Source organism: Colletotrichum karsti (assembly GCF_011947395.1).
Source record: "Colletotrichum karsti strain CkLH20 chromosome Unknown Scaffold64, whole genome shotgun sequence".
NCBI lineage: Eukaryota > Fungi > Ascomycota > Sordariomycetes > Glomerellales > Glomerellaceae > Colletotrichum > Colletotrichum karsti.
Genome location: NW_024065964.1, coordinates 1 through 60237, shown reverse-complemented (window position 1 = coordinate 60237; position 60237 = coordinate 1). Strand labels below are relative to the sequence as shown.

Sequence of the window (60237 nt, the reverse complement as noted above, 5' to 3'; positions counted from 1 at the left end):
ATACACCATCAACTCCTACGCCTACACTGCAAACCCTCGGGTCACCGACACCGCATTTCTGTCGCAACAAGAAGACGAGTCAACTCTCCCTCCTCTTTTCGCAATCCTGGCCCCCCTCCGAGACGGACAACCAACACCTGTCTCCTCTTATTAGCCTTGTTTCACTTGCGGAATAGGCTGCCATCACCACCTTTTCACCTCTTCACGCCCTTTGCGACAAAAGAAGCAGACGACTTCTCCCTCGCCGCCTCACCTGCTCACTCAAAACACAACCAACTCACCTCGCCTTTTCGCCCTATTTAGGCCGCCAACCCCGCAGCTTCCATAGCACTGCATTGAATGGCTGTGTAACAAATCCTGCTGTCGGCCGCAAACTTTACATATTTCCGACCGTTTTCCTGCTACCTAGTCGGTGAGTCAGTCACTTCTTCCGCCTCGGTCGCTCCTTCCCTCGCCTACTCCGCTTCCCACCGTGGCGCTCCAGTGTCGGCGGGCTGTCCATCCAGCACCAGCAAAGTCAGTACCGTAGCGTCTGTGTGGGTGTGGAGAACATCCGCATCCTCAACCCCAGCTCCTCTCTGTCCGACTGCAAGCTGAACACACTGCACTGCTACCTGCGCAGTTGCGCACCCTTGATTCGCACCTTCTTACACTCGCAACAAGAAGTCGCATTGCTGACCGTCTACTTCTTTCCAGTCGCCCATTCGACCTGGATCTTACTCGTCTTCATCGAGCTTTGTAGCTCCTTCAGCCACTGTTTTTTCCCCCCCGACCAAAGAGGCGGTGTGACTTCGTACACGGTCTGCGAGGCCTCCAGCAGTTGTCGGACCGACACACTCGACTCGCGATACTCCAACCTCTCGTCTGCAGCGAACAAGACTCGATATGGCACAACACGGCTTCGGCCAGTTCAACGGGGGACATGGCCCCGGCGGAAGTATTGACCCCAACGACCTGGCCATGGGAGGGAACTTTGCCTCGTCCTACTCCAACAACTTCAACTCCAACTCTGCAAACAACTCAAATGGCTTTTCCAGCGGTAACGCCCTCTTCGGCGACGACGAGCTCCTCGATGGCCTCAGCAGCCCGACCGAGCAGCCAAGCATGCACGGCCACGGTCAGGACTTTGGCGGCATGTCGGACATGAACAGCATGGGCGGCTTCAATCAGACTATTCATGGCTCATATCATGGCATGGACCAACCAAACCACATCAACGGCTACTCCAACACGCCCGACGGAGATCCTATACAAAGTCCCTTCGTCCACAGCTTCAACAACTCCCAGTTTCGCCAGCTGCACAACCCCCACTCTCTCGGCAACTCGCTCGCGTCACCCATTTCCTACTCAGGCTCGCCTTTGACCGGATCGGATCTGAATAACGAGAGCGCAGACGCCAACTACCTTAATGCGAAGAACAGAGCCAGGATGGCGCAGGCGATGCAGAGAAAGAGTTCTTCCAACACCAGAAGCCCAATGACTCCCAAGTCGGCAATGCATTCTGTGCCCGAGACGTCGGGCTTCGGGCCCCAGTCAATCAGGACCCAAGGTATGCACGAAAAGTCGCCCTCCGCAGGAGGTCAGTGGATGCAAACCCCTACTGGAAGCATGGCAGCGTCCTACGGCTCTGGGTTTTCTTCACCCATCCAGCCTGGCTTGGCTCAACTCAACGAGGTCATGATGAAGGGCGGCACCTCCATGCCTGCGAAGCTTGGGGTTCAGCCTGGGGCCGTTTCTTCCCAGGAGATGAAGCGGAAGAGACGTCGCGAGTCCCATAACCTTGTCGAGCGGCGCCGACGAGACAACATCAATGAAAGAATCCAAGACCTGAGCAGACTGGTGCCTGCGCACCGCCTGGAGGACGAGAAGATTCGCAAAATGATCCAGAACGGTACCCCGCTTTCCCCTACTTTGACGGGCATCTCCAACCCGTCGCAAGCAACCTCGGGCCTTGCCGGGCCTGGAGCGCGACGCGCAGCTGGCGGTACGACTGGCAACATCACCACTGGCCTGCCCATCGAAGACAAGGACAAGGGCCCCAACAAGGGCGACATCCTCAACGGTGCCGTAAGCTGGACACGAGACTTGATGTGGATGTTGCACCTGAAGCTCCAACAGCAGGAAGAATTGATGAACGCCATTGCGGAACTGGGCGGTCACTTCCCCTTCGAGCTCACGGAGGATGAGAAGCGCATGCAGACCGAGCTGATGGAAGCCATTTCCAAGAACGACGACCTCGGCTACTCGCGTGCGAGCGGGTCCGGCCTCAGAGTGCCTCACCACACCGACTTCCGTGGCGAGCCCCTCAACGGTGCGACCAACGCCGATGGTGTCTCCGTCAGCCCTGGTGGCAATGCAAGTGCTGCTCTGGCCAATGACCTGACAGCTGGAAACGAATTCTGGAACGACCCAGATGACGACGACAGTGGCCCTGCCTCGCTGAACTTCAAGGAAGAGGACGAGTTCGGCATGGACCTGACACAATAGTGACTTACGTTGACGCCCAATTAGTGTTCTTTGCCAGCATCTATGGAGCCGCAAGCTACGCGCGGACCATTTCCATCTCGTCATTTTCTTCTTTACTATACATCTGCACGCGTCTACTTTGCATACATGGGGTTATCGGGGTCTAGGTCATGGATACGGCGTTGAGAAGACGTGTGGTTACGTGGATGACGATGAGAGGTTCACATAGGCAACATGACGGATGATGGGGACGTGCTAGCTGGATTATGGTTCTGGATGACTAGCACTTTCTTTCCTATTTTTTTTCTTTCTTGGGTTTCTCCTGGGTTTATCGAGCATTTTCTACTGGCAGTCGTGATACCTCTGGGGGGTTCGGGTGGGCATTTGCAAGGTTCATTCATATTCAGGCGGTTTCGTATATTATTTCACGCAGTTCGTTCTCTTCTTTTTTAATGCTCAGGTGGTTCTATATGCCAACATTTGTCGGTTCAGAGTCTTGTATCTACCATCCCTGGCGTGATGTCCCGACTTCTCAGCTGTGTACGTGGCCCACGTGTGTGGTTGTCCTTGATTTTCTTCCTTTTCCCCTTTTTTTTTTTTTGGCACATATACAATGATACCCTCCCTTTATCTTATTACAACAAGCCCTCCTCTCATTACTACCCAGCTTCCCACGCCGGCCACGCAGCCTTGCTAGGTGTTCGACTATCATTCACTCTGACCTGTCCCGGACTACCAAAAACGTGCAATATGCTGGAGAAATCCAAGCCTACTTGGCCATGTGAATTATCAATACGAACCGCGCAGGCAGGTCGCAAAGCGGTCCTACCAATGCCGCACGCATAGGAGATGCTCACTCATCGCCGTCAACAGATTCCATGCCTCCTTACGCTTCATGTCCTCCTGCAACGCGATCCTCTCCAGAGCAGTCTGCCCGTTCAAGTACTTCCAAAACGCCTGCCACGCCTTGGCCACCTTGGGATCCTTGAACCGCTTCCCGATGGCCGAGAGATAGAGCGAGTCCTTGCCCGTCGCCTTGTTGGCGTCGAGAATGATGTACGGCGACATGCGCGCGAGGTGCGGCGCGTCGTTGGTCGACGGGTGGTCCGTCGCGGTCGGCAGCACCTTGCGCGCGTGCGCCGTCGCCTTCTCGGCCGCCTCGCGCTGCGTCTTCTCCGCGATGCGCTCCAGCCGCGCCTTCTCCGCCACCTGCTCGCTCATGGTCGGCACGTGCGCAACCATCGTGGCGGCACCGCTACCGCCGCCGCCTTCCCCGGCGGCATCGGACTGCTCGTCGACAACGTCGAGGGGACTCGGGCCGTTGAGAGCGCCGCCGCTGGTGCTGAGGAGAGCGCTGGCATCGTCGGCCTTGCGCAGCTCGTCGCTCTCGAGCTTGTGCTCGACTTCGTAGATGATCTCGGGCCAGACGACCACATAGGCAAAGGTGCAGAGCTGCGTGACCCACGCGCCACGCATCAGCCAGGCCAGCATGGCGAGGTACGTCGGGCGGTGGGCTTTGCTGGGGCAGAAATGTTTGTATGGTCGCGGAGCGTAGGACAACTCCGCGAGGAAGTTGGTGAGCGGCGGGGCTAGGGGAAACGACCTCTGCCACTCGAGGCTGGCTCGGGGAAGGTTGCGAGTGTCGCAGTTCGGGGACATGATGTATATGTCGCGAGCATGTAAAGGAGGTATCGCGATGGCGCGACGCCAAAAGATGAAATGCTGGGCGTACTTACGCACTTGACTCAACGTTAGGATGTTACTTTGTCCGACTTGATAGAAGCTTTGTCTCCAGTTAGCAATGGGGAACAGATTATGAGACAAATTCACTCACGACTGCGTAGGCTTCGAAAGCCGGGCGAACTCGACCATGGCGACTGTGCTAGGGTCCGGATCTGCCTGGAGCTCGGCGATGATCTTCTTCTCGTCACCCATGAGAAGCAATGCAAAGTTGCGGTCCAGAAATCCGGGTTCGTCAATGGTGTCTTCGCCAATGAAGGAATTGGCCGTCGTCAGCCAGAGGCCTCTGTTCTCTCTCTGCCCGATCTGATGCAAGTCCGTAACATAAAACGGTACAGGAATCTGTACGGACGGGGTGATTGGCCCGTTCGTCGTGTCCAGCTGCAGAGCTGCAATCTTATTCTGGGATACCGCCTCGTAGATGTCCTGAACCGAAGCCGCCAGTGACGAAGTCGCCAATATCTCGCTCCACAGGGAGCTCATCTTGCGCCCTGCGTCGGGTTAGCGTACATTCGCGAGAGTTTCTGATGGTCAACCAACTGTCTTCGCGACCCTTGTCTTTCAGATCAGATATACGCTTCGATTCCTTCCATACAAATTCACTATGCTGTTGACAGTACTTGTAGGCCTTGTTCACCTTCTTGATGATGTTCAAGTACAAGGTGGCTATTAGCTCTTTGGCTTCGTGTTTCCTCGGGTTGAGTATGAAGACCAAGTTGAACATGGTCATGGAGGCTCGCTTGTCATCTGCCTCATCGGGCTTCTCTTCTTCTTTGGGGTCCCCCTGAGAGGCATCAGCGCCATTGGGAGTCGCCTCATTTTCCTCGCTCGGATCGTAATCGACCAGCACCGCCGACTCTTCTGTTCTTACGGACTTGGCCCTCTCAGGCTTTCCCTTCTTTTTCTTCTTCTTTTTCCAACTGCCACTTTCAGGTACGTGGATTGGATAGGAGACACAGTACAAGGGGTCGAGAGAAAGTTGAAACAGCTTCTTGTGATAAGCCCTGCCTGGGGTCAGGACGCTGGCGAGGTCTTTGGTCGGAAAGCCTGCCACATGCTCCCACGGCACGATCTGTGTGCCTTCATCGGTGATCAGGTGGTCGTCGCCTACGGTCCATTGCTGGGATTCGTCCGTGTTGGCATCTGCGTCTAGCGACGCGGGTTGGTTTAAGCGCTCAAGCAATATGTCGTCGTTATCGGGAGGAGCGTCTGCCGGCTCGTGATTCTGCGGCTTGGCGTTGGGAGGCAGGACTTGTGGCGGGTAGTGAAAGACGAAGTTGGGGCCATCACGGGATCTGTTGATGACCAGTGCTACGGCCAGAAAGTTGGCGGGGTTCGGGAGCACGGGCAGCGCCATGGCGGGAACGGTGGCGATGACGGGGGCAGCGGTTCATTCAAAGGCCACATCAGTTGGCAGCGGTGCTGAGCTGTCGCTGATGATGCGGTACGGGTGCGGCGGGCATTGTCGTATCCTTGACCGAACCGAAGGATGAGATTAGATTTGAAGCCGAGGATTTGACGATTGACGCAAGTCGACACCCTTCATTCTTCGACGGTCAGTGCCGCGGCGGGTGTGGAACGGGCGGCTATGAGTAGTAGTTCGGCGATGGGACGAAAGGCGGGCGTGGGATTGCTGTCGACGGGACACGTCGAGTTACCCCCGTACCGTGAATGTCGGCTGTCCGATGCCTGGTGGGAACGGCATTGGATGAATCTGATAAAAGCAGAGGTTGAGTGTGATTGGAGGTTGGGAGGGCCGTGAGCGGACGGGCACGGGCGCGGGCGGCGGGCGCGGCGGGCAGGTGGATGGTCCAAGCGCAGCATGAACGTTTTCTCTGCTCTCTGATCTCTGCTCAGCGGTAAGGTACTGAGTAAGGTACGTACCTTGAAGGGCTGCAGGTGGGGTTGAGGCTCTCAAGGTTCCATTTCCAGTTCGGTGGTGGGCAAAGAGTGGGTACCCCGTTAGCCAAGCAGAAGTCACATAGGTATTCATAGCGCTACCTAGCCTCTAGGCACCGTAAGGTAAGGTGGGAGCGCAGTGTAAAGGGTCCAGTGTCTCCTAATGCGGGCCTAAACCTCCCAGCCGTCACATGCCTTGAAGCCAATGGAAATCCAATGGTATCGATTGTACGTCAAGACATGCGTCCAATTTCCTTATCCAGTTCATGTCAGAGGCTGGGCTAGACCAAGGTAGCAGCCTGCCAGTGCATCAAGGAGAGACACGTGCAAGTCGGTGAGGCTCGAGGCTTGAAGCTTCCCATTTCCATTCCAGCCGTCAGACAACCGCAACGGCACTGAAGGAGACATGCGACTCTACTATGTACAGAGTACCTTACATGAGCACCAATACCTGACGCGAGCGGAGCTGAGGTGGACGTAGCTTTGGCCTGAGGGAGGCAACTTGTTCCTGTTTCCCGCGGCGATCATATCTGGGGAAGGGATATCTACGGATACTTCTACGCCTACCATAGTACTCAGCTGCTGGAGAAGAGGACAAGGTCACTCCAACGATGACGAAATAAACGACATGGTAGCTCCAACTTTTTGGGGGGGGGGGGGGTGATATTCGATCTGACGAGGGGAAGAAACAGAAACGTCCAATGACCTGACGCCACCGCCGTTGAATGGCCTTCTATTCGTCCACCCATGGGGATTCAGGCTGTTGTGGTTGTCGCACTGCATTCGCGACCAGCTGCAAGGTCCTGATGAACGGCAGCCAAGGGACTTTTTGCCGCTGCGGAGGAGGCAGAGGTCGGGATAGGTAGCATCCGTAAGGTATCCGTAGGGCGGCTTGAGGTGGCATGCGGTGGAGGCAATTCGACAGAGCGCGGAAGTACGTACATCTTTCTTGGAGTAAAGGCAGGTAACAAGACGAGGATGCCGCCAAAGAAAAAAAAGGTAGAGCCGATCACTGACCATCATGTTTCGTCGGACCCTCAGTTCTCAGTGTCATTCCCAACCAACCCTCGTCCCCAATCCCCAAGTCTGCGTACCGTAGCGTATCGGCGCCCCCGCGCCATTGGATGCCCATACCATGCTGCATGCCTCTGTCTCGTGGGACTGGCGCTCGTGCCACGCGTCCCGCGAAAAGGCCAACAAACGTGCAGGTCTTGCAGTGATTTCATTGAGAGCTCCTCCACTGCCTCTGCTCTGCTTTACTCTAGGTGTCTAGGTAGTAATAGCTCTTATGTCCCCGGCTTTACCTCTTTGCTGAAGGCGTTGGGGTCACCTCACGCTTGACTGCCACCAACTACCTACCTTAGGTCCCTAGGCAAGGTAATCAAAAAAGTCCACTCCCGTCCATACCTACGTCCCCGCCCGGCAGTCCCCTAGGTACCTAAATGAAAATTGTGGCAGCCGTGGCTTTCACATGCTCTCTCCCATCCAGTCTTGGGTGCTCTGCTCACCTCAGTACTCTACCTCATGTCTGCGCCTCTGCTCTAGCCTTTTTACTCCCATGTCTGCCTCTAATTACAGATACCTTACCTGGAGACTGGGTGGTCCGATAACCTGCCTCTTCTTTATCTGCCTGTCTGCTAAGTGTACCTATCTACCGTAGGTAGGTAGAAACCCTTTACCACCTACCTCGATTCGTCGACCGACGACAAAAGCAGAATAGCCAGCGCCCACCGCCCAAAAATCTCCCCAACGAGAAGACAAATTCATTTCCATTTATTAAACTACCTGGCTTAGCGACGGTCTTTCCCTTTTTTTTTTTTTTTTCCCTCCCTGGACATTGGGCCCCCACTAGGAAGGAAAATGGTCGTGTGCTCGGCTTAACTCGAACCGCCACATAATCCAGACAGTACCATCTCAAGACGCTTTTTCGATATTAATACCACCTCACCTGTCCATCTCCTCCTCCGCTCTTCTCTTCTCCTTTTCTCCTACTTCTACTTCGTACTCCATCTACTCCAGCATCTCGACGACTCCTTTTCGGCCTGTCCACCGCCTGTCTGCCCCTCCCTCGAATACCCTCGCTCCCTTTCCACCCCCTACTTGACGCAGACCGCTCCAGCTCCAATCCTTCCCCCTCCCCTATCCTTCCTCCGCCTTCCACGACAGATCGGCATCGCTCGACACTCCCGGCGTACCACTCGACACCCCGGGGCCAATTTCCAAGGAACAATTTACCTGTCGGTATTGTCTCTGCCCTCTCGACACTCCTCCCTCTCCACCACCACTACCAACACCACCATCGCCGTGCTGGTCCAAGCCATGACCCAGGGTGCAAGCAACGGCAACCCTAACGGGTTGGCGAATGCTCACGTCCGATTCCTCCCCTTCTCCTACGACAGCGAAGATTCTCAGCAATCCGCGACCCGTTTAATCCTGACTGTTCGACCAGACTGGGACACCGCCGACGACAAGATCGAGTTCGTGCGCTTCACCGACGGCATCACAAACACCCTTCTCAAGGCGATCAACAAGCGGAAAGGATGGTCCAAGGAGGACGTAGACAGGGAAGCCATACTGTTGCGCGCCTACGGCAACGGCACCGCCGTCCTAATCGACCGTGAGCGTGAGGCCCAGAACCATGAGCTGCTCATGAAGCACGGCCTCGCTCCCGAGTTGCTCGCGCGCTTCAAGAACGGAATGCTCTACCGCTACGTCAAGGGCAGCGTCACAGCCCCCGAGGACCTGAGAAAGCCTTCAATCTACACAGCCGTTGCCAGACGCCTGGCGCAATGGCACGCGACCGTCCCCTGCATCACCCATCCGACGTCGGCAAACGGCCACGCTAAGGAGAAGGGCGCGAACGAAGAACAAAACCGGGAGGATATCATCGAGAATGTAGCCCCTGGAAAACCGGTCCCTAACGTCTGGACCGTCATGCAGAAGTGGATCCTGGCGCTACCAACAGATACCCAAGAGCAGAGGGAGCGACAGGAAAAGCTCCAGCACGAACTGGAATGTCTGGTGGAGGAATTAAGTCAGCGCCCTGGCTTGGGGGTCGACGGGGTAAGATATACTCGCCACGACGTTTCATGCACTGCGCGAGCGTTGGCTGACCATCACCGTGTATAGCTCGTCTTCGCCCACTGCGATCTTCTGAGCGGTAACGTCATCGTGCTACCTACAACATACGCCGCCAGCGGCGCCAAGGACCAAGTGTCGGTGACCTTCATCGACTACGAGTACGCGACCCCGTCCCCCGCGGCCTTCGATATCGCAAACCACTTCGCCGAGTGGGGAGGTTTCGACTGCGACTACAACGTCCTGCCCAGTCGAACCCAGCGCCGTGAGTTCATCGACGAGTACACCCGAGCCTACTTCAAGACTCTGCAGGGCGACAAGCCGAACGTCGACGTCGAGGCCGAAGTGAGAAAGCTGAATGACGAGGTCGACCTGTTCAGAGGAGTCCCGGGCTTCTACTGGGGCATTTGGGCCCTTATCCAGGCCGTCATTTCGGAGATCGACTTCGACTACGCGTCGTACGCTGAGACGCGGCTTGCGGAGTACTGGGCCTGGAAGGACGAGAAGGATGGCAGCAGGGCTGCGGCCGGCAAGGAGAAGCCCCTGCGTGAGCGACGTTGGGAACAAGTGGAGTAAGGAGGTGCGGTATTGTGACGACGGGCTTCCCCGTCCTGAGGAGGCTTCTGATGACGGGCATCCAGCATATGAAGGGAAAACAAAACAAAACACAAATCGGGGAGTTTCTGGCAAGGATTTCTGTACATAAACTTCAACTGCGAAACAGAAATGGATCGACGGGAGCGAAGCATGATATCGACACGGGCCGGCGTCATTCAACATGAGCTCGACGAAGGCCGGGAATGAGCTCCGGGGCGTTTATAAGGACTAGACGGGGGTTCTCTCATAGCACCAATTCAACCATCTATCACGAACGACGTGAGAGACAAGAAAACCAGAGATTTGTTTACCAGTTTTCGACCATGGCAGATTGGAACGGGGGGAGGGACAGATTGAGTGTGAGATCGGTCGAGGAGGGGTCCGTCCGGATTACAAACCGAGCCACGCCGCCCTGATTGCGATGCGGCGCATTGAATGTGTTGTACAGACTTGCCTACCACGAGTCAAACTTGCGGACAAAGATCAATAGACATCCATCCTCCAACTCAGAATGCCAGGTATCGCAGCACCAAGCCCCCGTTCCGCCGAGAAGGAACTCGACACGCCTCGCAAATTCGTATGCCTGCTACTATATATCAGCTTGCAAGCACATGTGAATTTTGCTCCCCTGTTCTCCAATCCCCAATTCCTAATTTCAGCCTCTGCACTGACCACCCGTATGACGGCCCTACCTTACGTGGACAACTAGATCATGGGCCTGCCCCATCCTGATTTATCAATGCGTCGCCCACTTGGAAATATCAAGAGACGGTACTTCATCGGCTTAGCTGAGATTCTGCGCGTGAGAGAGGGAATGGAAGCAACTTCACACACACACACACACACTACCGAGAAAGGCTGCCACACTAAGTATCCCCGACCATGACGCCTAGGTAAAGGCACCATCAAAAGTATTTTGCCTAGGGCTGAGTGTAATGCCGTCTAATATAGCAGCAGATATTACAGACACGTACGCAGACCTTCGGTTTGCTGTAACCCAGTCTCCATCGAGATCTGGTGACCCACGATAGCCGAGGGTCAGGTAGCTTCGTGGGAGGCAGCCGGTGGTGAAGTAGGTTGAGCCGGTTGACGAGAGGAGTCCGAGCAGGTTGTTAAGTTGAGGTTGACGAGGACCTCGTGGACCAGGAAACCTGGGAATGGGGCAGCGGTTCCGGCATTTCCATCCCATCCATAAGGAGAGGTTTTGTTTCGGAGGCATGAGCCGCTGGGCCAACCGTGCTGCTCCTGACGCGCGTGGTACGAGCAGATCGAAACAACGGGTGACGGCTGGCCGATGGACAGCTTCGAAAAACCAATCCCGCCCGTCTCACAGGTTGTAATCGAGGCTGTCGATATTTGTCTGGGTCAGTCGTGTCGGAGGAGGCCACTTGGCGTCGGGTACCAAATCCAAAATGCGTCCTTACACATACGACGTTCGGTAAGATGATCCCTACTTGGTAAGCATCAGGTTACTGGCTCCCGTCTTCAGGACGAATGGACTCTCAAGGGGGGGTGAACTCCCTCCACCGAACCGAACCGAAGCAGGGGAATGATCTGAGGGTAATCAAATGGGGGAAAGACGTCGATTCAAATCATGTGTGGAACTACTGACCTAGAGCTGGATAAAGAGCACTACCGTCTATCCCGTCAGCCAGGATTTGGCCGTCTAGATGTCGGCAAGGACGTGTAGCATAGCGACGGATGAATGGACTCTCCACGATGTTCTTCCCTCTTTCCATCAATGCTGGTCTCGATTGACAGGTATCCTTGAATCCTGAACCCGAAAGGTGTCTTTACGTTCTGGCGGATATGCGTCGCGACGAACGAAAAACGAGCACGCGCACTTCTGCGTTCATGGTACATCCATGATGCGTATGCAGTTCATGCCGCGAACATTTGAGTATTGTCGAAAACCTTCTGTGCCTGGCCGCCCTCCTTCAGTGAATTGGAACCCCTTACAAACTGTGTAGCAGTCCCCTTTCAGATTCCATGAGGTATGCCGACGTCCGACCTGCTAGTTGACCATCACTTGATTGTTTTCGGCTTGACATGTACGTTGTGATTTTGGTGTCGACGACCCGAGATACAAGTTGGATATCGGGACGGATATGGTGCAGAAGAGCGGTGTCCAAGACAGTATCGTGTGACGTCTAATACAGATGGATACATACCTCTTGTCCCTCTGTTTTCTCCGTCCGTCTCGATTGTTGATGACTTTTTGACTTCCGTCCAAAGACTAAAGAGGGAACAGAGGGTATGGGAAGAACTCCCGAGCACGTCGGCCAACCGCTGCTCTCACCTCGATCCTTGGCGACTGAGGTGACTGCATGCTAGGCCTGGCCCGACTCCATGCGCCGTGTGACGAATGATGCAGAGCTTCGCGCGCTTCTCGCTGCTTTAAGCTCTACCTTCTTGAACTGGGTAGCTGTAGCTGTGGATGTGGCTCTCCTCGACCTCGCCTGCAGCAGCTATCTGCAGGTTGTAACGGTGACTCGGCACATGCTTGTTTCTGCCGGGACTGGCCCCCATCATCGTACCACGGACTCTATGGCCCACGTGGAGCATTGGTCCGTGTGGGCGTGGGAGTAAGCGGGGTGGGTGTGGATCTGGAGATGGAGATGCATTGCAAGGGTTCTTTCCATCGCCGCGGCACACACATACGGCGGGGATACCTGAGAACAGCGCAGCGCAGCGCAGCGCAGCACAGCAACTCGGAGAGCGATGAGAATACTGAGCAGACTCCTCACTGTCCAGAGTATCCTATCGCAATTCGTGGCAGAGGGCAGCTGGTGTGCTAGGTCTGATGCAAAGAAGACGAGCGAAGGGCGCAAATGTCGTAATTTCCTACCCGCGGAAGGATTCCCCTGCGGTTGCGTGATGCTTCGAGAACCGTCCCAGCCAGGGAGAAAACCCAACATGTGGAAGCTCGAACTACTGCGCAGCAGCGAGCAGATTTGCCTAACAGGGAAGCATGGCCAAGGCGACCGGCTCCGGGATGCGCGATACCGGCTGTATCATTCATATTCCCACGCCGATGGTCAAGTCCTGTCGACATGAATAGCTTGCCAGCTGAAGCCTTGCATCAAGAAGAGGAGGGGCGGCGCGCCGTCGTTTGTGCGCTGCCAGTATGGAGGTGACAGACGTCAACACTCGAGCAAGAAGCGGACGGGTTGGCTCGAAATAAATCCGGACGTGCAATAGACAGGACGGACGCAACGGACAGACATTGAAGCTCAGGGACCGTTTGACCTTGTCTCGTCTGGTGTTATCCCCTACTCAGCCCTTTTTTTTTTCTCTACCTGTGTCTGGCTTATTGTAGACTGCGGCCGGTGGTCGGAGAGTCGGAGAGGGCGCAAGCCAAACGGCCCCACGTTGACGTTGATGCCAACGCCAACACTCATACCCACGCCCAGGCTGCTGGGCCCCATGAACGTTGGACACAGCATTTTGGGTCCTCTGGTTTGTTTCTCCGTGGCTCTCACTCGTCCAAACGCATCTCTCTGCTCGCCTCTCTCTCAGCACCTCCACTTTTCTGGGCGGGAATTAAGCGGTAAAGACTCGAGCCGGCCAGGACTCCCTACCTATCAACGACAAGGGGAGTAGCTGAGGGGGCGCGTGCTGAAGGTGCTGGAAGGCAGGCTTGTTGTGAAAGAGTGAAAGACGAGCGATTGAGTGTGTCTGCGGCCGCTGACCACCCACCCCCTCCAATACCTACCGCAGTATGCAACGGTCATCGGTTCCCTGCAACTTGCCCTGAGAAGCCCCGTCTGCAGCACATTGAGGTCGAGATGTACTGTCGCAGTCATCATTGGGACATACGAAAGTCGAGCTGCGGGCACGGCAGCGGCAAGCAGAGTGCAAAGGCGGTTGTCGTCGCGAGCTGGCCAGCAGAGCGAACGAGCTAAGCAGCCAAGCAAGTGGCTAATGTAACGAGGTAGGGAAGAAGCTGGGATGAGCCGGGGGTGTGGGATGCTAGATGACAGGGTCCGGGAGGTGTTTACAACAGAGATACCTGCCTACCGGCCCATGACCTGTGCGATTTGGATGGCGGTACGGTCCAGCAATGGTCCACAGCATTCTGACGGGCGAGGTAGGGCCGAAGTAGTAGCTGATAAGAAGCGCAAGGCGTGCGAGGCCAGCTTCTTCTTCTCTTTCGTCTTGATGCCATGCTTGTGTGCCTTGTTTGCTTCGAGAATTGAACGTGGTCGTTGCGAAGGTGGTCGGTGGGGAGGAGGCGCGTGTATGTATACAAAAGACTCTGGCAAGCACCTAGTCTAAGGTAGGTCGGAGACTGTGTCGGTCGTATGTAAGAGGGGTGAAGGAGACTTTCGAGGCGGCGAGTGGATGAGAGCACCAGACGAGCCGGCTGGGAGACGGAAGCAAGACACAGGCGGCGACGCAGATGAGGCACGGCGAGGCAAAGCAAACCAGGTCAGGTATCTCAGTCTCCAGTCTCTAGCTCTGGGTTCGAGGGCGGATCGGACGCGCAGGTACGGTGACGGTACATCGGGACCCTGGGATAAACATCGGTCGGATGACGGCCGAGCTCTCTCACAGGGCGGCAGGCGTGTTTGAGAGGGGAATTTGGGGACATCATCTGTACTCTGCATGTAGCGTAGAATGGTCGAAAGTCCCGTCGTTGGCGAGAATGGAGAGCAGTGTACGGATATGCGTATGCATGGTCGACAGATTTCCTGCTTGGCCGGCCGGTGCAGCGAACAAGGCACAGCGTCAAGCAGCGTAAAGGAGGCGACGATGGCCGGCAGGCATTTGATACGACAAAATGACCAACAAGACGAGTGTTTGTGGCATGCACATCCGCAACGGCCCCGGTATTCGTGCCGGCATCTCAAACTTGGGACCGAAAGGCCCCTCTTCTCAAGGATACCGATGTGCCTGAATAGGGATGGGCCGAATGATGAGAATCCGTGGTAGGTAGACGCAAGGTCAAGGGGTTTTCCGTGGCGAAAAAAGAAAAGAAAAAACCATCATGAAGCGGTAGAGATGGGAAATGGATGGAAGGAAGGTGAAGGCGAAAATGGAAGGCGAAAAGGCGAGAGGAAAAAAAGATGGAAGCGATATCGCTGCGGGCATATCTCGCTTCAAGCTACCTTAGGTACCTTAGCCCCGGTGGTAAGGTAGGTAGGTACGATGAACTGTGGCTTGGTTAGAACCGTTAGACAGACTGATAGGACCAGCAGACACTGTACGGGTACAAAAGAGCCAGCCCGAGGCAGGCAAAGCAGCTCCCGTCCCGTCGCACCTGGGTACGTAAAGTACTTTGAGGTAGGAGGAGAAAGAAGACGTAAGTGCAATATTGCAAGACCCTCAACCGGAGCTAGGGCCGTCAAGCTACGACCGATGACTGGTAGAAATCAACGATGTCCAGAAGGACGGGAAAGATGAAGAGGAAAAATACTTGAATACCTACCAGTAAATGATACCTTACTGTAATATGCGGGTAGCTAGGTTCCCAAGCAAGCCAACCGGCCGGACATCCTTACCTTGAGGTAAGGTAGGTTCCTTCCAGGTTATCCATTGCCTTACTACACCTCAGGTAAGTACAGTGCCCGTCCGTACCTTCTCACCTCATCCATCCTGCGCGGTCCGGTGTACGGTCACCTTCCTGGATCCTGGCCGGACCTGTCGCCGCTTGAACTTCCACCAGGACCTCATCTTATTCATCTCACACATAGTGCTCTCTTTCTTTCTCTCTCTCTCTCTCTCTCTCTCTCTCTCTCTCTCTCTCTCTCTCCGTGTGTGTCCCTCCTTTTACTGCAAGGTAAATGGGGAATAGCACGAAGGTATTCGTAAAGCAAGGCACGTTGGGCCATGGTAAGGTAGTCACTCAGTCGTTCCTCAGTCGTTCCTCAGTCCAAGTTGTTGGACCGCAGCCTCCATGTCCGATGTGAAATGTACACCCCCTCCAAAAAGCAGCATCCAATTCTATCTTTCCACAATCCCGTCCCCCGTCCTTCGTCCCCCGTCCCCCGTTCCCCGTTTACCTTCCCCCATCCACACGCATGCACACCACCTCACGACACACACATCCATTCATTCCCATCAGTGTCCCCCCTCCCCTAGCCCAATCCATTGTGACCACTGCTTGAAGCTCCCGTCGCCAGTCGTCTATCTACCTAATCAACGCCGTTAGCCACTCGCCCCACTTCCCCAAATCAACCCTGCCTGTTATTAATAAAAGAGCTATCACCCCAATGAGGGAGGAGGACGAGACCAGCAGTGTGTTCATGGTCGGGTACGGTGCGGTCCTGTTATCCAATACCACCTATGCGAACCACAGAATCGCTGGAGCGAATTCCGCGTCATTTTAATTTTCAGAAATTTTCTTTCCCTTTTGCTCCCTTCTCCCCTTCCTCGCTCTGCCTTCCATTGACTTATCAGTCTGAGGACTCGTCGGTTTCGTCCCGGAGAAGGATACGAACAGAATCCCAAGCAAGATACGGAGCACTGGAGAGGACAAAGCTTGGATCGGAAACAAGACCGGAGACCGCATACATCCATCCTACTTCGACGAGATTCCCCAGCAGCAGGCTTGCAATTGGGAGTTGGATACTGGAAACTGGACCTGCTCCGATTCGGTCCCGCTCGACGGCCAGCGAGCCGCCGCCCTCTGCTGTGCACCTCACCTCAGTCCAAGAGAGAACTTTCGACCTGTCCTGCCCACAGTACCTTGCCTCGCTTCACCTCGCTCCAGACCCTGCAAACCCCCCCGGCCAAGCAGGAGGCAAATATCCAGACCCCAAAGACGCCAAAGGCAAATCTCTCATCTGCCCTAGAGAGCGATCAGCGGCGGACGGGAAAGAAGCAAGCAAGGGATCCAGACTACGGGGGCGTTCTCACGCTCTTGAAAAGCGATGAACCCAGCTATCTTGTGTCCTGTCCATTCCCACCTTACACGACGCCACAACAACCAACCAGAACAATCGCGACTCTTCGTATAACAACAAACTCGACTGGGCTTTCTGCGTCTGCGCCGACAACTAATGGCTCTGGCAGTGCCTGTGTACCCGGAACCTTTCTGAAAATAACCATGGTCTAGCCCTCGAAAGCGAACTTCTGATGCACACACTCGAAGCACTGTATGATTTGGCGACCCTTCCCAAAGGTAGCGAGAACGACTTGGCCTCCTGTTATCACTATTACTTGACGACGTTTTGCCCCGAGACCGAGAACATTCAAAGTGTCCGCGTCGTCGGCTGGAGGAGGACGCCCTCTAGGCTCGGGAGGAATGGCGGCCGATCCTCACAACCTTCCCGACCCGGCCGTCGACAGCACCATCCGGCAGCTCCTTGATCAGCAAGCCGATATCCAAGCAAGGCTTGCCGCCTTGCTACCCACCAAGTATGGTCCTAACGCCAGGTTGGAGCTGAATATGCTCCGCCACAAGTTGCGGGTTCTCCAGGCCTACTCCGATCACCACCGTTTGTTACACTCTCTAAATCGTCATGAAATCCTTGCTAACCGTATGGCTCATGTTCAGACATATCCGCTAGTATTCCCGTCGTCTCTGAGCACGAAGAGGCGAGGTCACTGCAGTATCGGTGTGAGTGCATCGAAACTGCCTGTCTGGAGCAAGGTAGGTAGCTACTCACCCAGAGTCACTCCCCGCACTACTCATAGTTCGGATTCTGACCTTGACAGGTCACGATTTGGCAGATCCAAACATGGTTGACGCGTTGAAGCGATCGCTGTACGACGAAGCCCCCGTAGGATACGCAGTCTGGCTCGATCGCAATCTAGCCAACTACGACCCGGTTGTCCGCGGATGGAGGATGAGAGACAGTTTGTCACCTTCGTCTCGGTCTGCATCGTCATTCAAGTGTTGGGACGAACGTTGTATACATTACATTTATGGCTTCTACAACAAGGAAGACCGAGACAGCCATGCACGGGAGCACAGCGTGCATGTTCACAGGGATTCGGGCATGTCGGTTGGCAACACACCACCTTTGCCATTCTCAGAATACGCAACCTCGCGACCATGGGGCTCTGATACGGGGAAACAGCCGCTATCGTTACAGCTCCCAAAGCCATCGACTGGTGCGCAGCTAGCACCGCTTGCGACCACCAGTCAACCGAAAGATCGGCGCGACACCTTGCAGTCATATTCGCTTGCTGGTGAACAGTCTGCAGGGAGAGGTTCTGTCGATTCCGAAGTAGACCCTTTACTTCCGCCCTTAAAGCGCAGCAGGGTTGGACAATCTCGTCTCCAGTCCATTGGTGAGCTCAGGCTACTTCAGGAGTCTGGGCCCTGTTTGCGTTGTATGGTAGCCAAGCAGCCAGTAAGAATGTCGAGCTTGACACAAGGCTGGCCAAAAGTCACTAACGAGTTCCAGTGTGACTCGAGCGAGCCTTGCTACTACTGTGCCGACCAACCCATGAGTCCCAGTAGCGACTTTTGGAAAGCCATCGGTTGTCACCGTGGGCCTCTAGACGCCTTCTGCGATATGTTACTTCCAGGTCAGTCGCCCCCTGCATGGAGCGCATCTTCTCGAATCTAATAGTACATAGCACCTGTGTCTCCCAGACAAACTCAGACTCCCGTAACGTCGCCCCTTGCTCAGAGGAGGAGCATGAACGAGCTTCTTGAAAACAGTTATCGCATATCTCCAGACATACTACACGCCGTGAAGGCGAACCTCGATTATGACGATGGCTTCTGGTGGACAGAGGAGCTTTCCAATCTTCCTCTGACCAACACCGCCCTTTCGAACTACTCAAGGGAAGCGTTCGAACGACCTCCGCCGATCCTTAGTGTTTTGACAGCGAGCTGGAATGGCGGAGGAACATCATACAATTTTCTTCATCTCTTGAAAACGAGCGGACTGATGGCGGCGACAAGAGATGTGGAAGAGACCGCATTTCCTGTCTTACATCGAGCAAAGTTGCTGTTACGAGAAGTGATATTTTGGGACCTTCAGCAACCCGAGCCATCCATTCGACTAGACGGCGGGCCGCCTCATCGACTACCGTTTGCCGACGAGATTGACCACGACGCGCACTATCGCTTGCTGTACAATTGCATGTCGCAGTTTCTTCAGGCCTTCGAAGGAGCTACGCTGAGGAAGGGACCGCAAGACGCAAAACTTTGGCTTGCTACCTTCATCGCGCTTTGTATCTTCAGCGTGGTTCGGACAATCTTGGTTGATATCGCGTCATGTCTACCACGACGCCAATCGAACCAAATGCCAGCGGCATGGAGAGGAGCCAGCGGCGTGCCCGTGATGCACAGTGTCTACAAGCTATTGGTCAGTCTCTTCATTGGCTCCGCGCCGATGTTACTTGATGAGCAGACTTACGACTTAGACGAGCACGACAGGATGGTAGTTGATTCTTTACAAATGGTCATGCGCAAGGAAATATGGGCACAGCAAGGTTTCTTGTCGTCTCGGGACTTCTTGATGCATCTCGGAGACGGTGACGCGGAAGCCGGCACCCCCTTTAACGGATTTCTCAGACAAAGAACGCCCGCAAGGACCGGCCCATTGATCTTGCCCCCGATCCAACATGGCGAAGAACCGAAACGCCCCATGCACGATCCTCGAGCATTGGGCGACCCTTGGATACCGAATCCGGCCCCGCTCTCTGACAGAGACCCGTTCGCTGGAGGAGGGTTGGAGTATTTGACTTCTCCTCAGGGAATAGATCCCTTAGGCCGTCGGCACACAGTGGGAGAGAGCCCGACGTTTCCTCGAGGACCTATGAGATCCCTGGAGTCGCCAATTACAGGAGGTAGAGGACGCCAAACGTACCAACGACCTCCCTTACGTCGAGTCTATTGCATAAAATGCAACGAGTATCCCGAGGGGTTTAGAGGCGAACACGAGTTAAGGAGGCATACTGATGCCAAACATGCCGCCCTAGTTAAGCGCTGGGTTTGCACCGAACCGGACAACTACAACTCGTCACTCCCGCAGCCGGTCATTCCTCTGTCAAAATGCAAAGCTTGCGTCACACAGAAGCGATACGGAGCCTATTATAACGCAGCGGCACACCTCCGCAGAGCCCATTTCAATCCTCACAGGGGCGGCAAAGCCAGCGGAGATTGGCCTCCAATGACCATTTTGAAGGATTGGATGCGGGAAGTACGGCAATCCGTGGATATTCAGGACAATGACGATTCCAGTGGAGGGGAGGAGGTCGACTACAAGCCACCACCCGAGTATTTCACACAAGCACTACCGCCTCCACCGCCACCGGCTCGCTCTCCGACATTTGGCCAACCGATGATCGCAGCAGCTCCTTCGTCAGTGCCATTGCTGATAGCCCCTGCGGAACCGATGATCCCGTCGCAACTGAGTAGTCCTTCTAGCAAGACTGTTGACAATCGCACACGGTGCCCTCACCCTGATTGCGGGAGGGTTTTCAAAGATCTTGCGGCGCACATGCTCACGCATCAGGAGGAACGGCCGGAGAAGTGTCCCATCGAGACTTGCGAATACCACACCAAGGGGTTCGCCAGGAAGTACGACAAGAACCGGCATGCGTTGACGCATTACAAAGGTACAATGATCTGTCCCTTTTGCCCTGGAGTGGGAACCGCGTATGAGAAGGCATTCAACAGAGCCGACGTCTTCAAGCGGCACCTGACATCAGTCCACAACGTGGAGCAAACACCTCCTAACAGCCGGAAGCTTATCATCAGCGGATCCGGCAACGTTCGCGGGGATGGTGCTCAATGCTCTATTTGCCAAGGCTTCTTCGGTACGGCTCAGGAATTCTACGAGCATCTGGACGATTGCGTTCTTAATGTTATTGTGCCTTCGTCGGCGAAGACACCCAGAGACTCGTCGCTGCTACCCTCGACGTCGTCCGGCATGGAGGAGAGGGAGAGAGCAGGCGACAGTGATACCATAAACGTGAAACAAGCATCCCCTCTCGGCGAAAAGATGGATACCAACCCATAGCGACGGTCCGGAGTTGGGTAGAAGAGTTGATTTTTTGTTTTGGTGTCATGTATAAGTTGGATCGGAATCATTATTCCCCAAATACCCTCTGATCTAATTGCGATACCTTTGGCTTCAGCACAATACTTAATGATACGATACCAAAGGGCCAAAACGGCCTCAAACGATTCAAGAAATACTGTTGTCATTCATCGTCCGCGTGCCGTCAGTCATGCCTTGCAGATTTTGAGATCATCTTGCCTCTCCAAACGGAACACCAAGATCGTTACCAGAAACCAGATTGCATTCAACGTCAGCATTGCACGCACCAGACCAACGTTTTCGTCCGAGCCTTCAGCGCCTCAATGTTGCCTATAGCAAGCACCCATGCAATTAAATCCCGTATGTCATCGATATGTACATGTGACCCATAGTCATAACCTACATCCATCTCGTCCTATCCCGTCAAGTCCTACTCATCCATATCGTTGCAATCACACACAGTAAACAAACATGAAAAACGAGCAAAGAACAGAAGGTCTTGGTGCACAGGCTTGCCAGCCCGGGCACCCGTCTACTCTGCGATACCAACCGAGATGAAACCGGTGCCAGCTTTGGGCTTCCTCGCGTACCCGCTCAGCATCCTCCATCCCGCTCCGCAGCTCCTGCCCTCCTCGACTATAGCCGCAACACCCTCGACACTCTTACCAGCCTCCCTCATGGTCGCGCCGTCTGTCACCGTGTCGGCGAGCCGCAGCTCGCCGCTGACTTTCTCCATCTCACAACGCAATAGCCAGCGCTCCCAGCTCCAGCCGCCGACGATACCCGTTAGGTTCGCGATGCCGTCGGTGCTGCCCGTCAACATGGCTTCCATGGTCACTGTACGCACCTCCTCGCCTGTTGGGCTGTCACGAACGGGAAGCGAGGGCAGAGGCTTGCCCTGCTGCAGCGACGGGGGTCGCGCCCCCATGGGGAGGCACATCCACGCGCGGCGGACCTCGTCGAAACCCGCGCGAGAAAGACGGCCGAGAAACATCTTTGTAGGGTTGGGGTCGTATCCCAGGGTCTTGAGGTCGAAGCCGAACTCGACGCTCTTGGCCAGACCCAAGGGCCCCGCGTTCATGATGTCCGAGTCGAGGACGGAGAAGTCGAGGTAGCCGCCTGGCTTGAGAACGCGCATGCATTCTTTGAGGCACGTCTCCCACTCGTCTTCACCGTTCTCGCCGACAAACTTGAGGATGCTGTGAAGTTCGCGCGCCGAGATGAGATCGAACTGGTCGTTTTTGAAGGGGAGGCGGGTAAGCCTCTCGACGGCGACCTGGCGGTGGTTGGGCGGGCCTCGGATGTTGGAGTTGGACAGCTGGCGGATCGTCTTGGTGGTGACGGTGTAGATCTTCGTGTTGGGATACTGAAGTGCGCAGTGCCACGCCCAGTCGCAGGTTGACTGACCGCCGAGATCAAGAATGCGAGCCCTGTCGCGCGCCACGCCATCGCGACCGGGAGCCATGCGGGATACGCGTGCAAGGCGCTTTGCGACGGGTGCCGAAATGAGCTTGCCGCCGTTGAGCATCCTGATAGCGGCTACGTGCCATGTGGAGATGGCCATCTGGGACATGGCTTCATGTTCCTTCTCGCGCTTGATCTTCTCAGGGTCGTCAATGAGAATGTCGTCGCCGCGGGCGACGTTGGCACTGAGACGTTTCTTGGCTGACTGGGGCACGACGCTGAGCTGGTACTTGCCGAGGAGCTGGTTGCGATGAAATTCCCGGAGACAGACTCGCTGGGCTTGTAGAGCTTCGAACCGCGGAAGCTGATGAACAAAGACGTCTTGCTTGCTCGAGCGGATGACATAGTCCTGGAAGGCGCGATAGTAAGCGGATTCCTGTCTGAGAAGCTTCGATGGCAGGCGGCATGGGATATTCGTCTTGGCTACGAATTCAGAGAAGCGAACGGTCTTTTTCTTTGGCGGCATGGCTGTCTCGGGTTCCGGCAAGCTATCGGCGTCCTCGTCCACAACCTCGGGGATGGTGTCAAGATTTTTGCCGCTATCATCGCCGCTGTCCTCGACCTCTACTGGTTTGAGATAGGCGCGTTGAGCCAGAAGCCACATCTCAGTGCGGTCAAGGTTAGACAGTGCGACCTCCTGCTGCTTGCGAGCATACTCGGGATCGTAGGCCGTGACAATCTCTGTCGGCGCATCCTCATGGTCTGGTGAGATCGGCTCGGCCAAAGTCAGCGATGAGGTCGAGACGACCGCTGGGACGATGGGCCTGGCAGTGGGCATATCGTCTTCGTCCGGTACCTCATCCTTGATCTCCACAACCTGTTCAACGATCAAGGGAGGGGATGGTAGGGAGTTGCGGTAAAATTGCTCAATAGACTCGCTGGAGTCGTTGAGATGGTTGGCAACAAACCTGGCCGGCGCAACGGGTACCGGAGGAACGGACGCGTCCACATTCCAGGGGCAGCGGTAGAACTGCTCTGCAGTAGTAGACGTCGGCGGCACCATGTCTTCGGGAGATCTCGAAGGCATGTGCCATGTTGTTCTTGTTCTGGGCGAGAGGCCAGAGAAGAAACCGCCGGGGGACGGGATGTCGAGCTTGGTGAGGTCGGCAAGAGACCGACGATGGGTGTTAGGGGTAAGCTCCGCAACGCGCGCCGGGCGAGGCCGCAGGTTGGTTATGATTCGCAAGGGCTGCTGGCGCATCTCGGAGACGGGTTCCTGCGGGATCTCAATCACCTGTCCAGCGACATCTTCATGCTCGTGCAAGCTGTCGCCATCCCCAGACAGAGCATGTAGAGTTGCGAGAGCGCCAGGTTGGAGTCTGACACCAGACCAATCCTCCTCTTCCTTTCCACCACCTTCACTACCGATAATTGGAGTCGGGGGGGCTGACATCTGAGCCAATTGTTCTGAACTCAGACTTCCATCCAACGACGGCGGGGCGGAGATGGTAGGCACCTCCTGAGCATGTTGAGCCTGCATGAACGAGACCACAGCAGGAGACATTTCGACACGGGTTGGCGGCGTCGGCGGCACTGGGGATGCTAGAGTCTTCTTGAGCCCGGCAGACCAATCCTCCGTGGATGAACTTCGTCCCGCGGGAATCACCAGAGGAGGCAAAGCTCTACGAGCGCCAGTCGTCGCCTCCTTTGGCGCCTCATTGCGAGCCGAGTTGAGCCTCCTCATTGACGATTTTCGCGAGGGCACTCGTCGGAATGCCGGCTGCACGTCCTCATCACTAACATCGTACAGATCGTCGAACTCGGTGACGTCCGTCATCACGCTCGTTCGGTTATTATTCCAGGGGTTCGAGGTGGTGGAGGGAGAGCTCGCCTCTTCGTTCGAGTTACTGGACGGTGACGAGGGTAATATTGGTGCGGAAAGGAAGTGAAAGCCTCGTGGGGTGGGGAAGTGGTCGCTCAACGGTGACAACCAGGCTTCAATTTTGAGGTTCGATGAGGGATGCCGGAGTAGCCTATTGTCTGTGGCATACTGGACGACCTCATTCTCGTCCGTGTCTTCCTCCATTATAGTATTAAGTGACCTCCCCGCCCTTCGAGCCTGCGAAGGCGAGGGAGGTCTGTATGTTGATGGTTGAAGTTGAACGTTTTCAGCCATCTTCCCTTATGCAGTCAGATATCCTGATATAGACTTGCGGGTCGATGTACTGTAACGGTATAAATATAGGCAAAATGCGACGTTCTGTACAGGCAGATCGTCGGTAGACGACCGGCGTCGGCGTGAAAATTAGGAAGGAAAAAGCTCGTGTAAACGACAGGCTGCTTCGATCAACGAAGCCCTCAACAACTTGCGATAGCAACAACGGCGCGAAAAGATGGGAGAGCGAGAGAGGAAAGGAGAGGAGGCGGCGGCTGGCCGGCAGCGAGTGATATAGCCTCACGAGACCTTGCGTCTTCATGGCGGGAGGCGGCTAACATGGTGGCCACACAAGTGGGTTGCGAACTGTGCTGCCTTGGCTTACACGCACACGCACACATACAATGGGGCAGTGGCATGCTGGGTGCGACTAAGACGGAGGGACAGCACAGCATTTCCGGAGAGATGCGTTCACGGAGTAGCACTTCCATGCAGCGCGTCTGCTGGAAAAGGCTGCACTGACCCGAATGGGGATGTGCTGCCGGCGCCTGAGATGGCGAGAAGGCGGTGATGGAAAGACGACGAGCCCATCTCCATCTCGAAGAGCTACTGCATTGAGCCATGAGCAAAGGTTCGGCCCAATCAGCGAGCTGAAAGCCGTGTCTAATTTTGGACCACAGAAATCTTGCATGGGCTTGGTGAGCCGCGACTGGCTGGCGCGCGCGAATTCGGGAGGCGGGGGATGGGAGCGATGCTCATTGGGAATGCAGGCAAGTCGAGCCACCGACCAATGAACGTGTCAGACACTGGCCGGCGCTTAGAAGCGTCGTCGATTGGAGACGGGCCACTCGGCCAACCTGCATGGCAAGTCAAAATGGCCTCTGTACTGGCCTTGCGGAGAGCAAACTATTGACTGGCGCATGGAGTTCATTCAAACTCATCATGCAACAATTTGATGAACTCTCGGTCTTGATTTCTGGATTCGTGAGGCGCGTCGAAGTTCTCGAAGATGCTAACGGTGCAATTGTCGTCGTCACCGGGTTCTCTCGAGTAGGACGAGATGGAGTCTGACGAGATGGAGGCTCTAGATGATACCCTCGAGATTCGGTGCTATCAGTACGGACACAATGCCTGCCAAAGGTGAGCGCGCCACGTCATGTTCCAGCACTCGCAGCTTGTGTTGATGGATGATAGTTGTCCGAGGTAAGCGGGCATACCTGTCATGGACACCTCATATGACCCTGGGCGACGCGGTCGGCAGCGGGGCTCGGGCAGGTGGCTCAGGACTCCAGCCACACTCATCACCTAAGGTAACCTGGAATATTGAGGTAGGTAGGCAGTCGTGGCGGTGCATAAATGCCCCGCCATCCATGGATTCAGGTCAACCCCGCAGTCGGCCGTCCTTGGATGAAGACGGAGGCACGCGTCTACCGTCCTCAACTTCTTTGCTTGACACTTCTGCAAGCAATTCCCCTCTTTCTGCCCCGGCCCTTTCAAACGTAATGGCCGACAATGCAGAGTCCTCAGGCGAGCCTCAAGGCCGCCATGTAATCTATTGCGGCGGTAAGTCATGAGCGCATCCCAATGATAGTCAAGGTGCGAATTCTGACCTGCTTTACCCCACGTCCAGTCTGCACTCTCCCCCCCGAGGTACGCTCCGAGACGATCGCCACCCCTCAAGTTTTCGACATGCTCACCCACGTCCCTCGATGTAGTACTGCGAATATGGAGGCACCGTGAAGAAGTGCCAGGACTGGCTCGAGAAGAACCAGCCTGAGATGTTTGCGAAAATCTGGTCTGCAGGTATGGACCCCGCATCACCGGACGCCATAATCTCGTGATACTGAAACTTCCTGTCACAGAGGCCCTCGAACAAGCGACCGCGTCCCTGTCTGTAGACGCCCAGAAGCGAGCTGCGAAGGACGCCCAGAAGAAGGCTGCTAAGGCTGAGGCGGCCGAGGCGAAGCACGCCGACAAGATTGCCAAGAGCACCGTCATCATCAAGAGAATTGAACGTAACAAGAGGAAGTTCGTTACGTCCGTCTCCGGTCTGGAGCACTTTGGACTCGAAAACAAGAAGGTCGCCAAGGAGTTTGGGAAGAAGTTCGCTACTGGCTCATCCGTCACCAAGACCCCAAGCGGTGGCGAGGAGATCGTTGTGCAGGGTGATGTTAGTGACGAGATTGAGGAGTTTTTGCTGGAGAAGTACAAGGAGATACCCGAGGACAATATTGAGCTGGTGGAGGACAAGAAGAAGAAGGCAAGCTCGTAGTGGGCTGCACCAAAGGAGGGGCATAATGTATCAATTGAATTGTGCTTGACCGTCATGTCTCGCAATCATTACCCATTCCAAGACGCCATAAACCTGACACTAGCGATTACCCCCCTTTGCGCCCTGCAAATATTCCCAATGCCGATAAAATCACAGAACCGACTAATTAACTCCGTCATGTGCGTGGGTTTCTACGCTCTCTTACGCAACACCCTCGTCGAACCCGTCGTAGATGCTACTGATTTGGGGGCCGCTGGTTTCCGGGCCGTAGCAGCACCGACGCCCTTTCTGATCGTGCCCATGACGGTCCTCTTGGTCGTCGCAGCGGGTGCAGCAGCAGCAGTCTTCTTCACGACAGTCCCCGTGCTGCCCTCACTTGAGTCACTGACTCGTTTACCTGTCCTTGTGGCAGGCCGTGGGGGTGCTTTTGTTGCAGTAGTTGTGTTGGCTCGCTTCGTCCTGGTGGTTGCAGGTGCTGATGGGTTGACAGGCGCTGAAGCATTAGAGCTGGTTGTAGAAGATGCCAAGGCGCGTGAAGGACCCGCACGACTGGATTTCTTTGCCTTCTCAACCATGCTAGACAGCGCCGAACGAGCGCTGTTGTGATGTTTGGCAGGAGAGGATTGAGGCCGGCCAAATTGAGCCTTCGAAGGCGATGATGGGGGTCGTTCACGAATGACTGATCGTGTATTGGATGAGGTTGGAGACAGAATCTGAGACGAGCTCAAAGTGGTAGGCGGTGGGCCTGCACGATGCTTCTTCTTCGGGTTCACGATCTGTTCGTTCTCCTTGTCTCCACCAGCCATGGCATCACTGTCAATCGAAATCAGCGTCCGTCTCCGTCATCATCGTCAAACAACAAGAACGCACCTCAATCGCTTGGTAGATCGTCCCGGGGGGGCCAGCTTGTGGGGGCTCGTCCGTGGCGGGAAGTCCTTTTCAGGCACTGGAGGCGGTCGCGAAGCTGCCTCGAGACGTTTTTGCTGCTCGGTGGCCCTAGCTACCAAGTCGGCCATAGTCATCTTGAGCATCGATCTGGGGACTCGGTTGACGCGCATCTGTATGCGGGATCGAAGAGTCTGGGCCTGTTGGTTGTATTGGGCACGTAGTCTTCTGGCGCGATCGGTAACTATTGGGACGGTTAGAAGACGCGTCCTCCCACCAACAGATGTTTTCAGACTTACTCTCGAGTTGCAAATTGTCAATAATGGCCTGCTTTTGCTCCAGAGTGATTCCAATTCTTTGCCTCTTGCTCGGACTGCTGCTCAGCATTGTGGGTGTGCCCGTCTTTGTGGGCACTGTCCGTCTCTGCGTCGAAGGCTCTTCCATCTCGTCGGAGGATCTTTTCTTCGTTCGTGCAGGAGCCATCTTGCTCTCGTGATCTGTGAGGAAGGATAAGGTGCGATGGCGGTTGTCGATGGAAATAACGTGCCGGGTCGCGACGAGAGCGTGGAGGATGTCGAGGCCAAGAGTAGCTAGAGGCTTTGTTGTGAGTGGCTGACGCCAAAGAAAGTAAACAAACTAAACAACCTGATAGATGGTGACTTATGTAAGACGAACTGGACCATCCAAGAGACCCTGGGCCGTTTGCTGGTCCTAGCCTGTGCGATTTGTCACGAGATCCAATATCCTGTGAGAAAGTAGTTTTGAAACTTTTTCTCAAGCAAGGAATTATTGCACTTTCCTCTGGAACAGGTTAATTTGTAGTCGTTTCTACACTTCGGTAGGTAGGTCCCTGATTTAGGATAGACAATGGTTCAACAACTGCTTCTCCTTTTGCTGAGGGTCCAGCATATGGACGTGATCGACACCAACCTGGCACCTATCACACAGGCTATCTAACTCATCCAGGAAGTCTGTGGTGGGGCCGCAGCCAGCTACAGTGTATTTGCAGGGGACCCAATTAGAGCGCACCTTCCAGGTAACTGCAACCAGCGTCACCAGGCTGAACTGCCTTACGACAGAAGCTCTCCCACCCTTACACCACTAAGCTTGCTCGCAGCCATCCGAAGCTCCTCCATTCAACAACACCCATTGCCGTCTTTCACACGCCACATCACACGACGTCGACTGCGACTGCATCGGCCACCACAGAAAGCTCAATCTATCCCGACCAAACCTTCATTGCCTCGGTTGGATCGCCGGCGCTCCGCCACAACCGTCAAGATGGTTCTCGAAGCGGTGATGGTCGTTGTCGACAACAGCGAAAGCAGTCGCAATGGCGACTATCAGCCCACAAGATTCGACGCCCAAGCCGATGCCGTCAACGTTGTCTTCCAGACAATCACCAACGGCAACCCTGAGTCCTCGGTCGGCCTGATGAGCATGGGTGACAAGAGCCCGGAGGTGTTGGTCACCCTCACCACAGATCAGGGCAAGATTCTCGACGGCCTGCATCGCACGAAGACCAAGATCAAGGGATCATCACACCTTGCAACAGGGATCCAGGTCGCTGGCGTAAGTACAATCAAAAATTAGTCCATCTCACATCGAGCATCTCGGCAAAGCCTCGCTAACGTCGAAACCCTTACAGCTCGCCCTCAAGCACCGTCAGAACAAGTCCCAACGACAACGGATAATCGTCTTCGTTTGCTCCCCCATCGAGGAGGAGGAGAAGAAGCTGGTTCAGCTGGCGAAGAAGATGAAGAAGGGCAACGTCTCGGTCGATTTCGTACTGTTTGGCGATTTGGACGATGATGACACGCAGAAGAAGCTGCAAGCGTTCAACGAGAGTGTTAAGGGCGGCGAGGGATCTCACCTCGTGGTCATCCCGCCCAGCAGCAAGCTTCTCAGCGATCAGCTGATCTCGAGTCCGATCCTCCTCGGCGAGGCAGCGGGCGGCAGCGGCGGCGGGGGCATGGAGAGCGGTGGCGGTAACTTTGGCGAGTTCGACTTCGACCCGGCCATGGACCCGGAGCTCGCTCTTGCTCTGCGTATGAGTATGGAGGACGAGAAGGCGCGGCAGGAGAAGAAGGCGCGCGAGGAGGCCGAGGTGTCGGGCAAGGGATCGCTCGAGGACATCAAGGAGGAGGGCGAGAACGCGCCCCTCCTCAACAAGGACGGAGGCGAGTCGAGCAAGAAGGGTGACAAGAAAGATGACGACAGGATGGACACCTCGTAGGCGGGATCAACCGTCTCCGATGGATTGTTTGTCTGCTTGATCACTACTTGAGTATGTAAAATAGAACACTGGCTTGGTCCTAGAGGCATGCTGCTCAATAGAAGACCCTGGTACTCCTGCAAACGCCGTTACGTTGAAATTCCAACCCATTTGGGGCACGACAAAAGGCGACCCTCCCATTCTAATCGGCGCCATCACTCATAACCAGACATTATCGATTGTTGATCTCCCTGATGTATGACAAGAGTTTCCGCTCAAACATCTCGCACCGGATAGGCATCTCGAGCTGGTAGAAGGGATTCTTCATAACGTAATCACTGTAGAGATCGTATATCCTGCGCAGGATGACATCGATGTTGGTCTGAGTGGTGTCGGTGAAAAGCAGGAATTTGGTGCCTGTCATGGTATTGAAGCATTGCAGTCGGAAATTCTCCGTCTCCATGACCTCCAACCCTGACGGCGGTTCCGGACGGCTCGGAACGCCCCCCGCCGCTGCTGTTGCTGCTGCTGCGGCAGCTTGCTGGTTCTTCAGGGGGTGAAGCCTCGCGGTAATGGCATGGACACTGCACACGTGTGAGCCTTGGAGTCGTACGAGAGGATATGCAACTCCATTCTCACCCATGAAAAGTCCCTGCTAGCACGAGGTAGTCGTTTGTGCTCAGCTGATTGAGGCCGCCGTCGTGGAAGGTGCGGTTGTAGATCAAGCCTCCAGCCTTGTTGATGACGATGAGCGCAAAGACGGTCCTGTGTTGTGGTCAGTGACTGACAACCGATCAATACGAAGACGATAGGAGACACGCACATGGTTTTCAGTCAAATCAGCTTACAGCTGACGACTTTTGATTCAATCAGGTCCTCGGTTTGGCTTCTAATCATTGACGTTCGTTGATTCTCTCATTCACTCGCGATTTCGGAATGCCGGTCCAGCTGGCCTCAGGTTCGGCTGGGGATAATGTACCTTACAGCGGACGACGGGAAACGTGACTTCGCTGTGCTGGCCCCTCCCGTCCCTGACTTCACCTCACCCACCTGGCTGTTAATGGAAACCTATCCGGTACCCCCACTGTTTCCAAGCCACACCCCTACAGGTACAGTGTAAGGTAAGGTAAGGTAGGTACGAACACATACAGCGGTTCCTGTCCGACTGGTGGGCCCCGCCGCCTTCCATTCCGTCTTTTCCCCAGACAGAACACAAAGGGCCTGGAGGCAAGGCAAAAGCACCAGGGGGTGTTTTCCATTCAATTCCCAGCCTCACCAGCAACCGCAACCATCACATCTCCAATCCGCACGTCGCTACCTATCGCTTCCGCGCCGGCGCCGAAACATCTATAACATCACGTTCGCGCCCGATCGCACAACGCAGGCCCATATCGCTACCCACCGCCCGTCACGGGTCGCAAACTTCCACGTCTCCTCCAACAACCATGTCGCATCACGCTCCCACGTCGCGACCCAAGCCTCCGCCGCCCGGCAGCGAGGAGGCCTCTTCAATCCTCAACCTCGGCGAATTCCAGAACGTCGACACTTTGACCCTTTCCGAAGCTTCGCTCGTCATTAATGCGCTCGTGACCAAGAGGAAGATGGACCGCAAGAACATCAACGAGACCGAGTGAGCACATGCGCCGCCCAAACTCTCGCGCCGCCCCGCGACGCTGCAGTCGCCGCGATGGCGATATAATTCACAGTTGCTGACTGGATCTGCAGGATGTTGACCCAGACCCTCAACTACCTCGATGCCTTTTCTCGTTTTCGCCAGAAGGAGAACGTCGAGGCCGTCGAGCGATTGCTCAGTGCCCACAAGCAGCTGGCAAAGTTTGAGCGGGCGCAAATAGGTACGTAGCTACCACCCTGCGATGCTGCTCGCTGAAGTTGCAAAATCTGACCAAGCTTACAGGCTCCCTCTGCTGCGAGACCGCTGAGGAGGCGAAGACCCTTATCCCGTCTCTCCAGGATAAGATCAGCGACGATGACCTGCAAATACTCCTCGATGAGATTAGCAAGCTCCAGAGCAGATGACACATCTGATCCAAAAGCGCAACTGCCCCGTCGAACCGGCTTGACCATCGCACAATACAAGCCAAGCGTAATGGCGACGTGGGAAGAAGAGGTTTCAGAGATTCTCTCTACCAATGTCCGTGAGGGATCAGGTCGAGCGAAGAGAAAAGCATCAACTAGATGATACCTCTTTTTTTCGGAAATATAAAAAAGAATGGGCTGGGAACGGAAATGCTTCTGCAAAAGAAGACTACACTGCATGTTTGGCGTAAAACTGGGGGCGACCAGATTGTTTTAGTACGTATGTGTTGAATACCAAAATACCCATTGAATTTGGCAAAGGACGGCCATCAGACAACGTGGTTGCTCACCTTCATGAGCGGCGCCGCTCGTGAGAGCAATATCACTCAACTTGACGGAGTAGAGACGATGTCTTATTATGTAGGTCTACCTATCAGGACCATGTTTGGCTCTTCATGCCACCTCAATCTCCAACTTGTTCCTCAACCCTTCCCTCAAACCTCTGTGAATCAACTCTGACAAGAACCGGCAAGATCAGGAAAATTTGCAAAAGAAAAAAACCGAGTGAAAGCAAACCCTGGGTATCGAACGCCGGCGAAATCCCGACCCGTAATGAACCGCCCTAAACTCTGATCGCTCATCAACTTCGTTAGGTCCTCAACGGGGAGGTGTATCGTCAGCAGTCGTTCAGGTAGTTGACTCCCACTCTTTCCAGCTGTTGACGTACTTCATGCTCGACCGCTCCTCTTGTGTAGCGTTCATTGTCCCCGTAAGGTAACTTGGCGTGGTCTCGGCAACCGGATACATGGATGATGCATTGGGGCGGTAAGGCTTGTACTTCTTGACGCCGCTGCGAATGCTGTGGATCTCGACGACCTTCGGCAGGCCAGGTGAAGCCAGTTCAGCGATAGCTGCTTCCTGCGGGGGGCCCTGAAGCTCAGGAGTAGCTGTACCCAGCCGGGACATGAACTCGGGGCTGGCAGTAGCTGATCTGGCGATGATTGCGGGGCTTGCCGTAGCTGATCTAGCAATGACTTCAGGGCTCGCAGTTGTAGACCTCGCAACGACGCTCGATATGGGAGGGGGAGCGATGGAATCGCGAGACATGGGGTTGACAGGGTGGTTCATCATCTTGCTGTTGGGATTCATCTCGCTGATCCGGTTGAAGCGGCTCTGAGGTTCTTCGTATCGTCCTGTAAGTCATTAGCTTCGAATGGAGTCACTCAGTATCAACAGTAACGTGAACCTACCTCCAAAAGGCGAAAAGACGTTCTCGGAACGGGAATAGCTGCTGGTCGACTGCTGTTCTTGCTGGACAGAGTTGGCAGTCGTGGGCGGCACCGGGGTATCTTCCTCTTCAACACTGCCATTGACTCCGGTCTTGTCCAGAGAATCGATGGAGGACCGAGACCTGAGCTTTCTCTTCTGCTTACCGCACATGAACCAGATGACAATGATTGCCAGGATGATGCCAGCGACACCACCGATGATCCCACCCTTTTCTGCACCTGAGAGCTGAGAACCTTTCTTCTCGGCTGTCGGAGCGGTAGCTGAAGCGACAGCTGGAGAAGTCTGAGTGATGGCGGCGCCAGACGTCAGAGAGACGGCGGTGGGGAGAGGCAAGGCCTTGGTGTCGGTGAACCAAGCACCGCCTCCGGTGGGCTCGCTGCTGAAGTAGGTCGTAAGGCCAGCGGTCAATGGAGGCTTCGATGTCGATTGCAGCAGCCGAGTGTCGGATCGGTACTTATCCGACTTCGCGGGAGTAGGGGAAGCTGCGATGGGAGGGGCGACGGCCGCGATAGTAGTTGCTGTCTTTTTGCCCGTTGTTTGCGCGTCAGGGCAACCGTCACGATTTTTGCAATCGTTGACAACGCAGCAACCGCTCCAGGTCGGGCACTTGACGAATTTGAGGCCGGATGAGCAGACGTTGCTGCTGTCGACCGCTGCTTTGAAAGGAGCATCCATAGAAATCCACATGATGGCGACTGCCTCTCTTGTGAGGTGTGAGATATGATGGTTACAGGCAAAGGGAAAAAAATGATGCTGGGTAAGGGCTAGAAGACGTCTCGTGCCACCATCACATAGATGGACATGAGTGACGCAGAAGGGGATGCGGTGAGTTGGCCCCTGCCAAACGAACGTCGATGGGCTGTATGCGAAAAGAGTAACCTGTAAGTGTGATTCAGTCGACGAGGACTTTTGACGGGGGCGAGGTGCAACAGGAGAAGGTGCCTTAGGTCAACAGGTGTACTTGGTATTGTCACCCGGGGAAGGAAGGGACGGACGATACCTAGTGTGAAGTGCCTCGCTCCTGCCTTTTCATCGGGCGTTGATCTCGAGGCAATTGCCTGGGTAGGTAGGTAGGTAGGTACCTTAGGCAAGTTTTGATGCTCCCCAAGTCCCAAGGTGGATTGGATGCCTTTGTTCTTTTTCTCGTGCGCAGGTATTCACTACACAACCTCACTTCCTCGGTTGCAGCTCCAGCCCGCTTCGTTTCTTTAAACAAAACCAGCAACACGAACGGGTTGAATGATGACGCCAAGGCATACATCGCAGTCGGGTGTGATCTGCGGTAGAAGTTCAACTACAAGTCAATTTCCGTCCCCTCTGCAACGCTTCCCGGACGCCCGTTCTCCCCACGGCATCGTGGCTGGTCATGTCGGTCCCTTTACTTGGCCGTGTTCAGTGAGCGGGGTGTGTTGCTCCCGGGGCAAGTTGTGATATTGAACGAGGACAAGGCGGATAGGCACACATGGGATTACCATAGTAGTTGATCAGCACCTGCTCTCGCCTCGTGAACCACGAAGCAGGGACTTGGAGTGTGGACGGAAGCGGACAGGAAGACAGCCTAAATACACCACACCCGTTGCATCTGTCTGCGTCACCGAACGCCGCAGAAGCGAAGCCCTCCCAGATCTAGACCCCATTCCTATCCGCCGCTCCAAGATCTGAGTCGGGCGATCGCAACAGCTTCCAGCGTCGACGGCGTGGGAAGTGAGACATTCAATGATTTAGTTAACCGCCAACTCCTTTTATTGTAGCCCCCTCAAGCTATGGAACCCTGTTGCACGCCAGCAACACACTGAATGGTCGTACAGCCATGCGCGTGTGGGTATTGAAAAACATTAGGAACAACTTTTTGTTTCGCCGACCCATTTACAGTGTACATCGTCTAGAGCTTCTCCAATAACAGCTTACTACCAAGATTACCGACGGGTCTGTCCGACTTCGCACCAACCTTCTTGCCCTTCTTTCCTCCCTTCTCACTCTTTTCCGCCTCCTTCTGCGCCTTCGCCTCGCGGTCGGCCTTCTGGTCGGCCGTCTCCTCGGTGGCAGCCTTTTGCAGGTCTTTCTTGTGGCTCTTGAGAACCTTCTTCAGCTCAGAAGCATAGTTGAAGTCCTCAGCCTCGAGCATGTTCAGAACAACAAAAGAACTAGGTCCGGTGGCCCAGTCAAGGATGTGGTCCTTAATGACTGGGTACAAGATGTCGGCGAACTTCAGTGGTGGCTCAACAAGCTCGACTTTACCGGTCTCCTTGTTGAACTTGCCACCAGCAATCAACGTCTTGATGAGACGGCCTCCGTATGGTGTCCGAGAAACATGAACTGGGGGCGCAGCGACGCCGTCTTCCTCCATGGGCTCCGCGCTGGGGTCGCCCTCTGCTACAGCAGCCACGGCTTTGAGGGCCTCGGTCTTGTCACCCTCGGCGGAAAGCAGCACATCGGCAACAAGCTGGCATCCAAAGGCGTCCGCTACAAGTGTTGATGCGGAAGAAACAACAGCCTCGACAAGGGCGGGTGAAATCGCAGCCACCAACTCCTTTCTACGGACCTCGGCATCCTTCTTACTGGTTGTCTGGCGAATCTCATCAACCTCCTTGAGAATGGCCAGGTCGTCGTTCATACTCGGAGGGAACAACGCCCGGGATTGACCCTCGAGCAGGTACAGCAAGGTTGCCCTTGCGAAGGGATTTGTCGTGGCGACGATTATGTTGTCCGTAGCACTCTCCTTGTCGTCGCCAATCAACTCAGGGAAGATTGCCTTTTGCGTCATCTTCGTGTCGTCAATGACATCGAAGGCAGTGAGAATAACAATGTGGGCGAAGGCGTCGCCCGACATCAGGACGAAGTTGTCCTTGAAAGCCTTCAAAAGATTTCTACGGTCCTTAGAGGTACCGTGGGCCAAAAGAAGGGCCACCAACCGAGATCCCGAACGGGTGAACGCCATGTTCTTGAGCAAATCACCTGTCTCGTCATCCTTGATCATCTCCAGAAACATGGTGAAATCCTCGGTTCCCGGCTTGATGTTCAGGAAGTACTGCAACATGGCGTCGTGGAGCATGGTAAAACCAGTCATCTTCTTCTGGACCAACGAGTTGATCATGTTCTGGAGACTTTTCAAGATAGGACCGCGCTTGCTCGGGTCCTTCTCAAGGATCACCGACAGATCCGCAGTCGGCTTCTCGTCCTTGCTGCGCTCAAGAATGGCGAACTCGGGGCCGTACCACTCTCTCAGAAGGATGGCCTTCTGATCCTTTGTCGCAACCTGGCGGTAGATATCGTCCAGGATCCATGACGCCTCGGGGTGATTGATCAGCTTGCGGACCTTGCCGTAGAACTCGGGGATGATCATATCCCTGATCTCGGAGTCGGCCTGAACGACCAACTTAGCGATAAGGAATTTCGCGTATCTGCTCTCAGCAAGTTGACAGTAGGTTCCCTGCAACTCCTTGGTGATTTGCTTCTTTTGAGCGGTATTCGCGTACTTGATCGCAGTCTGGACGGCTCGGGTGGCGTCATGCTTCAGAACGAAGTCCTTGATGCGGCCGGTGATGATGGTGAAAAGCTCGTCGACCAGCTGTTTCCGCTCCTCGGACGGCACGTGAGACTTCCTCCTCAATCGCTCCCAGATCTTCTTGGTTCGTGCGAGTTCGTCGGCGAGCGGCTTCGCGGCTTTGCGCTCGAGAGCCAGCTTCTTCTGAATGGCGTGGGATTCCTTCGAGTTTTGTCCTGCGCAACTAGGGTTAGCAAGCAGTCTCCAGATGAACATGGCTTATCCCAACGACTGACCGAATTGGACGTTCTTGTTTTTGTCGGGCTTACCGCCCTCCTTCTTGCCCTTCTCCTGAGCCTGCTTGGCCCTCTCGCGCGGGTTCAGCTTGACTCCCCCGTCATCAGAGTCCGAAGAATCCATGGCGTCCTCCAAGTCCTCCTCGGGAGATTCCGCGGGCTCGGCCTTCTTCTCGAACTTGGGCTTCTTCGATTTGCCGTCGGAAGCACCCTTGCCAGCAGCGGGGGCAGTCTTTCGCTTGCTACCAGCCTTGACACCGTTGGCAGCCATTGTGTAGGTCTGGGGGTTGTGTCGTGGACAGGGACAATCGCAAACTCTGTCTCGGTGTACAGAGAGAGTGCAGCACTGAGACAGACGGACTGGCGGCTAGGGACTTACAGCGGTCGCAAAACTGCTAGGAATTCTGAAATTTTTATTTGAATTGCCGGGCGGTCAGCTATGCGCTAGGCCCAGATAGAGCTGCGACCCCACCATCGTGCATGTACGTACCTCTACCGCACAGCTACGGCATCTTTCAACCGTCATCTGCACCGCCGACAGCGACGAGCAACTGCACATCGGTCAACTCTAACCTCTCGACACTTACCAAGGAGCACGTACTTGTCGTATCATCAGTCATGGGCCGAGAAGAACAAATCGAAGAGCGCGAGGTGCTCGACTCCATCTTTCCAGATGAGATCACAGGTGCGATTACCCCACCATGGCCATGCCGCCAGCAAACACTGACCCCAGCGTGCAGATATCTCAGAGACGGAATACAGAATAACAATCGTACTCGATGTGCTCGGCGACGAGGACCCGCCCATCATGATTCTCCAAGTCCGCTACCCCGAAAATTACCCCGACGAGCCGCCCATGCTCGACCTGCAATCGACGCCCAACGCTCCCCCACACGAGTGGTTCAACGTCTCTCAAGACAAGGAGCGCCTTCTTCAAGGCCTGGAAGAGACGATACAGGAGAATCTTGGTATGGCCATGATCTTCACAGTCGTCACCACATTGAAGGAGGCCGCCGAGACCCTCATCGAGGAGCGCAAGCAGGTGAAGGAGAAGGAGCGCGAAGAGGCCGTCCTTGCCGCTGAGCGTGAGGAGAACAAGAAGTTCCAGGGCACCCCCGTCACGCCGGAGACGTTTCTCAAGTGGCGCGATGACTTCCTCAAGGAGATGGCAGAGCTGCGGCAGAAGGAGGAGGAGGAGCGCCTGGCGGAGCTGAAGAAGGCCAAGGTCAAGGAGCCCGTGAAGCTGACGGGAAGGCAGCTATGGGAGCGTGGTTTGGTTGGCAAGGTCGACGACGAAGACGACGAAGGCGGGCTTACCGAAGGTGTTGAGAAGCTCAAGGTCGAGGCGGCGTAGTTGCCTGCTGTCTCTGGCCCTGGAAGGAGTGCATTACATCGGCGTTTTGGGTTTATAGTGCGGAATCTAAGAAGGAATGTGGCTCGAGTACTAGAGCTCGTCTGCATGCCTCAATGAAGAAAAGTCCTCCGAGAATAGGAGGAGACATGACTCTATCGATATCTCTTTGTTTGTTATCAAACTCCCAACGCCGTATATTCATGACCATTTCCTCCTCGCAACGGCTGTGGCGTCGACTGTAGAATGGGACACATTCCTTTAACCTATTCTTCCATCGCATCATCACCATCACTCTCAGCATCCTCCCATCCGTCGTCGTCCTCTTCATTCGCCGGTGGGTCGCCGAGCTCCTTGTTGATGGCCGCAAACAGCTCCTTAGCATGCTCACCCAGACGCTCATCCTCGTATTCCTGGGCAGCATATAGGTTCAGGCAACGCATCAACCAACGCCGCGACGTGCTCCAGGTCGTCTTCCACTCATCTTCTTCCTTGCTCTCCAACTTCTTCTCCTTCTGCTTCTCGCCAAAGATGAAAAGCGCCCAACCACCCAGATACCATGCTTCGACGCTCTGGTCGTCGTCCCCAACAAGCCTCTCCAACACCTCAATGGCCTCCTGCTCCATCTCCACCTCGAGTAGCAACCGAACTAAGCTGATGCGTGTCGGAAAGTCGGGAACATTGGGGTCCAAGGGATGCAGATGTATCCACAACTCCAAGCTCCTCGTCAACGCCGCCTTCGCCTCGTCAATCTTCTCCTGAGATATCCGAACGTTGGCCACAGTCTGCCACGTCTCCGCCAGCTCGGGCGCGACAAGCAGCGCTTCCGTAATGAGCGCCTCGCACCTCTGCTCCGCATCGACCTCCCACGACAAATCTGTCATGAACACCTCGGCGACGGCGCACAGAGTGCCGCCGAGCTTCCTCTTCCTCTCCTCGAGCTGCGCCTCCTGCTCCTCATTCCTCTTCGGCAGCTCCGCGAGCGTCTGGATCTGGCCCCTGAGCGAAGACGCACCGCGCTCAAACCATTTGACGCTGTCCTGGCCACCGTCCTCGCTCAGCTGTGCGAGCCACAAAAACTTTTCCGGTCCGCCACCTATGCGCTCGTCAAGGGATCCATCTTGGTCGAGCTCAACTGCCTTCATGAAATACGCTCTCGCGTCGTCGATTTCGCCCATTTCGATGCTGATTTGTCCCAAGAGATTCACGGCAGCCAGCTCGTAGTCGCCTCCTGAACCGGTGCCATCGAGCGCCTTCTTTGCGGCCGTGACGGCTTTCTCCAGGTCACCTTCTTGCAGCTTGGTACTGGCATCGACGAGGAGGAGAGCCGGGTTGGAGGGCTTCTTCTCGGTTCTCTTTTTTGACTTTTTGTTGGGGCGAGTCGGCGCCATTTTTGATACTGTGATAGATTGGTTTGGCGTGAAAGAATTGGGAGCGGTAAAACTTTTACTTAGGTATATCAAGAGGGAGAGAAAGTTGAGTGAGAGACTATGTTGAGCTGAGCGTTCTTGCGCAGGTAGCCGCTTCCAACTGGGCCTGCCGAACGGGAAAAAAAAAAAATCTTATCGCGCTGCCTTATCGATAAGCATTATGATCTCAATGGCGGGGTCATCGACAGCTTGACATTCACCAACGACTGCCTCCACTCACGGTATATTGGCCTTGCTGCTCTTGATTATTCATGGCGGCATAACCCATTTGAGCTCCTGCCGCGAATTCGACCTCTTCTTGGGCATTGAACGAAACCCCAGTGGGTGTCAGCTTTCGACCTTATGAGGGCATGTTCTCACCGAGGTGTAAGGCAAACACGTCGACATCTTAGAACAGCAATACATGGCGTGCAACAATAACGCTTGTAATAATAAATACTAACTTCTCGCTGAACATCAATGGCCGCCAATGAAGGTACACATCTTGAGCAGTGTGGCTTAGCCATAGAATCCCACCTCATACTACTTTTCCGCGGGGCCCGAGCTATGCAAACCCGTCGGCAGCTTCGTACGCTTCTAAACAGCAACACATGCCAGTCACGGCGTACAATTAGTCCATGATCAAGTTTGTCGGAGGTTGAGCTAGCTTGCGACAATTAAATTTTTCAATCGAGACTCAGTAACCTTCGCAGAGAGGCTTCATGACTAGATACATACAGTTCTTGCCCAAATCCGTTTGGCTTGGTGACAAGAAATTCTAAGAAAAAACAGGCCACCCATCAAATACCAGCCTGGTCCGGTTCTTTTAAGACGCCGTCGCTAAAAAAGCACCCATGAGTGTGACAACCGGACTCCATTTCCAAACCATTGTTCCGTTTGCTCGGTAATCAGCGGCCCCGAGCATTCCGCTATAGTGGATCTATACATCGTGTCCATTAAAAGATGAGAAGCCACCCAAGATACTAAATGTAGGGAATGTGCAGTAAGGGGAGGTATTTCTTTCTCAGCGAGCCCGTCCTTCCGCCGATGAGCTCCGACTTGAGGGGCCTCGCTCATCAACAAGCTCTGCTGAAGTACCCAGCAAGTCGACCTCCTGATCTGAGCCAGGGTCCACTCTACTGATACTATGCTGTGCTACGACGCCATAACTTGTCGGTCGATCGGTGCTTGGCGTTCTGCGAATATTGAATTCCTCCAACGATGACCCGTTCGAAGACAAGCGTTTCTGGTGAGAATTAGATCGCTCGAAAGGAAGTCGTCCTGGTGCAGGCGACGAAGTCAGGCTGCCGGGCATTTGAGTGACCTCGCCACTGGACAGACCAGGAAGGGGCCCCGTAGGCGACGTAGGCGGGATGAGGTTGAAAGAGGGCGTAGGCGAGTGCCCACGGGTCATCATGCCTGAATCCCTTTTAGAACTCTTCCTTGGAATCTCGGGAGTATCCGACTCTGTGGATCGCCGTCTGTGTCTCTGGGATGCCTGTCGACTCGCCTTTGACGCCACTCGACTTGGCAGCTTGAAGCTTCCTGAGCTCGCAATCCCGGGAAGAGTGGGTGGTGCGTCGGCAACCTTTGGGATACTGACGGCCTCGATTTCGGATTCAGACGACGCAACAGAGAGTCCGTCATCGTTAAGCAGGTTGTCCGAATTCTGTGCAGTCTCTCCATTCTGCGCAGCCTTCCGTGCAGTTTTGCTCTTGGGCTCATCGTCGTCAGACTCTATTGGCCCGTTTCTCAAGACACCCATCGCCACAGGAATTCCTTCCGGTGGGGGCTCTGCAACATATTCCGCATTAGCTGCCGCGCGCATCGCCGGCGGCATCCTCGAGCTTCGAACAACTTCGAATCCTTTACCCTTCTCCTTGGTCTTTCCACCAAAGAAGTTGCGGAACCATCCTGCAGCAGAGGACATGGGGCCGGTAGGGTCTGCAGGGCCAGTTCCGAGCTTACGACCAACACCCTCGGAGTTCAGAGCCGGACCCCGGACCCCATAGTAGAAATCGACCTCTCTCGTCGAGTAGTCGGCCCTTGGCGTCAAGTTAATGGCTTGAGGGGGGGCAGGCGTGGGCCCCCGTTGCGCCTCCAAGTCTGCTGCAGCTTCTCCCAAGTGTGTGCCCGCCTGGCTGTAGCGGCGCGACTCGGCGACTGAGTTCCGATTGAGAGATGTTGACGAGCCGTTGATGGTATCTCCACGACGTCGCGGCGGACGGTAGTATGGATCGGCGGACTCGACAGTGACGGCAGCTGGTGGCCGAGTTGCAGCCGCGGGCGAGGGTAGAAATGAGAATGACGTGACCTCGCCAGGGGTGGTTGGCGTAAAGTTGCTGGCACTATCAAAGTTGCGAACCTGTCCAGTGTACGGGTCGATGCTGTCAAGCGCGGAAGAACTGCGTTGCTGGCTTCTGAGCAAGAAACCGCTGCCTGCCGACTCACTCCTTAGTCTACCGCCACGCATGATGTAGCCGGTTTTTGATGTTTCGTCAGCGTCGAGCATGCCCGTGGTCGAGAGCTGGCTTGCTCGGGAGGGGCCGTTTCGTCGTCGGGAAGTGCGCCGTTGCAACTGGCGCATGCCGAAAATCTTGGACAAGCCTCCATGCGAAAGACCTCGAGTCTCATCGCCTCCAGCCCCGAGAATATTTGCGGTGACCTCAATGATAGTCTGCAGCGCGTTGAGGAAGAACCCAAGTACCAGTACACACGCGTGGATGAGCAAGATAGTGTAGCCTATCCACCCCTTTGGCCCCTCTGTAACTCCCATCTGAGGTACGAATGCGACCATCAGCATGACAGTTGCGAAACGAAGAACCGAAAACAGAGTATGATAGGCGTTCATTGACGTCGGAGACGAGAAAGGTCGGAATGCATGCAGAGTCAACACGTATATGACCTCGCATATAGCAAGAATGACGATCTGCGCAATACCTACTGGCTGCACGGCCCCGATAGTGATGCCTCGTACGAAAGTCAGGATCACGGGTATCAGAGCGAAGGCTGCGGCTTCATCGGAGTAGGTGTTGTAAAGTGGCCCATACAGAAGAACGGTCGGCAGATCATCGAATAGCACCGCCCTTGGTTTGGTTCTGATGATTAGATATAGTAACCAAGCAGCGAAGCATACCAGGATGAGCAGAGTGATAACAGCTAGAGCGACAGCGAATTCGCGAGACTGGCCAGCGACGACAAGCTGGAACGTCGACAGAGCGACGATCGGCAGCAGGAGGTAGTTGAAGACGACCCGCACGACGTTCCCGACCGAGAATGGTATGTTCTTGGCGCGAAGGTCCTCCTCAGGGGTATCGCTTATGAGCCGGAAGATCCAGCGGAAGAAAAAGCCAAGCTGGATCAGGACGAAGAGAGCCGCCACTATTACGCAGACCCAGACCATGGTACCGGCCCAGATATCTTCAACATCGGTCATGCCCACCATCTGCGCATACCGGTGCAGCCCATAGGTACCGTTGGTGACGTAGATGCCATCTTGAATCGCCTGCCAGCCGGTTGACTTGCTGACAAAACTCTCGTTGAACATCAGCGCTGACCAGCCGACCTGACTGGTAACCGGCTGGTAGAAACCAGGATAGTTGATGGACAATCCGCCGGTAAGAGCGACGAATTGGATGTACTGGAGACAGTCTCCAAAGCCGGGTGTGACCAGGCGCAGCAGATTATCATCTCGGCCATAGTTCGTCGTCCAGTGAAAGATGTCGGTTGAGCCTGAGGGGCTGAAGATGGAGGCGAACATGGTAGCAAAGCCAACAAAGAGCAGAACCACGAGTGGAAGGTAGCGCAGTAGCGCAGATAGACTGCCGAGGTCGGGCGTCACCGTTGCAGAGACACAGCCGATTTGAGTGGCTCCTTTGTTGCCATAAATGAGCAGGAACGTCGGGGCGAACGACGAGAAGGCGTACGAAGCGTTAAAGTCTTGAGACAACTTGATGGCGGGTAAGTTGCCGTAGGGACTCTCACTGCAATGGTTTAGCTAGGCACAAACTGAGTATTGAAGAAGCAAAGCTTACAATGCTGAAGTATTGAACGTGGGCGCCAGCGGACAGCTGCCGTTGATAAGGCTTCCTGTATCGTTGGCAATGCTGCCGTTGCAGAAAGCGCTTCTATGGAAGTAAGGCTGATAGCTCAGGACATTGACTTTTGTTTGAAGAGTCGTGACGTTGCCGTTGTCGGGTTTGTCTAGAATTTTGCCGTATTCTTTGCTATCATCTCTCCAGTCCGGATCGTTCCAGGCAGGGGCAGTTCCGACAGGATTTGTGTAAGAGCCAGACACATTGCCCCAGACGATGACCTGGAGGTTGTGGCCTGGGTCGTCTGTTTCAAAGCGGGCATCGACGTAGAGCGCACTCCATTGCAGAGTCGCGGTTTTATTCGGTTCAGTACGCGTATAACTGCTGTCAAGACAGTTGTCGAAGGGAATCAAGACGGCCGCAACGGGTTGGAGGGCCAGGCATGCGAGGATGACTAAAAGCATGCCGAAGAGGTTGGACGTAGTTAGGGAGAATCGTGAGGAAGGCGAACGTGGGGTTGCGTGGTGATGGCGATCCATGGTGCAGTCGGGTGGAGGGGATCGGAATATTTGAGAAAGCGAGCGAGTAGATGTCATGAGTTGGAATGGCAGCGAAGAGGCGCGTTTTCCATATTCTGGAGAAGTGGAAGCTGCATATCTTGGAACACAATCGAGATCGGGCAGGTCTGGCGGAGGAGCAGTGCGAGGCATTCGCATGGTTCGGGCCAGCGTGGGCGACGGTGTCGACGATTGCAGTGGGCGCCGAAGGTGAATGTTGAAGGGTGAACGAGAGACGCACACGCAAGGAAAGAGAGATGGAGAGAAGCACGAGGTTGTGTGCTAGAATATCGGCATCTTGGGATTCCTGCAGCGGTCGGCTCGTATCGTTTCGTGTCGGTGTCTTCGGTTCGTTCGCCCAACGGCGTCAGCGCTGGACGTTGACGGGTTTCTTCGATTTGGTCGTCGGTATTGTATGATCGGAGGTCACGGATTCGGTGGGATGAAGAAGGAACGGCGGGCGGTAAGAGTAGGAGTGAGAAGTCGAGGGGAGAGGCGAAAGAACGTTGAACGGGTGGGTGTGCGTGTGTGTCTGACTGAGCGAGCACAACGGCGTGGTGGTGGTGGTGCCGCTGCCGATGCAGATGCAAGTGCAAATACCTACGTAGGTACAAGTCGAGCCAGACGGGAGACGGATTGTTGGACGGTAGTACCTTAAGGTACGAATTGGTAGAGCGGGAGGGAAGACATCAGCAAAAAAACATCCCCGACCCCTGGCTCGCGATGGCTACGTACCCAAGTAGGTAAGGTACTGTTTTGTTTAGTGCAACTGAGGACCTCTTTCCCTGCATGGGTATGGATACGTAGGTACCTTAGGTAGGTACCAGAAACACTGAACACTGGACCACCTCTCGTAACCTAACGCAGAAACAAATAGCAGCCAGCTCCGCCTGCAGAGCGTCTGCACCTCGGTGGCTGAGCACCTCGCCATCCTCATTCCCTCAGGTCGTGTGCATCCCGTCCGAATCGTCCCTCATCTTGCCCCGTCCCCCGTCCCTTGTCCATGCTGTTCTTTGCCACGGGCTCGTCCAGTCGCTGTCCAGGGCTCCCTTTCGGGGGCATTCAGTCGAGGAGGGCCCATTCAGCCCCGGAACTAAGAACCGATCAGTGCGCTGGCTTGTTGCTGGGAGCAGCCCAGTATGATGCAGTATGGAGCAAGGCCATGGAATTTGCGGCGCCATTCGGCGATGCGCTGCATTTCCTAATGCAGGGCACGTCAACCGAAGCATTCCAAGTCTCCTAAAGTTGGGTGCCTTACTGAGTGCTCAGTGAAGCAAAAAAAAATCTTTTTCTTTTCTTTTCTAACGTAACGTATGTACTTACCGAGGAGATGTATTAGTCGAGAGAATGGGATTCGCTGGTGCCTGCTGCCATGCTTCCAGGTCCTGCCGACTTCCCTAAAGAGTACACCCAAGTTCTAGGTTTCCTTTCGCTTCTTTCCACAGTGTCTTCCCCCCATCAATCCATCCTCCCATTTTTGGCCAGACAAGCCACAAATCCAAGGGATCCCCTGTCTCATTCCAAGTTACCGGTTGGCTGCCCGTTGGGCGTCCCCCGTGAGGTTGGCGGTCTCCACTCAGTAAGGCGCAGCCGAGCCCCGTCGTTGCCCGTCTGGTCCATTTCAATTCAGGTCACGTCAGGTAGCCGGCTGGTTGTCAGGTCAGAATGCAGCTGACTCCGTCGCCGCCTTTTCTTCAGCTCATTTCCATGGTCAGTATCCGTATTTGCTTTGGACCCTTTTTTTCACGGCCTTTTCTTCTCTATCCATAAAGTAAGCAAGCTAAGATTCCTTACGGTTAGGTACTCCAAACCTTCAATACCTTACCTAAGGTGATGTGATACCTATCTCTACAAGTCAGTGCAGACTGTCTGGGGGACGCCGTGACGGCAAATGGTTCGTTCTAACAGTAAACAGGATGGCGACGGGTAGGACAAAAAAATCTCCTCCGAATTGACTGCTCGAGATGGCTAGCGCCCGGTCCGAAACCCCAGAACTGGCACCTTATGACGTGCGGATGGCGGTACCCGTATTCCGCATCACGCATCACGCATCACACTCCAGCAAACGGCAAGGTATCCGTAACCACCCCAGCCTCGTTCGACAGCTGGCGGGTGGACCAAGGCCGGTGCCTGTGTCTCGGTCTAAGATAACGTCTAATAAATGCCATCAAAGTGCGCTCGTACATACCGACCGCCGCGTCTCACATGGCTGACACACCACTCGAACTGACTTACCTTCGCGAGTCCGCTCTTCAGCCATTGCACCCGTCGCGTGCCTTCCAAGACACTCACTTATACACACATTCATGCCGCTCATCATCCGCAACGTCATCAACAAGCTGCACTAACCCAGCGCCAACCCCGACCCCAACCCCAACGCCAGAAAATGTCAGGGGTCTTAACGTATTCGAAATGCCGAACTCTATTGAATCACCATTCAGTAGGCCTCAAGACAGACTTGACGATGAAGAAAACCCTTTCTGCTCCAGAACGATGTCTCCTGTTCGTCTGTTCTGGAGAAACCTAACACACCGCCATGTCCAATCCATTCTGTACGGAGGTACGGATACGCATCGCAATCTCAAATTCGGCGGAGATGACGACGGGCGTGCATGGGCCAATCTGCCAGGATCATGAACTAAACAGAACAGTGGCAGCGCAAACTGTGACTTCAGACGAAACCCGGGCTACAAGCATCACACTGCTCGACATTGACCACCATCATGAGGGTCCACCTCACCGTCAAGGAATGGAACAACCCGATGCCGCTCTAGAAGTATCCCGTGACTCTAGTCAACAGACATCAGGGGCATATAGGTTGTAATCAGCCTGGACAGCGTCCATGTTCACATCAGCCGCCACAGGCCAGCAGACAAAAGTACAAAAACAGCAAGCTTACCGAATCGAGATCGCCATGTCTCCAGCAAAGTTCCAAGTTCCAAGGTACCACGCAATCAACCGCGTCGCAGAAGTGATCGTCAAAACCCTCCACAACGTGTGCCAGGCCGAAAACCCGGAACGAAGCAACCAAGACTTCTGCAGCACCCAAGTTGGGTCCAGGCGCACGCGGAGACCGCCTGAACTCAACGACACTGGACAGTTCTGACAGCAAGCAAGAAAAAAACCATCGACGAGGACCAGCCCTCAATTGTGATTGACGGCTTCTCCATGTATAACACCAGCTGTGTTATACCTCTATTTGTACAACTGGACACTTCATCCGTGCAACCAGTCCCACGCAGGGCGGTTGAGATACCTATTGTGTCCTTGGCTCATCACAGCATTCCACGTCGAAATACGCTTCTCGCGCATATTATTTGCTTGCAACCACGCAATTGCCGTTATCCCCTCCACTTATCTGTACAACCGCCAGGTGCAAGCGTGGTGCTCAACATCAGGTTTACCGCATGCTACGTGCCCACAGGACCTAACTTGCGTTATTTCCGTCAAGTCTCGCCAATGAAGCGCATATACTCCTCATTCATGTCAACTCCAGGAAACGTCGACAAGTCATCATCCCGCGTCGACGTTGCCCGGACTCGCACTCGGCTTACCCAATCATCGCGCCGTCCCTCCGCCCTCCGCAAGAAGAGACGAATAGGGATCAGATTCCTTCACTGAAGTAATACGAACTTCAGCACGTGCCAATCCCCATATCAACTAGCCTTCTTTCATTGGCTGGCTATTTTCGGTATCGATGGAACTCCGACTTCGATAGTTATCCGTACTCATGTGCGTAATTCAGTAAGACGCCAGTACCGACCGACCGGCACTCTACCCGTCTCCACCTTGCCGTCGTCCTCCGTCATTCCGAACGGCCGGTGCAACAGAGCTGTGGTATTCGCTTGCTTCACAACGGCAATGGTGGAGAAATACCACCCCTTCACTCATTAACCCGTCTCCATTTGGCGTCTGGCATCCATCATCCCCCCTTCTCTTGGTTCATACTTCCCCGCAGACCGAGGTGACGAAATAGGGACAAGGGAAAGTCAGACGCAATCGATCGGCTTTCCTCCATGTACAGCCGGCTACCGAGCGGGTGCAGTGTAGCTCTTCTTTAGTCGAGAGTCTACGATGTACCGGTCCGGCGGGTTACTTTCTTAAAGTTGCCGACGTACCAAAGCCACACACACACACACACATCTTCCCCGCGTACCTGACAACAACTCACCGGGTCTGACGAGATGGCTTCAAGCATCCGAGAACGACAAGCTATTAATAACCACATCTAGTCCATTTGCGGAGCCGTTTCCCTGCGGCTTCGGATCCCGCTCATCTCCAAGCAAATGTGACAACAGCCATACCCTCAAAGAAGTGAGACAAGCAGGACGCCATGGTGCCCGGAGTGGCTCCCGTCCCGTCACCGGCCCATCTTCAGACCAGCCGACACGGGCAAGCCACACCGCTCCGACTACAGGCAGGCAGTTATCACCAAAACGCAGCCTAGAGGCCATTATCAGTGGCTTCAGAGCAACGCAAAACCGTGCTCAACTATTGTGGTGCTGCGGCCCTGGTAGAATGGCCGATGCAAGCCAGCATCATGATACGATGGTGCGCTACTGTTAGCCCGCGAACCGGGCTGATTCCCCCTTCCCCCCCTCTTCCCGTTCAAACCCCCTCCTTACCTAAGGCACATCGTATATCGGCCCATCTACATCACCGAAGTGAGTGGCAGGTCGGCAGCGGCAAACGTACCTCCGGGATAGGGGAATACGACGCGGCAACGCGGAGATGGCGTGCGCGTGTGTGACTCGATGATGGCGGCGGGCGCTGCCAATTCTGGTTCTAATGATTCAGCAGAAGATGCAGTGATACCTAGTCCAAATTTCACCAGCCCACGGTGATGTCCATTTGGTTCGAGCCACGATTCCACACTTACGTCTCCGTCCCGTCGCCTCGGATACGCAGGTGAAAAGGGGGCCAGAAGGAGTGTGTATAACTCGAAGCACAGGGAGCTAGCTGATTGATCCAACTGCTTATCAAGTCTTGACTGATGTGATTCAACTTTCTGACACTATAGGTCATTTAGGTATCCTCTGTCAAATCAGAAGGCTTGGTCGTTCGTTTTACACGTTCAAGGTAGTTGCAGTTCGGGTGGCTCCGGGTGACGCTGCTATCTTTGGCATAAACGACCGGCCAGTATCACAGCTGTCTGGAGGTTATAAACAAGTCGATGTCAGTCCTTCTTGTGTGTTTGTACTCAGTCAAGTGTTCTTGGAACGGATCGCAAAGACGGAAGCACAATACAATCACACTGGAAGGCGGCTGAAAGCAAATCGCATGAATCATATTTGAGCGTAAGGCTCATCTGCAACATACACCGATGAGACTTGTCCCGTCCATCCGAAGATTGAAAAGCAATTCATTTCACGCCACATTCTTTGCGCCATGTATCCCGTCATCAACTTGCAACATCCATATCCCCCATTAGTAATTCGGCGACATTGATCTCAAGTTCCACTTCCACTCCATACTCCTCAAGTGCCCAGATTTCCACAATCTCCTGAAGTTTGTTGCTGATATTGTCCATTTCTGCCGGCTCGAGATTGAACGCCACTTCTGACTTGCCGCTCGATACGTAGAAATCGCAATCAGAAGCTTGCACTGTTCGCTGTTCCATCTGCCGGATATCAATCGCAAGTGACTGGACTTGTAAGTAAGATTGGTCATAGAGTCTTTCAAATGGTAGCATCTCTGATCTCATTCTCTTGTGGGTCTTGTTCCTCGACCTGACCTGGAAGCCAACCTCTTCCTCAAGTAAGCGCGCGGTGACATGTCCGGCGCCGTTGTAATTGATCCTCGCATCGTTCTTACTCTTTGCTCGGTTTGCTCGTCGTCTTCTGTCTGGTCAATGACCTGGTTGGGGTAACCACGACCGCCACCCGTCTGGATGATATCCTCGGCCTGGGGTCGCAGAGCATTCAGTCTGGCGACGGCATTCTCGTATGCTTCAGTCATGCTCGGACTGATGGGACGGCGCAGGTCTGAGTGGGGTATCTCCTCGGGTCTGCGCCGAAGACCACCCAGTCTTTCGAAAGTGTTGGCCAAAACTGTCTCAGTGGGAGTAGGACTAACATGCCTATGCCAACCATTCAATTGATGCATACCACTAACATGGCCATCTTCGAACGCATCATAATCCGCGTCCAGGCAGTCAGTCGTAAAGTCTCGAAGCTCACTGGGCCCCAGATTCTTTGTGGCATTGAGAGTAAGCTTGCGCTGGACAAGTCCATCAGATTTACGACGACCGGCGCGTGGTCCACCCTGGGTAACGCGAGCTTGGGGAGCTCGAGCAGGTCTTCCACGGTCCTTTTCGCTTGGAGCGAAAAGAGCAGGTATTCGAAATGGCTTGTTAACGGGGCTGGAAGAAGACGGCGGCGTGCCGAAAAAAGAGTTTGGGCCGAACTTGGTCGAAGGATGCGGTGTTTGGGTGCGACGGTCTGGCTGGATACCCAAGTCTCGCTCAATTTCGTATGACAGGTTATCGAACTCGTTTCTAGCTCTCGGGTTTTTAGATTGCTCTTCATTTCGTGGAATTCCAGACTCTGCTTGGTGTCTCATAATCTGCTCGGCGCCATGTGGGGGGAGCATATGTTGCAGCTCGACGTCGTCGGCCTCAAAGGCATCATCCCTTTGCACAGGAAATGTCTTATCGCGGCGAAACTGCTGATCGGGAAATAAGTCGGGATTCTTGGGGATCATCCCGTACATGCCACTCGAACCATCGCGTACGAGACCAGCGCTAGGAGGGTGAGCCGGATTGCTAGCTTTTGGGCCGGCTGAGTGGTTCTCAACTGGCTCGATACCGACCAAATTATGAGTACCTTCGTCTCGGTTTGCTCCTCGTCTCTGCGCCGCCGTTCTGGCCAGAGACCAGGGATTTGGATTCTCCCTCCGAGTTTGTTCTCTCCGCTGCTGGCTCAGGTATCCAGTCATGTTCGACTGCACCGGGACCAGAAGGACCTCCTGGGTGTTTACTTCCGGAGTTGCGGTTTGGCTTCTCGCCATATCAACTTCCCATTCCAATCGAAGAAGTGATTGCGTTAGCTCTGGATGAACTGGTGCAGCGGCTGAACCGGATTGCTGTGCATGTGGCTGATCGGCTTCCACATCGGGGATATCTTGGCTGTGCAGAGAGAGTGTGTCGTCTGAGCACTCCGCTACGTTGGCCACAGCACTGAATTCCTGCTCCACATGTTTTCGGATGTCAGGAACATGAGCATGTACAGCTAATTGACCAACGTTACGGATCTCGTCGGAAGGGGGGCTGTTAAGCTGCTGGCCGGCAACTTGGGAGTCGTCTCCGAGATATTCCTCATCTGGGTTTTGGGGCCCCTCTGACGACAGGTCCCGAGAGGTTTTCCTCGTCTCTTCTTCATGGCCGTCTTGTACAAGCTCCGACTCATCGTAGCTGGCATCCGGCGCTTCGGACTGGCGACCAATCCCAACAGATTTCGACTGAGAATTGGAACCTTGATACAACTCTCGACACATGTCCTCGAACAAGGTCAATAATCTTGACTCGTTGGCGAACAGCACCTCGTCTTTGTTTGTTGCAACATTGGGGTCGTAGCTCCCAAGAATGCATTCGATGTCAAGTCTGATAAATGGCGTCAGGAGACCTTGCTTTTGGAGGCAGTCTTTTATGTGTTTTCTGTAGATCTTGATGAGTTTCTTCATCGTCCCTCTCTCGGTATTCATTGGCCGAGAGTCGACGGAGATGAAATATCCCTTCCCCCCTATCGTAGCGGGATCTGCATGCGCGCTCGGTAGAAATGCTGCCAGACGCAGAACAGAGGCGGGTGTGTTTGGTCTCTTCAAGGTTGGTCCGCCCTCAACGGTGTTCCCCGTGTATGTCTTCTAGACGCACTGAGAAACAAGCTCTTTGCCAAAGACCTGCAGAACCGCCTCCCTGACGTCAGCTCCGCCAGAAGGCGCGTAAGACCAGGAGCGCTTCATGTTTTTGAGGACTTTGAACGTAAGTCGGATGTGTGGCCTAGTCAGGGCGTATGATTGTAGTAAATCTTTGATGTGACCGTGGATCTTCGCACTTTCCTTGAGGACCTGCTGCTTGCGCACCACAAGCGCTGAGAAGAGGTTGGAGGCATCGACTATCGTCCCAGGTGGGCTTGACACACGCTTTTGTGTCATGATACCTCCTCCCTTTGGATTCAGCTCAAGGAGATTTCCAACTGAATCCCCAGCTGTTCTCGTGGTGATCATGAGTTTTGACACAGCGTTCGTGCTGGCGAGAGCGTTGCCACGGAAGCCGAGAGTCTGACCGCCTTTGCATTGGAGCTCTTCAAAAGTACGAAGCTTGCTAGTGTGCGACGGCCGTCCAAGGGCGTCGAAGTCTTCGGAGTTTATGCCGTGGCCATTGTCGCGGACTTGGATCCTGTCTATCACGTTGGCAGAAACGGTGACTTCGATGTTGGAAGCGCCAGCGTCAATGGAGTTCTCGACAAGCTCTTTGATCAGGGATACGGGTGTGGGAAGATCGACGGTGGACCTTAGAAGGCGTACGGTGTATTGAGGTAGTTTGGTGATGGCCATGATAGGAGAGATGAGGCCTAGGTAGATGAATTGTAGCACATGAGGAACGAATGCAACCTCTGGAGGTTCTGGTGCTGGAAGAGGACGTATTAGTGAGAGATGGCGGCGAGGAATTTGTGCAAGAAATACCTGTGAAGGACGAGGTTCTGGTTCACATACAACGATAGTCCGAAAACTTTTTACGTTGTTCATGTTACGGGAAGGAAGGACAAGTGGACTGCGAGGAAAGAGTCGTGTAAGTGAAGGAGGTCGTCCCTTCCCAGGATACTAACAGCACATCCACCAGACTGCAGCTGGCCGCAGCTGGCGGCCAGTGGACGCAGGATCGTCACCTCAACTCAGTTCTTGCCTGCAGCAGTGGAACGCCCAAACACTGTGAAGCCCCCACAGCACGTCTCATAAGGTAGCTCTTCCCAGGCACTAAGGTATATAAGCAAAGCGCATTTATATGCTATATAACTAGTATTCTAACCTAATATAGTAATAAAGTTAGTATTATTCTTAATACTATAAATAAGTAGGTTCCCTCTTAGTTTAACTTAAAAGTAAATTATTAAAATCTAAACTTTAAATATATAGTTTACCTAAAAAGTAGTTATAAATAGCCTTATCTATTTAGGTCTTTATACTCTATTTAATAAAGTTATTAAGTAATAAAGCTTAATTAACTTTCTTTTTTATCTCTCTTTTTATTTAAGCTTCTTTAACTCCTTTAAAATAATATCTATTACTATATTAATAGCTATTTAGATACTCTATTAGAACTTTAAAAATAGCTTTTATAACCCTTAAGTAATAGCTAAATAAAATAAGATCTTTTTTAAATACTTCCTTAAAAATAAGAGTATTATAATATATTAAAGGCTTAATTATTCTAAAGGTATATTAATTTAGCTTTTTCTCTATAATATATAGCTTTAAAAAACTATATATATTACTTATAGTATTACTATTAAGTTAAGTTATAAAACTCTATTAAATATATATTAATCTATTTTAATTAATATCTATTAGAGTAAATACTATTTAGCTAATTACCTCCTTATATTAGCTTATACTTTATATAGGAATATTATCCTTAATACTATTAGGGAGGCTTAATAAGAAGAAGGGTATTACGGCCAGCTAACTGATAGTGGGTTTATATTAGCAGTAAGTTAGGGATTGAGAACTATAAATAGTATTAAGTCGTTCTATAGGGCTATTTAAGTAATTATAGGTCTTTAAAGGTCTTAGTAATCAGTTAAGGCCTCAATAAGAGTTATAGAGTAATTATCACTTAGGTATAGCTAAAAGTATTATAAGTAATAATCATAAGTTGATTACTAAAGAGCTATAGAAGTTTGTCCTTAAGCCGAGCTCAAGTCCATCCTATATATAAGTCCTTTTCCTAGTATATACTCTTTATACCTTAGGTTAAGCTAGATTATTCTAATTAAGAATAATCGTTTAGCCCCTAAGTCTATCTAGATCATTTTAATCCTAAATAATCCTTATCTTATCGTTATATAACTTACACTATAGTTCTTCCCTTCTAAGGATCCCTAACCGTCCTTATGTTACTAGGTTATATATATCCACATTAGCTGCTAAGAGCCTAATAGGGTTATATTAGTAGCTAAGCCTAATAGGTCATAATATTAGGTCTTCTCTCTAAAGGTCTTATCCCTAAGACTAGTATAAGTAGGTTGCTACTCCTAGGTTGGGGAGTTATTAATTATGCTTCCTTATTTCTATAATGCTAATACTATATTAGGTTATATTTAAAAACCTTCTAAGCCTTTACGTAAGGCTTATCATATTAAGATCAAGTAAAACCGTTAAGCTCTTAGTTAATTAGTTGATCTCTATAGTTACAACGTGATACTATACTCTCTATATTTCTAGTTTAACTAGGTGTACAAAATGGACCTTACAAACTCTAAGCGCTACAGCGAATGCGTGAGCTATAGTCTATCTAACTATAATAGGGGAGATATAGCAAACGCTTATAAGTTATTTATTTTAGTTTTCTATTTTTTCTATACTAATAACTATAGTGAATTATTATTTTAAGGAGCAGAAGAAGATTAAGTAGGAGGAGCAAGAGGCTAAAGAGGCTCTTGAGCTTCTCTAGATATAGCTAGCTATTATAATAGGTTATTTATCTTATTTATAGAAATATAAACGTTTCTTAAAAGAGTGTAGTTTAGACTTAATTTATTATAGTATACAATTTATAGAGGAGTAGGAGGCTAAGGAGCGTACGTTAGATACTAAGGAGTTACATGTGGTATTAGACTTATCTTCTTGGGGTGCCCCTAACGACCTATTATTAGTAAACTTTAGTCTAGGTAAGGGTTTCTCCAACCTTAGGTTCCTACTGCCTAGTAATACTCCTATAGTATCTACTAGGAATGCTGAAGGTTCTTAATAGGTTCCCATAAGTTATCTTTATATCTATATCCTTTCTACTTAATAAGATATTCTATATTTCTGTTATTATTATAGTGGTTAATAATTTATTTGACTTTATATTCTGGTTTAAGGGGTTCTATAATAATATAGTCTTTTATATATAAACCTATTGGTGCTTTTTTAAGAAGTAAAATGTGAAAGACTGGATAGCACTTTATAGTGTCTAGTAGTATGAGTTTAAAGTTAATATTAGATACCTTCTATATAATTTTAAAAGGTCTAAGTTTCTTAAAGTCTAACTTATTACTTAGTTATTTTATCTTAATATTTCTATAGAGAAGGTATATACTATCCCCCTCCTATAGAGTTAGTCCCTTAACTCTTAAGGTGTTAGCGTATTTATATATTTATTTACATATAAATTTAAGTTCTCTAGGTAGCTCTTACTGGATTTCCTTAAGTTTATTAATATCTACTATAGCTTTCAGAGCTGCTAGGCCTTATTATGGTTCTCTATAGGCTATTAGGTTAAATCCATAGTTTAGATAGAATAGTGATTCTTTTATACTTTCTCCTACTGCGCTATTATAGGCGAACTAGGCTATAGGTAGTAGTTAAACCTAATTGTCTTGTTAGTAGTTAATATAGTAGTATAGATAGGTCTCTATAATCTGATTGATTTGTTCTATCTAGCTATTAGTTTGTGGATAAAAAGTAGTAGATATTTTATAATTAGATCTAAGCTATAAGATTAGGGATCTCTAAAACTTAGAAGTAAATAACTTATCTCTATTAGATATAATTTCCTTTAGCGTTCCATATTAGCTAATAATTATCTATAGAAACTTATAGGTGAGGTCTTCTATAGTGCTAGACTCTATATATAGAATAAAGTATAAATACTTTATGAGTCTATTAATAATAACTAGGACACTATTATAGTGGACTTTAGTTATTAGTTCTTAGGACTTAAGTAACTTAGTAATAAAGTCTAATGAGATAGATTCCTATACGGTTTATAGCATTAGGAGCAGCTATATCTTACTATAAGGCTAATATTAACTAGGTTTGCTTTTCGCGCAAACCTCATAGTCCCTAATCGCTAAAGATACTTGTTATTATATAGCCGTTTTATTATAGTGTTATCTAATGCGTTTCTATGTCTTAGTTACGCCTTGGTAGCCATATACAGGAGCAGAGTGTATTTCCCTAATGGCTTCAGGAGACATCCTTCTAGTTATGCTGGTATTGTCTCTTCTAGCCATCATCAAGAGTCTAGCTGCTAGCATAAGGTCTCCTTTCTTATCCTTCTTAAGGATAACTTAGGTTTCCTCAGGTACCTGGACTTTATGGTCCAGTCTCCTACTGAGAGCGTCTGCTCTTCCGTTTTCTTTACCTTTCTAGTAGATAATTTTAAAGTTAAATTCTAAGAGGAATTTAGACTATCTAATCTATTATTTATTAAGTTCTTTTAATATAGTAAAGTAGGTAAGATTCTTATAATTATTATAGACCTTAACTTTATACTTTATTCCTAATAGTTAAGGTCTCTATTCCTTAAATGCTTTAATAATTACTATAAGTTCTTTATTATAGATTTAATAGTTAAGTTCTAGGCTATATAGCTTATATGAGAAGAAGGCGTATAGGCGTAGCTATCCTTTATCGTCTCATTGGCCTAGCTATCCTCCTATAGTGTAGTCTAAGGAGTTAGTCTCAACTTTAAATAGTTTCTTAGGGTTAGGTATAATAAATATAGGTTCCAATATAACTTATTGCTTAATCTTATTAAAGGCTTATTCTTACTCTTCTTCCTATTGCTATAGGGTATCTTTCTTTAAGAGCCTTATAAGAGGGTTGTTCTTATCTAAGTATCCTTCTAGGAATTATTAGTAGTAGTTTATATATCTAATAAAGGATTATATATCCTTAACGTTCTAGGGTATTAGCTAGTCTTATACTGCTATGATTTTATCTTTTAATATTTTGAGGATTCTAGGGGCTATTATAAAGCCTAGGAATTTAACTTCTTAGGTATAGAATTTGCTCTTTTTTAGTTCCACTAGGAGTTTAGCTTCTTAGAGTTTCTATAGCACTTAATATACATACTTCTTATAGTCTTCTAGCGTCTTTAAGAAGATTAGGATGTTATTAAGATAAACTATAATAAATATATCTAGGTATTCTTATAGGATATAATTAATTATTATCTAGAATGTTATAGGTATATTAGTAAGTCTAAAGGGCATTACTAGGTACTTATAGTATCCTTAGCGTATTTAGAACGCTATTTTCTATTCTTTACCTGATTTTATACGTATTAGGTTATAGGCTCCTTTTAAGTTGAGTGCTATAAACTACTAGGCTCTATATAGTAGATCTCTAAGTTCTAAGATGAGCGGTAGTAGGTAATAGTTCTTAATTATAATGTTATTAAGTTTTCTATAATTAACATAGAGTTATAGTTTGCCGTTTTTCTTAGGTATAAATAGGATTAGATATCCTACTAGTAACGTAGAGGGTCTAATATATCCCTTCTATAGGTTTTCTTCAAGGTAAGCGTTAAGCGCTTCTATTTCCTTCTAATTAAGTCTATAGATTACTTCTAACTTAGGCTCCTTCCCTTCTCTTAGGGGTATCTTATGGTTATAGTTGCTATATTCTAGTAGTCCTATTTTGAGTTCTTTAGCAAATAGCTTTTAGTATTACTAGTATTCTTCTAGGATAGATAGAAGTTAATCTTCCTTATTGATATCTATTGCTAATAACGTCCTAGCATTTATATCCTTAATTTATAGGTATACTAAAAATCTCTTTACTTTAGGAGTTCTAGAAGGTTTGTTTGAGGCATCTCTTCTAGGCTACTACTCAGTAACTAAATCCTAGTCCTAATAGAGTTAGCTAGTTCTCTAATCTATCTATAGGTTACTATTATATAACTATAGTCTTCTAAGGATAACATTATACTTATCTCCTATCTCCATAATATTAAAGTTCAGTCGCTCATTCTAGCTATAGATCTGCATAGGGAGGTGCGCTGTCTCTGCTGTAATGTGTCCTCCACCATACTAGACTTATTCTCCTTCAATAGTGCTGAGTTTATAGCAGTCTTCTACTGCTTTCTTTTTCTAGGTTAATTTTTATTTATTCACTATTTATAGCAATATAAAGTTTCCTTAGGCTCTACTATCTATTATTACGGTAGCTAGTCTTCTATTAAGTTATATCTAAACTTGGATATACTTATATTATTAAGCTAGGTATGCCCTAGTTGCACTATATAGGGACCTTATCTTATCTACCTATTATTGTCCCTTGGTTTTAGTAGGCGATCCTAGTTTTTTAACTAGTCGTCTCTATAGTAGGTGATCCATTTCCCTTTGCGTTATGCTTTCTAGAGCTGGCTCTCCTTATACCTTACTATAGGGGGGGTCGCTCTATTCTAGTAGAGTTGCTATGCTTTAGCCTTATTTTCTCTATAGATTATATATTTATCTTATTAGCAATCTTACTAGCTTATATTAGTATTATGGAGGCATCTCATGGGGTACTCTTGGCTTAGTCTAAAGGTTGTAATTTATCTATTAAATAGCTTAAGTTCCTATCTATATATTTAGTTAATTTAATAGACCTTCCTAATAGGTTCTTAGTTATACCTTCTAGGGTAGAATTAATATATATACTTATCTCTAAGATATTCCTTATAGTTATTAAAGAAGCACTACGGCTAGTAGAGGTATTAGTAGTGGTTACTTTCTATATATAAATATAGGTAGTTATCTAGTCTAAACTCTAGTTTATAGTTTCTATCACGCTATTCTCCTGAGGTGCTAAAGAATTTAAGTATCTATTTATCCTTTATAGGATTAATTTTCTAGTACTAAAGGCGTTTACTAGTCCTAGTGGTTTCATCATTAGAGTCCTCTTTAGAGCTAGTATTATTAATACTAGGTTTATACCTATAGATAGCTACTATCTAAGCACGTTATTATATAACGTTATAAAGCTTATCTAAGTTATAGGTTAGTTCTTATTTGAGGCTAATATATTTAGACATCTCAAACTATCTATTTTCTTTAAGGGCCCTATATTCTAAGAGGCTATTAAGTTATTCTTAAGCCTTACGCTTAAGTTTGCTATTACTTCTATATCCTATAGCAATAGTTTATTAATTTAGGGGTCCACTAATATTCTTCACTCTAGTAGTATTATATCCCGTTCTACTAGGGTTCTTAGGGTACTATCCTATATATTCCTTAGAGTCTAAGTAAACTCTATAGTTATTATTAAAGTAGGTAGTCTAACTAAGTTATTTATAAGGGATTGCCTTAATAGTAGCACTAACTTATCTTTTCTTAGGTACTAGCTAGAAGCGTTCTTTCTTAGGTGCTCTATATTCTTTTATAAGGTATCTATTCTTATTATAGTTATAGTACTTAATGTTCTTCTTCTAGCTGTTATCCTTATTGTTATTATTACGCTAGGTTGCGCTGAGATCTATAGGTCTGCTATAGTGTCTATAGGCGGTGCTATTGCGTTTGTTATATTGATTGTTATTATAGTATCTAGGCTACTACTAGTACTTATGGCTGGAGTTAGTAGGTTGTTATCATTTGCCTTTCTCCTTATATTACTTATATAGTTAGTTATTAATCTTAATAGCAAGCTTAGTATACTAGAGGAAGTCCTTAGGTCTATTAACCTTAATAATTTTATCCTTAACTTCATCCTTAAGGTTATTATAGAATATAAAGATCTTGCTTTTATTAGTTAAGTCTAGCTAGGTATAGATCTATTGGAACTCTATGGTATAGTCTTTGGCTGACTTGGTCTATCTGAGGCGAAGTAAGTCTCATTCAGCTTATTATTTCTCATTAGGGTCTTAGAATAGAGACTTTAGGGTAGACTTAAAGCCCTAGAAGCTGCTAAAAATATCTCTAACTTTAGTGGAATAATAGTTAAGTGTTTCCTTATTGAGGTACTCTTTAAGGAAGGGTTTAAACCACTAGAGGGCTCATCCCTTAAGGAAGGTAGATATATAGATAACCTTCTTAGTTCTATTCTTAAAGTTATTATAATAGAAATTCTAGTAGTTCTTAACTTAGATAAGGAATCCCTTAAGCTATCCTAGGGATCTATTAAAAGGATTAGGAGAGTTAAGTTAAAGCT

General features: G+C 51.8%; 15 protein-coding genes across 15 annotated transcripts; 6 read left to right on the top strand and 9 right to left on the bottom strand.

The window, feature by feature from the left end:
• Positions 1-885: 885 nt before the first annotated feature.
• Positions 886-2487, top strand: CkaCkLH20_12709 (helix-loop-helix DNA-binding domain-containing protein; the record flags this gene model as incomplete). Its single annotated transcript, XM_038895421.1, has 1 exon — positions 886-2487. The coding sequence occupies one exon, from the start codon at positions 886-888 to the stop codon at positions 2485-2487; it is 1602 nt and encodes a 533-aa protein (XP_038739253.1).
• Positions 2488-3291: 804 nt separating this feature from the next.
• CkaCkLH20_12708 (upf0171 domain protein) lies at positions 3292-5563 on the bottom strand (the record flags this gene model as incomplete). The annotated part of the gene is made up of 3 exons (XM_038895420.1): positions 3292-4249; positions 4301-4697; positions 4822-5563. 3 exons carry the CDS (start codon positions 5561-5563, stop codon positions 3292-3294), a joined length of 2097 nt encoding a protein of 698 aa, XP_038739252.1.
• A 2777-nt stretch (positions 5564-8340) lies between these two features.
• Positions 8341-20708, top strand: CkaCkLH20_12707 (choline/ethanolamine kinase; the record flags this gene model as incomplete). The annotated part of the gene is made up of 6 exons (XM_038895419.1): positions 8341-9168; positions 9235-9730; positions 16841-16930; positions 16983-17222; positions 17282-17344; positions 19666-20708. 6 exons carry the CDS (start codon positions 8341-8343, stop codon positions 20706-20708), a joined length of 2760 nt encoding a protein of 919 aa, XP_038739251.1.
• A 553-nt stretch (positions 20709-21261) lies between these two features.
• CkaCkLH20_12706 (methyltransferase domain-containing protein) lies at positions 21262-24219 on the bottom strand (the record flags this gene model as incomplete). The annotated part of the gene is made up of 1 exon (XM_038895418.1): positions 21262-24219. The coding sequence occupies one exon, from the start codon at positions 24217-24219 to the stop codon at positions 21262-21264; it is 2958 nt and encodes a 985-aa protein (XP_038739250.1).
• Positions 24220-25790: 1571 nt separating this feature from the next.
• Positions 25791-26560, top strand: CkaCkLH20_12705 (RNA binding protein; the record flags this gene model as incomplete). The annotated part of the gene is made up of 4 exons (XM_038895417.1): positions 25791-25851; positions 25919-25938; positions 26004-26091; positions 26151-26560. The coding sequence occupies 4 exons, from the start codon at positions 25791-25793 to the stop codon at positions 26558-26560; spliced, it is 579 nt and encodes a 192-aa protein (XP_038739249.1).
• Positions 26561-26751: 191 nt separating this feature from the next.
• Positions 26752-27928, bottom strand: CkaCkLH20_12704 (uncharacterized protein; the record flags this gene model as incomplete). The annotated part of the gene is made up of 3 exons (XM_038895416.1): positions 26752-27373; positions 27431-27689; positions 27745-27928. The coding sequence occupies 3 exons, from the start codon at positions 27926-27928 to the stop codon at positions 26752-26754; spliced, it is 1065 nt and encodes a 354-aa protein (XP_038739248.1).
• Positions 27929-28726: 798 nt separating this feature from the next.
• On the top strand, positions 28727-29681 carry CkaCkLH20_12703 (26s proteasome regulatory subunit s5a; the record flags this gene model as incomplete). The annotated part of the gene is made up of 2 exons (XM_038895415.1): positions 28727-29017; positions 29094-29681. The coding sequence occupies 2 exons, from the start codon at positions 28727-28729 to the stop codon at positions 29679-29681; spliced, it is 879 nt and encodes a 292-aa protein (XP_038739247.1).
• A 211-nt stretch (positions 29682-29892) lies between these two features.
• Positions 29893-30849, bottom strand: CkaCkLH20_12702 (sybindin-like family protein; the record flags this gene model as incomplete). Its single annotated transcript, XM_038895414.1, has 4 exons — positions 29893-30244; positions 30300-30425; positions 30711-30714; positions 30810-30849. 4 exons carry the CDS (start codon positions 30847-30849, stop codon positions 29893-29895), a joined length of 522 nt encoding a protein of 173 aa, XP_038739246.1.
• A 256-nt stretch (positions 30850-31105) lies between these two features.
• On the top strand, positions 31106-31697 carry CkaCkLH20_12701 (RNA polymerase Rpb4; the record flags this gene model as incomplete). Its single annotated transcript, XM_038895413.1, has 3 exons — positions 31106-31290; positions 31386-31513; positions 31576-31697. The coding sequence occupies 3 exons, from the start codon at positions 31106-31108 to the stop codon at positions 31695-31697; spliced, it is 435 nt and encodes a 144-aa protein (XP_038739245.1).
• Positions 31698-32384: 687 nt separating this feature from the next.
• On the bottom strand, positions 32385-33674 carry CkaCkLH20_12700 (uncharacterized protein; the record flags this gene model as incomplete). Its single annotated transcript, XM_038895412.1, has 2 exons — positions 32385-32890; positions 32948-33674. 2 exons carry the CDS (start codon positions 33672-33674, stop codon positions 32385-32387), a joined length of 1233 nt encoding a protein of 410 aa, XP_038739244.1.
• Positions 33675-34869: 1195 nt separating this feature from the next.
• Positions 34870-37038, bottom strand: CkaCkLH20_12699 (pumilio domain-containing protein; the record flags this gene model as incomplete). Its single annotated transcript, XM_038895411.1, has 2 exons — positions 34870-36707; positions 36768-37038. The coding sequence occupies 2 exons, from the start codon at positions 37036-37038 to the stop codon at positions 34870-34872; spliced, it is 2109 nt and encodes a 702-aa protein (XP_038739243.1).
• Positions 37039-37247: 209 nt separating this feature from the next.
• CkaCkLH20_12698 (rwd domain-containing protein) lies at positions 37248-38121 on the top strand (the record flags this gene model as incomplete). Its single annotated transcript, XM_038895410.1, has 2 exons — positions 37248-37452; positions 37508-38121. The coding sequence occupies 2 exons, from the start codon at positions 37248-37250 to the stop codon at positions 38119-38121; spliced, it is 819 nt and encodes a 272-aa protein (XP_038739242.1).
• A 263-nt stretch (positions 38122-38384) lies between these two features.
• On the bottom strand, positions 38385-39509 carry CkaCkLH20_12697 (TPR domain-containing protein; the record flags this gene model as incomplete). The annotated part of the gene is made up of 1 exon (XM_038895409.1): positions 38385-39509. The coding sequence occupies one exon, from the start codon at positions 39507-39509 to the stop codon at positions 38385-38387; it is 1125 nt and encodes a 374-aa protein (XP_038739241.1).
• A 1042-nt stretch (positions 39510-40551) lies between these two features.
• CkaCkLH20_12696 (uncharacterized protein) lies at positions 40552-44025 on the bottom strand (the record flags this gene model as incomplete). Its single annotated transcript, XM_038895408.1, has 2 exons — positions 40552-43510; positions 43562-44025. 2 exons carry the CDS (start codon positions 44023-44025, stop codon positions 40552-40554), a joined length of 3423 nt encoding a protein of 1140 aa, XP_038739240.1.
• A 5494-nt stretch (positions 44026-49519) lies between these two features.
• Positions 49520-52671, bottom strand: CkaCkLH20_12695 (uncharacterized protein; the record flags this gene model as incomplete). Its single annotated transcript, XM_038895407.1, has 4 exons — positions 49520-49762; positions 49933-50168; positions 50226-51718; positions 51989-52671. 4 exons carry the CDS (start codon positions 52669-52671, stop codon positions 49520-49522), a joined length of 2655 nt encoding a protein of 884 aa, XP_038739239.1.
• Between the last annotated feature and the right edge of the window lie 7566 nt (positions 52672-60237).